At 42.1% G+C, this 50,975-nt stretch overlaps 2 protein-coding genes across 3 annotated transcripts; one reads left to right on the plus strand and one right to left on the minus strand.

The window, feature by feature from the left end:
- Window positions 1–342: 342 nt before the first annotated feature.
- On the minus strand, window positions 343–49,365 carry LOC140525308 (uncharacterized). Its single transcript, XM_072640574.1, is given in 8 exon segments — window positions 343–2,422; window positions 29,708–31,237; window positions 31,240–31,959; window positions 37,178–37,252; window positions 38,949–39,075; window positions 47,877–47,968; window positions 48,290–49,081; window positions 49,251–49,365. Coding segments are annotated over 7 exon segments (3,642 nt in total). The 5' UTR covers window positions 48,324–49,081; window positions 49,251–49,365; the 3' UTR covers window positions 343–1,358.
- On the plus strand, window positions 11,034–22,200 carry OTOS (otospiralin). Of its 2 annotated transcripts, XM_072640573.1 has the most exons (5): window positions 11,034–11,631; window positions 16,026–16,111; window positions 16,497–16,567; window positions 17,337–17,363; window positions 21,761–22,200. In XM_072640573.1, exons 3-5 carry the CDS (start codon window positions 16,510–16,512, stop codon window positions 21,943–21,945), a joined length of 270 nt encoding a protein of 89 aa, XP_072496674.1. In that variant the 5' UTR covers window positions 11,034–11,631; window positions 16,026–16,111; window positions 16,497–16,509; the 3' UTR covers window positions 21,946–22,200. The 2 variants fall into 2 exon arrangements, with proteins under 2 accessions (XP_072496674.1, XP_072496673.1); XM_072640572.1 differs by lacking the exon at window positions 11,034–11,631 and having other exon boundaries at window positions 12,248–16,111.
- Window positions 49,366–50,975: the final 1,610 nt, after the last annotated feature.

Genomic DNA, 50,975 nt, shown 5'->3' on the forward strand with positions numbered 1-50,975 from the left:
TAACTGTGGATTTTGGTTATGTATAGATTGTTTTTTTAAATACACAACAAATTTAATGTAGTAGTTCCAAAACTGTCTCGTTTGACTGTGTCCCCTTTTCAGTACCTTCTTCAGTGCAATGAAGATGGAAAATGAACCATGTCTTCCACATCTTGAGTAGAGATGCAGAATGAAATGTCTATTTTCAGACATGACCAACTGCTGAACTGTTTACTTCAACTATGCATATATGTTAAAATAGAAGGCTTTGGAGGAGGGCATGTGGAGACTTAGAAGATGAGCAGAGGATGGTTAGTGACAGTGAGGCTGAAGAAAAAAAGGAACATCAAAAAGAACCACATATATATATATATGGTTTTTTTTTAAAATCCACAGAAGACAGAAGAAAAGTTGGCAAGTGTAGCCTCTGCACCTTCACAGAAGTCACTGACAAAAACATTCAAGCAGCTTGGGATCCTGGAGCACTCTCTTACAGGCTTTTCAATCTGACACTGAATCACTAATGACGGCTCTTTGGAGTTGATGTTTCAATCAGTTTTGGAGCCATTTAATTATACAGCTATCTAGTCTACATTGCTCTATTTTTTCCACAAAAAGACCATTAATTACCTTCATTCTAGGTTAAACTATACCTACAACATTCCCTTAACCTCAGTCTTTAGTCATTTAGTCAATAAGTATTTCTTAAGTGCCTACTAAGTGCCAGACACTATGCTAAGCACTGGGGATACAAAGAAAGGTTTAAAAAAAAACCCAAAAATGAACAGTCCCTGCCCTCAAGAAACTCACAGTCTGATGTGATGAAAACAAGATATAGACTAGTTTAGTAACCCCATCAATCAATAATTGATAAACGAAATGGGATTAATAATATTGATCAATAATCAATAAAGGAAATGGGATTAGTCTAGCATGTTTTTAAAAAATAATTTTAAAAAATAATTTTGATGTGTTTTCATATGACCTTCACCCCTCTCTAACCATGGAGCCATCTCTTGTAACAAGGAATGAAGGTGGGAAGTAGTTTAGCAAAACCAACGAACCCAATCTAGCAAGTCTGACGGTAAAACAAAGTTATCTATCCCTAGTCTTCCCATCTCTGGAAAAAAAAGGCAAATGCATTTCCCATTCCCAGGGGTCAAGCTGGGTCATTAAAATTACACTACACTTAATTTTCTTCACTGTTCATATTGTTGTATTCACTGTATATACTATATTTCTGGTTCTCTTTACTTTACCCTGCATCTGTTCATGTCATTTTATGTTTCTTTGAATTCTCTATCATTTCTTATAGCACAGCAGTATTTCATTATTTCATTGAACACAACACATTTAATCAGTCCCCAATTGATGGATAGCTATTTTGGGATAGTCTGTTCTTGATGAAGGAATTTATTACATTCAAAATGTTTTGATCCAGTATGGGTTTTGTGGTGCTTAATAAGATGTCCACTCTGGCTAAAGCCTTTCCCACATTCGTTACATTTAAAGGGTTTCACTCCAGTATGGGTTCTCTGATGTCTAATGAGGTGTCCTCTCTGACTGAAGCCTTTCCCACATTCGTTACATTCAAAGGGTTTCACTCCTGTGTGAGTTCTCTGATGAGTGATAAGGACTGCCCTCTGTCTAAAGCCTTTTCCACATTCACTACATTCAAAAGGCTTCTCTCCAGTATGAATTCTCTGATGATAAATGAGGTTTCCTCTCTGACTGAAAGCTTTCTGGCATTCATTACATTCAAAGGGTTTCACTCCAGTATGAGTTCTCTGATGTCTAATAAGATGGCCCCTCTGACTGAAGCCTTTACCACATTCATTGCATTCAAAAGGTTTCTCTCCAGTATGGATTCTCTGATGACTTTTCAATACTTGACTCTCAATGAAGGTTTTTCCACATTCATTACATTCAAAGGGTTTCACTCCAGTATGGATTCTCTGGTGATAAATAAGCAGTCCCCTCTGGCTGAAGGCTTTCCCACACTCATTACATTCAAAGGGTTTTTCTCCAGTATGAATTCTCTGATGGCTTTTGAGTACTTTACTTTCACTGAAGGCTTTCCCACATTCATTACATGCAAAGGGTTTCTCTCCAGTATGAGTTCTCTGATGGGTAATAAGGATTGCCCTCCGGCTGAAGCATTTTCCACATTGACTACATGCAAAGGGTTTTTCTCCAGTATGAATTCTCTGATGATAAATGAGCTGTCCCCTCTGGCTAAAGGCTTTCCCACATTCATTACATTCAAAGGGTTTCACTCCAGTATGAGTTCTCTGATGCCTAACAAGATTGGCCCTCTGGCTGAAGCCTTTCCCACACTCATTACATTCAAAAGGTTTCTCTCCAGTATGAATTCTCTGATGACTTTTGAGTACTTTACTTTCCCTGAAAGACTTTCCACATTCATTACATTCAAATGGTTTCACTCCAGTATAAAATTTCTTATGTTTAGTCAAGATTTCTTTGTGACTAAAGCCTTTTCCATATTGATTATATTCATAATGGTTTTCTCCAGTATCAATTCTCTGATGTCCAGTGATATTTTGTCTTCTGCCAAAGGCATTTCCACATTCATTGTGTTCGTGCAGCCTTTCTCTAGTATGAATTCTATGCAATTTGATTAGGTCTGAGTGCTTTCTGTACAAGCTACACTTACCCAAGTTTTTCTCTAAGGAGGATCTATTACATACATTCAGGTCTGAAAAATCCCTGAAACTCTTTCCAAGTGTCTTATATTTGTGGAAACGTTTCTCCACATCTCCCTTCCACAATGTACCCAAGACTGACCCCAGACTAAAACTTCTCCCCAATGTATTACCCTGAAGCACACTCCCTTTATTAAAAGTTGTTCTAGAAGTAACTGCTACTTGTCTGGACTGTCTCTCCTGGTTACCCTTTAGTTTCTCTAAATTAGCATCATCTTCTCTAGCTTCTCGAATCTTTGAAAACTGGACAGGATTCTTTGGCAATATTTTCTTGGATGATTCTTCCACACAAATAGCCTGTATCAGAAGGGAATCTTTGCTTGTAATCCTGCTCTCCTCAATAAAAGAATCTGAAACAAAGAGGAAAGAAGTCACTAAGCTTCTGCTTGTTATATTGAAAAGAACTTTTATAGAAAGCTTTAGTTTCTGTCCCTTCCATTAAGGAGAAAACCGTTCAATCTGGACCAGGTATGACAAATATTGTTTAAAGGAAATGAAGCCAAAGACAGGTAAGGGGATAATAACAGAGCGTGTAAGTGCCCATACTCAATCAATAAATTAAGAACCTATAGATGTCATTAAAAATACATCAATGAAAAAACTGAATTATCCTCTGCAGAATAGAGAAAAGCCACCGAGGAAGGGATAAGTTAACTCTGTTATTCAATAGAAAAGATATAAAGAATATATATATAGAAATATGGAAAAGAATAGACAAAACTATCCTTACTTGCTGATGACATGATGGTTTACTTAGAAAATTCTAAGAAATCAGCAAAGAAACTAACTTCAGCAGTTAATGGCTTTAGCAAAGGTTCAGGTTACTTAATAAATCCACAAAAATCAAGCAACAACAGAAAGGTAAATCATACTCGAAATGACTACAGAATGCATAAAATATTTGGAAGCCAATGCACAAAATCCAAAATGAAATAACAGAAAGTGAAATACCAATCAAAATGAACACAAATGGCATAAAACTTGTGAAAGTCATTCTACCAAGGCATATTCAAGTCTCAGATGAAATTTTAAAACACCTTGTAACAAAATTAAGAATGTCTTTTAGCTGACTGGAGAGGACATTATTCATTGTTGGGCTGAGCCAACATAGTAAAAATGATGATACTATTTAAACAAACGTACAAATTAAGAGCTATTTCAATCAATTTGCCAAGGACAAATGGGACCTTTGTTTCTATCTTTTTGAGGCATAGGACTAGAAGTAGGTTGTCTGGGTTCAAGTATGGAAACTTTTCTGGGTTACCTGGGGAAAGAGGCATACTAATAACCCGTTGGTGGAGCTATGAATTGGTCCAATCATTCTGGAAAGCAATTTAGAATTATGTCCGTGAAGTAACTAAAATGTCCATACCCTTTAAGTATATACCTAAAAGAGGTCAAAGACAGAAGGAAAGATCACATATATGCCAAAAATATTCCTAACAGCAGTTTTCTAGAGGCAAAGAAACAAAGTGGATGGAGATACATGTATGTGTGTGTGTGTGTGTGTGTGTGTGTGTAAACACACACACAATGGTTTAGTTGACGGTTATTCGATTTTAAGTATCTGTTAAAAACAATAAAAACGAACATACATCTCTTTTCTGATACAGGACATAAGAGGAGAAAGAGAAATCAGCAGCCACATGCTCAAGTGAAAGATGCACCTCATTCTAGCCAGCCAACATCTTTGCCCCAGGTCCTGAAGCCTCTGAGAAGAGCTTCCTGTCCTATCTCAAAATGGAGAAGACACCTAAAGGACTCTCATCTACCTGTCTTTCATTCACTTACTCACCTGGAGAGGAGTATCTTGGGCCTCCTCCCTCAGACGTCCAAGGGGCTTCTCCTCTCTGCAACAGGGAGATCACATCCAGTTTGGAAACAGGAAGGCCTATGTACAAGAAGAGAAGTGGAAGATTGTTGGGGACGGGGAGCTTTCTGCAAATTCCCTCTAGTTTCAGAAAATAGGGCAGTTAGGGCAGAAAATAGGGCAGAAAGTAGACGACAGGACCTCAAAAGTATGCACCATTTTGTAATGCAAGGAATGGTAGGTCACAGATCTAGTTCAGGCTCAGAAAGAAAACAAGTTCATTGAACACTCCCAAAGCTACGATTTCTCCATCTATCTCAGCAGGGATTCGGGTCACTGAAGCAATGAATCATCATATATTCTTTAAGCATCTATTATGTATGTGACAGGTAATGCTAGATACTTCAGATACAGAGAAAAACAGAATCTCTCCTGGCCACAGTGAGACATGACAGGCAAACATCATGAAGATGTCACCAGAGAAAGAACAAGTAGGGGAGAATCTCGAGGAGGGGAATCAGGAAAGGTCCTAGGAAGGAGATGGTCCCTGAGTTATGCAAAGGCCTCTGGGAGACAGGAGATAGGAAATCAAGGCCAATGCTGCTGGAGAGGTGACGAAGAGGAGGAACATGGCACCAGAGGCAGGCTGTCAAGAGCTTCTAGAAATGGAGAGTGATGGAATCAGACCTGGATTATCCTCTGGGACTTCATTTTTAAATCTCTCAACCAGTAAGTACTTACTGCATAAAAAGAACTACACAAGGGAAATGTGAAGCCACTGAAGAGGAAGAGGAAAGGTTTCCTAGAAGAAAAAGCATCCTAATTCTCCTAAGATTTTGGCAAAAATCTTTGACCTGAAAGTCCAAGGAGCAGAGAAGCTGCTGCTGTGGGGTTGGTATAAGACAGGATTGCCATTTACAGCATGTTAAGACCTTTCACCTCGGAACACAGAACAGAACCACTCTGCCTACTGACCATGAAGGATTTAGGACTCTTCTGAAGGGATAAGCAGCCACGGAGTCACTGGGCAGCTCTGCTTACCCACAAAGACCAGGTTCTCGTAGGTCTCCAACATCACGTCCCTGTGCAGGGCTCTCTGGACCGGATCCAGGCATCTCCACTCCTCCCTGGTGAAGTCCACAGCCACATCCTTAAACATCACCGATTCCTGAGTCAAATACGTTCCTGTTTACCCAGAGGCCACTGCTCCAAATCTTTACTGCTCACCTATTTACATGTGCCTTGCTTTGTCCTAGACTTTCATGGACAGCTTTTTTCATTGCTCATATTCACCCTGAAAAATCCTTTCCACAAGTAAATCTCAAGAAAATCATGTCCTTTACTCCTAAAGCCACAAACCAGGAACCATCTTATAGGTGATACACAATCCTAACGTGATAGCAATCCCTCTCCACTGTTAACTGACACTTTCTGGGCAGATGGCCTAGGGAAACCTATCCCACACTTGTCTTGTCAAGTTCAACAATGTCTCCATTTCCAAATGTTAATGGTCCTTTGCTCTCTCTTACAGAGAGATCGCTGTTTCTCTACTAGACTGTGGGAACCTGGAACAAGATGGTGTCCAGGTGTAACTATAAACAACTATGAAGACCTGCTCCATTGTCTGGGAGCTATTCCCTCTAACACTCACTTCCATGGGTCGGTGACCTTTCTGATGATGGTAGTTGTTTTAATGGCAAATGAAAATTATAACCCGTCCATTCCTTCTCATGCTGGGTGATACCAGAAAACACTCAACAGACCCGTGCAGGGGGGCTTTTCTCCATGTCTCCTCCTACTGAGGTGTATGTACACCCTGGGGATAAGCCATCTTTTATCTTTTATTCTCCCTACAGGAGAAGGCCACCTAAATTTGCAGTTATATTTTAAAAAAAAAAGATTTTCATTGATATCTTTTGTTTTGACATTCTATCCTTCTTCCAACATTGAGAAGGTTGGTTATAACAAGGTTATTTTTTTTTTATGAGAAGAAGGAAAAAAACTACACAACCCTGATCAATGTATTGAAAACTTAGACCTCATATACCATGTGCCCCGCCCCCCACCCCTGCAAGGGAATGGGGAAAAGAAGAGTCTTTTCCTTCATCTCTGCTTTGATACCAGGCTCGTCTTCACAGTTTCACAACACTCAGTCTCGACTGTTTCCTGGCAGTTCTTTCCATTTCCACTGTTGTTGTCATTGCTTATATTGTTTTCCCGGCTCTATTCATTTCATTTTGCATCAGTTCATATAAACTTTTCCATTTTTTTCTATTTCAGCATCTCCACTGTTCCTGATAGCACAATCGTATCCCCTTACATCTTCCCCTAGTCAATAAGCAGCTTTGTTTCCAATTCTTTGCTACCACAAAAAGTGCTGCTATAAATATTCTGGTGGCTATCGAGACTTCCTCATTTATGGTATCTTTAGAATATAAGCCATGAGTAGTGAACTCTTTGGATCAAAAGGTATAGACAATTACTTACATAACTCCACATTGCTTTCCAGAGTGGTTATGCTAAACCACAAAGACCAAACAATGCATTCATGTGCTTGTTTTTTGACAACCTCTCCAACACTGTCTAGTCTCATCTTTGGTCATCTTTGCCAATTTTCTGGGTATGAAGAAAAACCTTTAGGGTTGTTTTGAGGTGTACTTCTCTGGTTATTAGTCACATAGGGCTTTCTTTCATTTGGAAACATCCTGACATTCTTCTTTTGAGAACTATTTCTTCATCTCCTTTGACTACTTATCTCTTGGAGAATAGCTTTTGATCCCATACATTTCTGCTAACAGTCTATCTTGGACTATACAAACCCTTATCTGAGAAATTTAATAAAGATTTTTTTCTTAGTCAACCACTTCTCTTTTTACTGCAGATGCATTAATTTTGCTTGAAAAAGATTTTCTATAACCAGAGTTATCTATTTACCTTTTGTAACAGCCTCTATCCCTAGAGTTTAGGTAAGAATTAAACTACCAACAGGGAGTTTTCAAAGGAAAAAAATCAAAGCCATTAATAGTGACATAGGCAGCTAGGAGGCACTGTGGATAGAGCATCAGCCCTGGAGTCAGGAGGAGCTGAGTTCAAATCTGGTTTCAGACACTTACTACTTATGTGACCCTGGCCAAGTCACTTAACTCTGGTTCCTTCAGTTCTTTATCTGTAAAATGAGCTGGAGAAAGAAATGGCAAACCACTCTGGGGTCTTTGCCAAGAAAACACAAATGGGGTCATGGAGGGTTAGACACAACTGAAAACAACTCCACAAACAATAGTGACATAAAAAAGGCTCTAAGTCACTACTAATCAGAGAAATGGAAATTAAAACAACTCTGAGGTAAGACCTCATACCTATCATGAGTAAGATGACAGAAAAAGAAAATGACAAATGCTGGGGGCTTGGGGAGGGAATGCAGGAAAACAGTTTATACCAATGCACTGTTGTATTGGTGGAGAATTCTGGAGAATAATTTGGAATCATGCCCAAAGGATTCTAAAACTATGTGTACACTTTGACCCAGCAGTACCACTAATCCAAAAAGTATCTGTATTCCAAAGAGATCAAAGGAAAAGGAAAAGGACCTATATGTACAAAAATATTTATAGCAGTTCTTTTTGTGGTGGCAAAGAACTGGAAACTAAGATGTCTATCAACTGGGGAACGGCTGAACAAAAACGGCCCCTGAATGTATAGAATACTCTTATGCTAAAACAAATGATAAAAGAAATGGTTTCAGAGAAACCTGGAAGCCTTGTGTGAACTGATGCAAAGTGAAGTGAGGAGAACCAGGAGAACACTGTACACAGTGACAGCAACATTATAATAACTGTGAAAGACTGAGGAGCTGATCAACACAACGATCCACTCCAATTTCAAGACTTACGATGAAAAATGCTCTCCTCTTCTAGAAGGAGAATTGAAGGGCTCAGAGTGAAGATGAAAACATATTGACTTCACTCTTTAAAAAAAAAAAAGTTAATGCAAAAATTTGTTTTGCATGACTATACAAATTTGTAATGGGTTTTATTTGTCCTGCCTTCTCAATGGGAGGGAGAGAGAAGAAGGAGAGAATTCAGAACCAAAAATAAAAAAAAATTGAATTTAAAAAAAGTATAGACCTTGATTTTAGAATCTGTCAGTATCTATTATGGAGACACTCTAGCTGTCATGATCTGTAAGCTCAGTGTCATCTCTCAGAATAGCCAGAGGCTTCAAGGGAAGATGTCAAGGCTTAGATCTCTAAAGAAGACTGGAAGGAAGGGGCGCCACTGACAATAAAAGGAAGAAATGTACTGTTACGCTGAGGAATGATATCGCATGCAATGTGACACAGGAGAAAGAGAAAGTAAACTTGAATTCACCTGAAAGCTGGCTGTGAGGAACCCAAAAGTCACTCCCTCTGCACCCTCCATACTGCTGTCTTGGTGAAGATCAGGACCTTGAGATGGACAGGGAGAGAGAAGCCATGAGGACACCAACCGTAAGCAGGCCCTCAAGGGCACCCCAGATGCTTTCACTGTCGCTCCCACAGTCTCGATCAGCCCTTTATGGACCTGAGCTGCTATTCACTGCTGAACAAAGTTATGAGGACATTTTTTGGACTACATGTCTTATAAATTCATTCTACCTTCAAATGGGCCTACATTCTGTCAATCTTTTCCTTCAGGCACAGCACATAGTAGGTGCTTAATAAATCCTTGCTAATTTAATAGATTAGCTTGGAGGTGAGGAAATGCTAAAGGACTGAAATGGATAATGATATATCCTAAAGAGGAGCAAAGCCCGGAGGGGAAATAAAAGTTGGAGCAGGGAGCTATAACTGTCCTTTCCCAAGCTATTGGTTTTTCTGCCTCTCCCTACCTCCGCTGCCCCAGACAGGATTCTACTCCCCCATCAACACTTGTGGAATTCTCACCTTTCTCCCCAAGCACTGAGTCCAAGGCTATGTGGTCACCTGTCTAGTCCTCTCTGGTCAGCCAGGATGACCATCAGTTGTTCTACCACCAGCAAGCAGTTTCAGGGGTTGCCCCTTGACCTCAGGTGTTGTCCTGGAACTCTGATCTCAGGTCTCAGGACAGGAACCTTCGCCTGGGCTGGAGACATTCTCCTGGGAGACATCATCTACCACCTTCACCTTCTAGTAAAGCTGGGACCTGGGAACTCAAAAGCAAGATTACTTCAACTTCACTCTGTGGCTCATCTATCTCTTGTAGTACAAGCTGGAGACCACCTAAGATCCTTTCCGATAAAATCTGGGTTTGCAAAACGCAGATGTCCAACCTCACCACTTCCATTTGACCTAGTACAAAAAAAATGTTGGCTATAGCAATAAGACAAGAGAAGGAAACTGAGGAAATGACTGTAGGTAAAGAAGAAACAAAACGATCACTTTCTGCAGATGATATAATGGCATACTTAGAGAACCCTAGAGAGTCAACTAAAAATTAACTGAAATGGTAACTTCAGCAAAATTGCAGAATAGAAAACAAATCCACACAAATGATTAGTTTCTATATAGCACCAATAAAACCCAGTAGGAAGAGAAATTCCATCTAAAATTACTATAAAATATATAAAATACTTGAGAATCTACCTACAAGTACACCCAAGAATCATATAAATGTAACTATAATCTACTGCTTATAGAAATACAGGCCTAAAGAACTAGAATTGTAATTGCTCATGGGCATGATGAGCCAATATGATAAAAATGACAATTCTACCTAAATCAATTTACTTAATGTCATATCAATCAAACTATCAAAGAATCACTTTATGGAAGTAGCAAAAATACGAAACGTCATGTTGTGGCCACAAGGGTCAAGAAACGTAAGGAAATAATGAAAAAAGTGGGAAAGAAGGAAGCTTACCCGGACCAGATCTCAAACTATGCTGCACAGCAAAACTATACTCAGAACAATAATGGACATAATGATCCATAAATAAACACACACATGTTGACTTTCAGGGAGGGGGAAGAAGGTAGGAAAGGCATTCTACCAATAGCTGTGAGGGAAAGGATAGAGACAACTGGAGGGGGCAAGAAATCCTAGCCCTGCTGCTGGACGAGGCTGGCCACAAGCACAGGCCAGTAACCTACTGAGTCACCCACTGGGAGAAACAAGGCCCTGTGGGCCTGGTGGAGGTGGGGGCTGGCCATTTGGTAATGATTTTTTTTTGGGGGGGGGGCACAGCAATGCACCAAGAACTGCCCCCTGCGGTGTGGAGGGGGTATTCTTCACTTTCCCCCATCTCCCCCCCCCACTAAAAAAAAAAAAAAAAGGCCAGGTCTATACAACATTTTTCATTAGGGTGCACATCCAGGGATTTTTTAAATGAACATAAGGGATGTTATTTTTATCCAAAACTAAGGAAACGGAAACGGAACTAACCTTCACTATTTTAAAATGAACAAACTAACTCGGACATTAAAAATAGAAGCTTTGCCAAGAACTAACTCCTTTTCCTCAAAGGCTGCTCCTTACCTCCCTCCCCCTCCTTCCTGCCCCGCCCCCCAGGTGGACCCAGGACCGAGGGCCCCGGGAGGAGCCCAGCCGCGCCGGACCCGGACCAGACCCCGAAGCCATCACGAGGGGCGCTATCACTCCAGAGAAAGGGCTCTCCTCAACACCACCGCCACCAACTGCCACTGGCCGCGGTTGGGACCAGGCGCCCCTCCACCCCAGGGGGCCCCGGCCGGCGTTCTGGGAGGCAAGGACGTGAAGGAGGCCGCACCCCGAGGTCCGGGCCCCCCCATCACAAGGGTCCCCCCGCTTGGCCCATGCTAAGGCGGGGCGGGCGCTCCCCCGCACCCCTGTAGGTCCCGAGATGGGGGCGGGGCAGGTGGGGAGCCGAGACCGCGGGGCGCCCTCTCCCTCAGACGGACCCACCCATTAAGCATGCATTAAGCGCCTACTGTAGCCAGACGCTGGGCGAGGCGCCCACCCTCGGGGAGCTCTGGGGGGGCTCCTCCCGTAGCACCCAGAGCAGGACACGCCCCGAAGGACGCCGGTGTGCGCAGGGGTGGGCGTCTGAACCCGGGTGACCGGGACCCCCACGGGCTCTAGAGGGAGCCGTGCAAGAAGCCGCGGGTGTAGACAGGAGCCCCCCCAGGTAGATGGACCCCAGAGGGAGTTCAGGGTCACGGGTCACGACAGAAGGGGTCGGGGGCAGAGGAAGAGGGAGCGCTTCCAGGGCTTAGGGGGGGACCCTGAGGCTGCGGGAGGTCGGGCCCACGCGTGGGCACACCCACGCCCCAGCCCCTCCCACAGAGGCTTACACCGGCACCCACACCAGCGGCGCGCACACATGGGCACACACGGTCACATGTGGGTGTGTTTGGGTGCGGGCGCTGCGCCTGCGCACTCTCTCCATTCTCCTCCCCCTCCCCTCCCCCCAGCTTGGGCCCTCGGACCCGAGGCACCCTGCAGCCCAGCCCTCACCTGACAGACTGTGAGATCCCCGCTCTCCGAGCCCCAAAAGGACCACTCCCACAATGCACCGGGCTAAGAGGGGGCCCGAGCCGCGCTGGGGGTGGGGGTGGAGATAGATGAGTTTCCGGATGCATTCTGGGAAATGAAGTCCTGCGGGAACTGCACATGAGCACATCTGGACCCTGGAGCCCCCCACCGCAGGCGGGAGTCTCTGCGCCTGCGCCCTGGGCTAGGGGAGGCGGGGCTGGGCAGGGGTGGGCGGGGCGAGCCTGACATGCCTGCTTGCAGATGTCACCTTGGCCTTGACCTCGCCTTTGCTCTGTCCCCTCCAAGGCCCACGTGGGTCAGGCGCGTGGGTGGGTCTGTGCGCAGGAGGTGGGCCTTCCAAGGGAGGCATCCCTGTGTGTTGTGCATTTGGACATGCGTATGTAGAGATGCACACACATGCAGTCCGCATGCCGACTCAAGCTGGACTTGTGGTCTGCTAAAACCCCCAGATCTTTTTCAAAAGAACTAGCTGTCCAGCTGTACCTTCCCCAACTTGTATTGCTGCAACTGCTTTTTCCAAATCGAAGTGCTGGGAACCAGATTAAAATGTAACTGAGAAGTATTTGAGAAAATAAATAAAAGCACAATGGAACAAAGATAACATTACATTTTCAAACTGTCAGTATGCTCCAGACCACTGGGGTCCAACTCAAATAGAAAGAAGGGCATCAGTCCCTACCTAGGATCTGTAAGGGCCACATATTGACTTAGAAACCCACACATTAACATTATCTATGACCTATTATATTTTTTTATCAACTTTGTTAAATATTTCTCAATTACGTTTTAATCTAGCTTGGCAGCACTCTGAAGTCAATCAATAAACATTTATGAAGCACCTATTGTGTGCTAAGCATCGCAGTGGAGGCTGGAAGCCAGGGACCATATGATAACTCTGCAAATTTAGAGGACCCTGCCCTACACCTGACCAAATCAGAGAGACTCCCGAGGGCTGAATCTCCTCCTGTCCCCATTGAGCATCCCTGTGAATTCTCCTTCCCTGCTCAAGCTAGGTAGATCTCCTGGCAGGAACCATCATATTTTCCTGGAGAGTTCCATTTCATTCCAATATGGAAACCAGAACTACCAAGGAGGACCCAGGTTGTTCCTTTCCTACCTGCTGGTCATCATATGGACCAATGATCTCAGGCTGGGCAGAGGAAGGTAGGTTCTAGCTGACCTTGTTTCTGCCGATGCCTCTGACCACGATGACCACTTACCTGAGGCATCCCCTGGGCCCTTAGGAGACTATAGAGCAAGCTGACTATAGACATTCAGAGACTAGAGATAAATGGACATTTGGATTGGAATCTGAAGAAAAGCAGCCAATCATCACTTCTGGGACCAGTGTGATTATTTTGGTATCCAAGTTCACCAGCTGACAGGTTATCCTTGGGACAGGCTAACCAAAGGGGTAATAACCTCTCAGTCCCCTTATTACTGTTAGGGGAGAAATAGCTCCCTCTGAGTTCATGTGCTGGATAACTGCTGTCAAATATGTATTCATCACAACTCAGAAATATGGACGTAAAAACCTAGGTTTTCATATTATGCTCAAGTGTAGATTCAAGTCTTCTAGAAAATCTGAACCCTGATTAGGAGTCTTATAAGCCCTCTTACAGGCAAAATGACATCAGAGTGAGAGAGAAATCATTTGTTTACATGTTGTGATATTGCGCATTCCTCTCAGGCCACAAAAGTTAAAGAGAAGGTAGATCCATAATCCCACGCTTCCTTCAATGTCAATAAAATCGGAACAAACTTACACCCCTAAGGAAACAAGCTGCCTGAAACAAACTTTACAGGTAAACTAAGTCATGTTCCTGATTCAACTGCATTTGGAGGATTTCTGATAAGCTGATTGAGAAAGAGGATTTACATGTCACCAAGGAGTCAGGAACAGTAGAGATTCTTCCTCTGCCTTCTTATCAAAGGAATATTTAAGGCTTGGAGTCAATTTTCACAGTCCTTGGCACAGGACTTGGTCAGGTGAGATTAATATGAAGACAGACTTTTAGTTAACCAAGGATTGCAGGAGGAATGTCCCTGAGTCTTGAATAATAAAAGGAAAATAACAAATTCCCATTACATTTCAGATGACTGACCCACAATGAGGATCAGTGGCTGGGCATGAAACATCACCAATTTCATTGACATCCTGGTGCTGCTGGTGCTTATGAATTATGTGACTAGCAAAGATCTGGTAACCAGATGGTCTGTCTGCCATCAAGCAGACCATCCAGTTCTGTGACTTGGTCCCTCTAAAAGTCAGAGGCAAAACCTAAGCTTTCTGGCTTTGGTTCTTCCATTTAGGGAGCCCGTGGGCAGGAGAGGAGCCATAAGTTTGTGGTCATTGTGATAATAATTTTTCATCTTTTAATTCCATTGACTAATGGTTATTATTTGGGGAGGAGGGTCAGGGTCATTTATCCTATTGTGAATCTTTCTAAATGTAGTTTAACCTGGAACCTGACTTAGTTTACTTATAGAGTTAGTTTGATGAAGTTAGGAGGTTATTGAGCTGGCTGAAATGTGTCCTATGGGATGTGAAAATTTACTTAAGACCTCAAACATCTCTCAGATAAGAAGCTAAAGGAAGGATCTCAATTGTCCCCAGTTGCTTGGTTATCTTGGTGACATGTAAATCTCTCCTCTCAGTCAGCCCATCGTGAACTCCCTCAACGGAGTTTAATCTGTTCCTTGACTTACTTTGCCTATAGAGTCTGTTTAGGTTTGTTTCTTTAGGGGATATATGAGATGCTGATTCTGTTTAACTAAATTTGTTCAGCTTTTATGACTTTGAAGGAAGCATGGGATTCTGAATGTCTTTTTTTTTCAACTTTCATAGCCTAAAAGAACGTATGAAATTGCAATATTTAAAGGAATTCTTTCTCTGCCACTTAGACATAATTTTGTCTCTAAGAAGCCTTCTTAGAATCCTAATCTTGGTTCAGGGGTTATTTTTCTACCCTTTTCCCAACCTCCCACCAGTGCTTAAACATAATAAAGCATAGGTTCTTACCTTCATAATTTCAGCAGCACTAACTTCCCACAAGAACTCAGAGGAGATATTTCTCCCATAGCACCATGAGAACAACCCAAACAGCACTCCAGAAGAGGAAAGGGCTACCTCCTCAAGCCACTTGTCAAGTAGATTAAAGTAGAGACTTCTTCCATGAATGGACTGTGGCCTGTCTAAGGCCCGAAGGCTGGGATTCTGTCACTTATACTTCATTTGGCCCATTTGACCTATGTTGGGACAAAGGACTATGTGTCAGTACAATTTACCTTTATATGTTAGTTCAATGCTTAGTACTTAAATACTCAGGGATCCCAAGTCTCACCTGCCCAGCTACACTAGTTAGGAATTTGTGAAGAATGTTATGGGATGGGATGCATGCTTTGTTCTCTAAAGCCCCTTCCAACCATCAAATGATGATACAATTAGATTTCAATTTATTAGTTTAATAAAATTAATTAAATTAGATTTTAATTGGGTTCAGTCTGAGAAGCTTTAAGCAAAGGTTCTTTTTTGTTTTTAAGGTTAAGTGACTTTCCCAAAGCCATACAGCTAGTAAGTGTCTGAAACCAGATTTGAACCCAGGTTGTCTGATTCCAGGTATGTGCCACCTAGCTGCTCAAGCAAGGGCTCTTAACCTGGGATCCATAAACTTTAAAAAACATATTTTGATAGCTATATTTCAATATAGTTGGTTTCCTTTGCCATTGTACTTAATTCTGAGACAGGGTCCACAGGTTGCACCAGAAGGAGTTCATGACACAGAAGAAGTGAAGACACCCAGGGGAATTCCTGTCAAGAATCTCCTTCCTTTCGTCCTTCGATCACATTCATGATTCCTCAGAGCTGGTCTCTCTATTTTTTTTTAAACACAAGTGGTCCTATGATAAACTACAGTCCAATTCTTGGGTGAAGGAAAACTTCCAATTGGTGCGTCCAGAAAGTGACGTCTCCTTCCTTAGCCCCTTGCCTTTGGAAAGAGAGTCACCTCTTTATACCATCAACAGAAGCCCATTGAAGCTGGACTGCTGAATCAGCCGAGAGGTAACTTCTGAGATAAAAACTGGAACCGACCTCAGGGGGAAAGACAAAGGTACAATTTCTTGGATTTCTAGACTCAGACTCAGAGGCTAGAGGACTAATATTTAACCTCTCAAAAAAAAATATATGGATGGAAAGGCATGGGGGGGGGAAGCATATTTTAGTAATTATATTCCAATTACCCTTGCTAAGAAAATAATGAGAGATTGTTTTCATAAAGAGATCTATGTTTTTTAGCAACCATTGCCTATTGCGCAGAGCTGCCAGAAATGTATTTTCACGGTCCATCTGTTTGTTTGTTTATAAGGGAAGATTCTACCATCGTTAGGGAGAGGATGGAAATATAAAAAAGCATCAATAAAAAGATTTTAAGCTTGTTTTAAAGAAGTATGTGAGTAGTAACAACACCTCTTTTTCTCACCTGTTGGACATTTGAGATTTCCAGGAAAGATGAAATTCAGCATTGTCAGCCAACTCCTCCTCTGTCTGCTGATGGGGGCCTTCACAGGTGAGTTGGTTACGGAAAAGGCTAACATATGGGGTGCTTAGAGGCAGAGTGAGCAAACCACAGCTTGGAGTTGGGAAGACCTCAGCTCAAATCCGATGTTTCAGGAGCTTTGTGAGCCTGGATGAGCCATCTAAACACTGGGAACTTCAGTTTCACCTTTTGCAAAGCCATGGCAATAATAATCTCTACCTCAGGGCTATTGGGAGGGTCATGGATCAAAGGCTGGGAGCGACCCTGGAGGCCATGAAAGTACCCACTGTGAGTCAGCCACTGGCTATGCCAAGATAAAAAGACAAAGAAGTCGCTCCTGCTCACAGAAGTTTACACTGAAAAATGACTTTTTTAAAACATAAAGATCATTTTAGATTTACAGCTGAGGAAACTGAGTCCCAGGGAGGCTGGTGGACTACTTGGTAGCTTTCCCAAGGTCACAGAGTCGTCTGACTCCAGCCTGGGTGTTTTTTTCCACTCAAATGAAAGAACGTGCATGAGCTGCTTTGAGAAACCTTTAAAATACCATGTTCACGTGACCTGTTGCTGCTTTGCTTTAAAGGGTGCTGTGGCAGGCTTACCCACTCTTTCTGGCCAACACGTCTGTGTTATTGCCCTTTCTGGGCCAACCAGCGTCCTTGGCTTTTTCACATGAAGGATTCTCTCCGATGGCTCTGGAAGCTGACTCGGAGGGAGCTGTCAGTCATCTTCTTGCCCTTCCTGTAGAAGTCCCCCTTTCCACCACCCCCAAAGTGATTCATTTCTTCTCTGTTTGTAGGTGCCAGGCCAGTCCAGGAGGAGGCAGGTAATGGCAGGGTTCTCATTTCTTACATCTCTGTGTGTTTGTTTTTTAAAAGACAGAATAGAATAGAAAATGGGTCAGGGATGATGGAGGGGGAAGAGGGGGAGAAAGGAAAGCTAGGAAGGGGGGGAAACATTCCAGCTTATTTTGGGCAGATAAAACTAATGGCCATAAATACTGTTAAGCAGCTGTGCACATTGTCATCAGTATCTAGAGTCTGCGCCATACCAGAATGGTCTGTTGGCTGCACACACTCCCTGTGACTTCAAGTTGGGAAAGCAGGGATCTCTGGGTGGTTTTGTAAATAAAGAGAATGGTATGTGTGAAGAGCCCAGACCCTAGAGCAGGAAGCTTTCGGGAGGCTCTGGCCTGGGTCAAAGTTGATCTGTGGTGGCCTCTGTTCCTTCTGTCTATTTAACTCCCATGCTGACTCCCCTACAGCTCCAGGGTATGGAGGAAGAAACACCAGCTTTGGAGCCCAAGGAGCCATGTCCAAATCCTGCCTGGTCCTTTGGGCAAGTCACTTTAACTGACTGGACCTCGGTTTCTCTATCTGTCAGAGAGGAGGGTGAGACTCAGTGGCCTCTGAGGTCCCTCCCAGATCTCTATTTGTGCAGTCCTTGGGTTCCTGATTCCCATTCAGTGTCCTCAAGCAGCTGATAGCATGCTAGAAGCAGTAAGGATACTTAAAGTTGGGTCATTGAGATGTAGATCTGAGCCTAGCTCTGAGACTGATTGTGTTGCCACACACAAGCAAGTCATTCAGTGTCTTTGGGACACACTTTGCTCACCCATGAAATGGGGATTAAAATATCTGAACTATCTTCCTTACTGGACTTGTGGGTTTGTGGAGGAAACACTTTGGAAAAACTTCCATAGCCAGAGAAATGTATTCCAGCCTCATTTCTCAATCTTATGAGCCATATCATGGTCCAGTAGAAAGAAAACTGATGCAGGTCAGAGGAACTGGGTTCAAATCCAACTCCTGGCAATGACTGTATGATCTTGGGCAAGTCATTTCACTCCCTTGGGGCTCAATTTCCCCATCTGTAAAATAAGGGGGTAGACTAGGAGAGGTCCCTTCTAACTCTAGAAGAATGATTCAAGTGTTAGGGACTTGGCTGGCTCCTCCTTCCAGAGGAATTTATGTTTCCAAAGAGGGGCAAACAAGACAAAAAGCAAAGACATGAAATGTTAATGGTGGGATTTGGGCACAGAGTTTGGCACATTTTGGGGTAAGAAAGTTTTTTTGGCCCAGGACCTGAAGCCCAAGGACCATGTGCAGGCAATTGATTTCAGGGATGGGGAGATTCCCCATTGGGTTAAACAATGGATGAGGCAGCACAGTGGGCCAGGCCTGGAGTCAAGAGGACCTGAGTTCAAATATGGCCTCAAATGCTTACTAGCTGAGTGACCCTGGACAAATCACTTCAGCATTTGCCTCAGTTTCCTTATCCTGAGAAGGAAATGGCAAGCCCCTCCAATATCTTTGTCAAGAAAACCCTAAATGGGGTCCCAGAGCATTGGACACACAATCAATTAAATCTTTTACTATGTGTCAAGCACAGGTCTAGATGCCAGGGGTACAAAAACCAAAATGAATCCATCTCTGTCCTCATAAGGATGTACAAAGTACATGCACGATAGGTACAAGATCGTTTTGTGAGGGAGGGCTCTAGGGGCTGAGTGCATCAGGAAGGCTTCCTGGACCAGCAGGCATTTGAGCTGAGTCTTAAAGGATTCAGCGGACTGTAAGAGGCAAAGTGGGAAAGAACAGCACTTGTAGTCAGAATTCCAGCTCTGTTACTGCTTGGTCCCTTTGAGACCACGGGCAATCACTTCCCCTCGCTGGTCTTGGTGGAGTTGATCCATCAGTCCAATGAGATGGTTGCTAAGGTCCCTCCCAGCACTAGATTCTAGAAAGCCTATAAGGAATTGAGTTGAAGGTGTCAACTCACATGGATTAAACCCTAATGGGGGCTGATTTCCCATGATTGCCTTTAGGACCAGCTGCAGATACCCAGCTCCCTCCTTGAGTGTGTAGCTGGGACAGGGCAAGAGGGAACCTGTAAATAAAGCAGTTGTGGTCACCCAGGGACAAGGGATGCATCCAGTAGCTGATTTCCTGATCGCATGGCCCTCTCCCCAACACAGTGTAGCTAATACAGCCCAGATCCCTTCAGGAATAAAGATTTTCTTCTTTGAGAATCGTTTGCTTTGCTGAATGCCAAACCCCAGGGGCTTCTCTTAAATGAAAGGACAGCAGTTTCTGCTTCCTGTCTCAGACAACAGGGCCAACTGCTCTGGCCTTGCTTTGTATAGCTTCCTTCCCTGGAGACTGTTCAGCAAAGCGGGGGAGTTTTGACACAACCAGCTCACTTTCTTTTGAATGTTCTGAATTTTAAAGGACTTGGCAATCCCATTTGGGCTGTTCCTTGGTATTAGGTTACCAAGTTCAAACATGCATGGGGAATTACAGCCCTAGGTGAGCAGTGACATGAAATGAGAGGACCACGTATGAATAGATCGACTAAACAACCCATAACTGCTCCTTGGGTACCTCCACTGAGGCCAAACCTGCCCTTGAGGAATCTGGGCACATGGAGGTTAAGTAATTGATTGGTCCAGGATCATACAAGTAGTGAGTGTCTGAGACAGGATTTGAACCCAGATCAGACCACCAATGGTCTAGCCATTGGTCCATACTACCTCGCTGGGCACTTCTACCTTTTGTTTCTATGAAAGCCATTCCCTAGATGGCTGGTTCTGGCTCCTCTCCATTGTGATAGAAGCAGCTTTCTCTGGCTTCACCTGGTTCTGTTTTCCATCCTCAGGCACAGCAAAGATTGGTTGTACTCCTGTGATCAGGTTCCATATTGTTTAACCTCCCCTTGTCCTGTGTGGCCTCAGGATGCCCTGAGTCCAGTGGCCTTTTCTAAAACGGCCCTTAGGGCCTCAGAGACCGTCTAAGTAAACCCTCTCTTTGATGGCAGAGGAAACTGAGGCTTGTCCAAGGACACAGAGAGAGTGAGCATCCAAGGTGGGATTTGAACAGGCTTCTCTGCCTCCAGAGTTAGCAATCTTTCCTCTGTACTACACTGCCCCTAAGAGGCCAGGTCCTAAGGCTTTGCAAACCACACCTTTGGACATGAAAGTCATACATCCATTTTTTTGTCTCTGCTCCATGAGAGCAAGGACTGATTTATTTTTTGTCTCTGTATCACTAGCCTAGCCTAACACAGGCCTAGCACACAGTAGGCACTTAATAAATGCTTGTTAGTTGATTTGCTGATCAGTTGGTAAGCCTGCCCAAATCCACCAGGTGAGGCATCTCCACGAGCCTCAGTTTCCTCCTCTGTCAAATGATGCCCTCTGGGATCCCTGCCAAGTCCAGAATGATGACCCCACAGCCCTTCAGAAACCACTGAGTCTCCAAGCCAATGAGCACCTTCCGCTCATCCCCACTCTGCACCTCTGTTCCTGTGCCTGGTTCCCTCCCCTTCCCCATCCAGACTCTGTCTTTTCCTAAAGGTTTGAGAGGCTCCCCCTCCAGGAAACCTTCTTGAAGTATTCCAGCTCACACCAGCCTCTCCCCAGGGACAATTAGGGGGAGATTAATGTGTTGGGCTGGGAGGCAGGAAGTTCTGAATTCAAATTCTGCCTTAAACACTTACCAGTTTTGTACCTCTAGCCCTCAGTTTTCTTATCTGTACAATGGGGGTGATAACAGCACCTAACTCCCAGGGGTCTTGTGAGAATGAAGTGAGAGATGAAAAGGACTTTGCAGACCTTAAAGGGCTGTAACTATATCAGCTATTACCAGTATTTTTATTTTCTCATGGTACAAAAAGGTACCATGGCCCTTTTTGTTTGGACAACATATACAAGCACTTAATTATATCTTATTTTGTATCGTTCCCTTCTTGTCCCTTTCTTGTCTTGTTGTTTAGTCATGTCTGATTCTCTGTGGCCCCATTTGGGATTTTCTTGGGAAAGACACTGGAGTGGTTTGCTGTTTCCTTCTCCAGCTCACTTTACTGATGAGGAAACTGAGGCAAACAGGGTTCAGTGACTTGCCCAGGGTCACACAGCTAGTAAGTGTCTGAGTTTGGCTTTGAACTCAGGAAGATGATGATGATGACAAAACAATTATATAGTGATTTAAGGTTTGCAAAGCTCTTTACTTAGTGCATAGGGTTTGAGACCAGGAAGCAGAAGAGCTGAGCTGGAATCCAGCCTCAAATACTTATTGGCTGTGTGGCTGTGGGCAAGTCATTTAATGTCTCTGGGCTTCAGCTTTAACTCATGTAAGGATAATAATGGCACCTAGTTCTCAAGGTTGTTATGAGGATCAAATATAAGTATAATTGTTTATTGCTAATATTTTCTCTTTTCACTAGATCCCTTTGCGGAACTGCCAGCCTTGCCCTATTGGCCCTTCTCCACTACAGACTTCTGGTCCTATTTTGAGTACTTTCAGACACTGGGAGCCTACCACCAGATCAATGATATGGCCCGGACCTTCTTTGCTCATTTTCCCCTGGGCACTACCCTGGGTTATAATGTCCCTTATCAGGAAGACTGAAGTTTTTTCCAGGCTCCCTAGAACAGAGACCAAGGAATTTCAAGCCAATGTGTCCATTTCCTTTCTTCCTAAAATGCATAACCACAAATGCTTAGTAAACACTCATTTAAATCAAAACAATGCTTCTTGAAGGGGGAGTGACCCCCATTATTAGTACGATGCTATTTCCCTCTTTGTAAAGCTCCAAATAACATTAGTTTTTCTTTTATGGATCAATGTTTGTGCTAAAATATTAATAAAGAAATTTTGAATGCACTATTGTATGGCAAATGTGAGCTGGGAAAACCTTAAAAGAACAGAGGCCACCAACAGGCAACTCAATCTTAGTTATACTAAGGGAAACACTGTCCGGACGATAGAAGTGGGGAGTCCTCCTGTATTCTGCCCTGGTCAAACTAAATCTGGAGTTGGATGCTGAGCTCTGACTACCCCACTCTAAGGGATGGCAACGAGTCCCACCAAGTTTAGAGGAACATGAACAAAATGGTGAAAGGTCTAGGCACCACCAGATGGGGAAGGGAGGGTAATCAGCGAACTTAACCTGAAAAACAGAAGATGGATGATAGGGGACCCCAAATAGCCAAAGGCTATTTGTAAGTGTAAGAAGAATTGGTCATTCCATGTAGCTCCAGACAGCAGAATGAGGGCAAATGAGGAGGGTTGTGTGTGGGTGGATGTTGGCTCAATGCAAGGAATTTTCTAGCAATTAGAACCATTAAGAAATGAGTGGGTTGCTGCCAGTCACTGGAACTGTTCAAATGGAAGTTTGAACATGTGTCCAGGATGCTGTGGAGCAGACACTCATGTGGGAGAGAGATTGGAACAGAAAGACAGGATGGTGCCTCAGACAGAGTGCTGAATTTGGCCTCAGAGGACCTGGATTCAAATCCCTATCCTGTCACTTGCTGTATGATATTAGGCTAAATTCGTTGGGCAGGAAAGAGGGGAAGGTCACATTGGGAAATGTAGGTTAAACAAAAGTAAAATCCATCAAAATGTATTAAAAACGAATGGACGATTTTGGGCACTCCCTCACCACATGACCTCAGAGGATGTCTTTGGAGGACTCTCGTTTTCATGTCTCATGGGCATCTCCTTTGAAGACCTGGAAGCTTCAATTTAGCAGAACCAAGCATGTAGTTGCAGGTGATGGCTTTAGGGTAGCATTAGCAGCACTGGATTTTAATCCAAAGGAGCCACTTTCTGACTTACTCTTTTTCTAGTGAAAGCCATAGAATGTATCAAAGGTTTCCCTCTTGCATTCTTTTTGAGGAGACAGTCGATTGGCTTGATTTCTGACCATGTTTTTATTAATGAAGACAGCAAGTAAATAGTTGAGCAAAAGTCAACAGTAAAGAAGACAAGAGGCTATAGTCCTTGAATACTGGGCTTACAGTTTAAAGTCTGGAAATGATTCTGCAGTTACTTCTATTTATCTCTATATAGTACCATGGAAGGTGACATGTTGGAGTCCAGAAATACCCACATTTTTTCCACTAAAGTTTTCTTTGGCTACAGCTTCTGCTTCCGGCATCTCCTCTCATTACCTGCTCAAGCATTTCAATTTGATCAGACTTCAGTAACACTGGGAAATTTGGAAGGATGTAACTTGATACAGCTTCGAAACTTACTCTTTTCTCCCCTTCTACAGTACCTATAAACAAGTTAGACTCTATGGGGCCATAGCTATTTAATTACAGCCCCAGTTTAGGGAAGACATGAGCCAGAAAGACTTCAAATTTAGGGAACCCACAGCTCACCTAAGGTGGTGCTTTATGAAGGCTGGAGAAACTCAGCTCAGTCAAATTTCAAAGGAAGCATCTCACCAAGGAGTAGGAAATAAGGAGGCTAGATACAGTAAAGAAACCAAGCAACTTTTCCCCTTCTTCTAAATAAAGTCCTTTATTTGTTTGTGGTTTTATAAATTCTCACCATGAGGATCAAGTGAGAGAATATAGGTATAGTGTTTTGCAAACTTTAAAGCGGTATATCAATGCTGTCTGTATTCTATGTGTGTGATACAGATACATATTTATAAATACTCATGTTCAGCTGTAAGTACAAACAAGCTATGTAGAGGATAAAAATGATCAAAAGAGGGAATAAACAGTTTTTTGGAATGTAATTTGACTGTATCATTTCCTTCAAAAATCAGGAACCACAGAGAACCTTAAGTGGATTGAGCTAGTAATTAAACAAAAAAAGCAGCAAGGTGGTACAGTGGATAATGCGATGGGCCTGGAGTCAGTAGGACTTGAGTTCAAAGCCATCCTCAGACACTTGCTAGCTGCGTGACCCTGGGCAAGTCACTTAACCCTGTTTGCCTCAGTTTCCTCATCTGTAAAATAAGCTCTAGAAGGAAATGGTGAAGCATTCCAATATCTTTGCAAGGAAAATCCCAAATGGGGTCATGGAGAGTTGGTCAGGACTGAAAAGACTTATACCAGTAGAAATTAAAGCTGAACCAGAGAAAAGTAGGCATTTCACACACAGCAAATGATTAAGGCTCCACAAAAATAAAATATATTGAACTTTTAAAACGTGCACTTGTCTGAAAAATTAAATGGATACTAGAGTCTTCCAAGGAGAAGAAAGTAAGTCAGTTTTTCTTCAAGATTTTGTAGGTGGTGAAACAACCAATATTTACTCCTTTCAAATCAGCTAGGAACAAAATGTCTTGTTTCCTAGCTCATAATTATGTCACAGTCATCATTTTACAAATGTGGCATTTAGTTTATTCATAAAATGAGGAGAAATGCCCTTATTCCTGTGCATGGGTTATACTCATGTTTCAATCTGCTTCCATCCTCCTGCTACAGATATCTCGTGTCCACTGAGATCATACATGTAGTGTGCTTTGCAAACCCCAAAGCATGACAGAAAAAGTAAACTATGATTTCTATGTAATTTAATTACTGAAAATGTGTGGTGATCCAAGATTTGTGCCTAAGGAGCTTCATTTAGAATGTCAGTGTTTAGAACTCTGTACTTCTCATAAAAGCATTCTTACTTTTTGTAAAAAAGGAGGACCTCTTTTTTTTTGTATAGCCAAGTCTCCAGTCATAGGTCCCTTGGGCATTTCATTAATTCAACACATATACCAAGTATTTGTTAAGCACTTCCCTGTGGCTAGGTGCTGTAGAGGACAATATAGGATAAGAAAATGAAGTTAATTTCTTCCATTAATAGTATTCTAACAATTAGAAGAAACTGTTTATTTGTTTAACTGAATCTCCAGATGCCTACTTGTTCCTGTTTATGATTTGCTTGGAAATCAGTTCCAGGCACTCATGAGAAGTTAATACGGCCAGTTACGATATTCAAAAGTCCATGATTAAATTGTACAACTCTGTTTAAAAAACAAAGTAAGCAACTTCTTGTTTCAGAGCTGTGTGAATATTTACCTAGAATGAATAGTTATTGGGACAAACTGCAAGAGTGCTGGGGCTCTGGGCACATACTGTGCCCACTGGGGAGAGGTGGGCAGCTGAACAAGGGAGCCTGGTGCTTTGAGAAGCCCAAGTGTTCTCCAAAGAATAACAAACAGACCTATTTTCAAATATAGTTTCTGGCAAGACTGCTGGTATTTTTGCTTGCTTTATATTTTGGGTGATGTTCCTGAAATAAAAGAGACAGGATCAATTGTTTATGGGACACTATAAGCCATAGAAACATCCATCTGCTCTTAACAACTTCTGCCCATGCTGAAATACTTGGCAATATGATCTTGGAAAGACTTAATGCTGAGCTTTAACGTTGAACTTGCAGATATGGGACCTGAGTTCTAATTTCACTCTGTAATTTACTATTTATCTGATATTTAATCTCTCCGACCCTGCTTTCTTCCTCTGTAAAAATGAGACTTGATCAGATGGCCCCTAAGATCCTTCTGAGTTCAAGATTTATGGTTCTATTATTTGTATTATAAATGAGACTGTTCAAAGATTCTCTCTCTCTGTCTCTCTCTCTGTCTCTCTCTCTCTCTCACACACACACACACACACACCTCAAACCTGATGTGACTATTAAAAGAAAAAAACATAGGCTCACAGATCTAGGGCTAGAAGGGACCTTAAAGGACATTATAGATGAGGAAACTGAATCCTGGAGAAACAGACTTGCTTTAGATCACAAGGGTAGTCATAGAAGAGTTAGGATTTGCATCCAGGTCCTGATTCCCAAACTCCCATTCTTCTGCTGTACCACCTTCCCTTGCATGTTGTTGGTTGTCCATAATTTTGAAGGTCAATAATAGCACAGAGCATCCCTGGAAATTTGCTCATTCCAACCTGCATTGGTAGAAGGACCTTACTATGTGAACAAAATCACTGAATTGGTCCAGTCATTCTGGGAAGCATTTTGGAGCTGTGCCCAAGAAATCACTAGTCTTTCAGTGTTGTTTTCCTGTACATTATTGTGGTCATGGGATAAAATATCACCCCCCACCCTGAGTTCTAACATAGTATCTCTTAAGCATCAGGAGAAAAAACACATTCCCGTGGCATCTTCTTTGCTAACAGAACAAACCAAGTTCTACTTTCTCCAACTTAAATTGCTCTCTCCATCTCTGACACTATGGAAAGAACGATTATACATTTAAGAGGGAAAAGGAATATTGGGAGAATAACAGTTAACTTATTGCAAAGGAAGTGACATAGTATAAGGGAATCACATTTAAATAGCTTTTCTCCTGAGATAAAAAGAGGGATAATTTTCATCTGAGAGAAGGCTGTTAGCCACTATCTCATGAGAAACTGTCAGTTTTTAACTATCATTTTTTTGAGGTTGAAACTGTGAAAAATCCATGAAATAAGGACAAGATTCAGTTGTTTGTGTAAGAGAATTGAGTTTAACTCTTATTTTACAAAGAAATATCCCACAGAGAATTCTGGAGAGACTTGTATTACCATCCCAAGAGAATTACTCTCTTGTTTTCAAGACTGAGTCAGTGGCAGGAGTTGGAAGAATAATCTATTCTGTCTTTCCCCTGCTCTTAAAGAGCACAAAGGTGACTGTAAATTTTTCTTACTGCTAACATATGGTGCATATTATTTGCTATTGTAAAAGAACATAAGCAGTAACAGGGGTGTTGTTTAAACATGGAAGATCAGGAAGTTTGAGACAGAGAAAGGAGTGTATGAGAAAAGCTGATTCTCCAGGTCAACTGAAATGAGGACATGGAGCTATTTAAGAAACATTTTTCAGTCTTATTAATTTATAAGGAAAGTATCTTCTTGTTTGCCTTAGAACGGAATGAAATTAATAGGGAAATGAAGCAACAGCAGGAAAAGTGGGGTGAGGGTCCAAAATGCCTTTTAACTATCATACGCATGGCAGTCATTCCATCTATGCTACACCAAGTTGATCGTTTACATTTTTTTTTTGAAACATGGAAATTGCAGTAGAAATTATGTATGTCTCTGAATTGACTGAATAAACAAAAACCATAAAAAGTTCAAATGGGAGGTCAAGTTTTTCATAGAATTAGATGAATGCGACTGGGGTGACATGATCAGTATCTGAAGGGCTATCACATGGAAGAATCTGATGTTCTATTTGGTCAAAAAGCAATGCTTTGAAGCTCTAAAGGCAACTAGGAAGCTCTGACGCCCACAGCATACTGAATTTTATACAAAGGAGACCAAAAAGTTAGATCAATGGATCAATACCTAGTCCCTGGACTCACTGAAGCCTAGAAGTCAGCTTCATTGATTTATTTTTAGGCATAACCAGCTCAGTTATGTGGTAGGGACCTTAGATTTGCAAAACTAGTCTGGACTATTTGAAGCATGTATTGCTAAACTGAAAACTGAACTCACTCCTACACTGAGGAGGTCCAGAACAGCAGATGAGACCATGCTCCACATCCTTTCCATCAATCAACCCCAGACGTCTTTCCATCTGTCTTGATACTGGATCACTTCTCCACCTGAAATAGCGCCACCGGACAGCCAGAAAAATGCCTCCAGTTCTTGCGGGATTGAATCTACTCAATTTTGGAATTCTTTACTTTGGTTCAAACTTTCTCCATTGATGAATGGAATGAGCTGAAAATGCAATGCCCATGCCACTTGCTTAAGGTCATCTGCTCCAGCCAACCTTGAAGCCATCCCGTTTCCCACACACATACCTAAAAATACTAATTTCTGTCTTCCCAGTTGTACCTGGCTAGTAGGATACATGTTTGTTAGATTATTGAAACCTGACATGAGGAGGACACTCCAGAAGGGGTAACCCACTACCTCCCAAGGAGGCCCATTCTTCTGACAGTTCTGATCAACAGGAATTATTTCTTTACTATAAGCTGATATCTATTTGAGTCCCATCCTACTGCTCAGTTCTGACTCTGTGGGGTAAGCAGAACATGCCTGATGCCTCTCACTTGACAGCCAATCAAATTCTTGAAGAAAGTTCTCATGTAACTTGGAAATTGGGCCTGTTTTTGCAAAAATAGTGCCTGACACATAAGGGTGCTTAACCAATGGTTAATTAATCAATTCCTTGTCATCAGTGCATTCTTTTCTTGGCCTTTACCATACTCAGAAAACCACAGGACTCAGATATTTCAAGATGACTTTTAACGTAGAACAGAATGGCACAAACAACATTATTGCTCAAAGGGGAACATCTCTGTCTCTTTAAAGATTTTATCTCATCATTGCCTGTCTCCAATCATCTCTTACCTGTAGAATGGCAATAAGCTTCTAATGGTCTCCATGCTTTATGTCTTTCCCCATTGCTTTGACTCAGGTAAATTGAGTCTCCTAAAGTATAGGTCTTATGTCACTCCACCACTCAGTCAATTCCAGGAATTTGTCTGTCAACAAGCATTTATTGCCATTAGCTTTAGGATTAAAAATAGTCTTTTGTTTGACATTTTAAACTTGACAGCCTGGCCCCTTTCTAGATTTACTCCCCTCCATGAACTCTATTCCTAACCCAGTTACTCAGGCCTCCTTGAAAATCCACACACACAATCCTCCACCTCCCAACTTTGGGTCATGGCACCATCTGTCCCCCTCACTTGGAATGCTCTTGACTCTTCACTTTGCCGTTTAGTTTCCCTGATTTCCTCCAAGAGGTTCAAATTTCTTCTGCAGGAGACCTTTCCAGGTTCCCCAGCTGATGGTGCTGGCCCCTCTGTCATTGTCTTCCACCTACTCTGTTTGTATCTAGTTGAGTTTTTATAAGTTGTCGCCATAAGAATCCTTCAGGAGCAGGGATGTTTTGTGCCTTTCTTTATATCCACCATGCTTGGCACAGTACCAGGTACATAATAAGCATTTAATAAATATTTAGGGGTTGATTTCCAAAGGTTTCTGCATGCCTGTGTCCCTACTGAATTTCATCTTCTTAGAGTTTAGTTCAATGTCCAAACTGGTCAAGATCCTTTTAGAGATGTACTTTGCCATATGGTGTGTTAGCAATCCCTTCCGCTTTTGGATAACCTGAAAATTAACGATTGTGTCACCTAAGTCACTGACTTCAATAGCACAGAGCCAAGCACAGATCCTGGGATACTGGACCAGATGTCTCCTGCCGCAATAACAATGAACTGTCTTGTGCTATTCTTTATACTTACTGCATTCAAAATGTTTTATTCCTTTATGATTTCTCTGATGTCTGATGAGGTATCCCCTCTTACTAAAGGCTTTTCCACATTCATTACATGCAAAGGGTTTCTCTCCAGCATGAATCCGGTAATGACTTCTGAGTAGTTCCTGGTCAACGATGGCTGTCCCACTTTCATTATATGCAAAACATTCCTTTCCAGTATGGGTTCTCTGATGTTTAATAAGATGTGCTCTCTTGATGAAGGCAATGCCACAATCATTACAAGAAAATGGTGCCTCTCCAGTGTGCATCCTCTGATGGCTAATAAGGTTTCCTCTCTGGCTGAAGGCTTTCCCACATTCATTGCATTCAAAGAGTTTCTCTCCAGTATGTGTTCTCTGGTGTCTATTAAGGCTTCCTCTCACACTGAAAGCTTTCCCACATTCAATACATTCAAAGGGTTTTTCTCCACTATGAGTCCTCTAGTGGGTAATAAAGTGTGCCCTTTCACTGAAAGATTTCCCACATTCATCACAAGCAAAATACTTCTCTCCAGTATGAGTTCTCTGGTGGGTAATAAGGCTCACTTTGCATCAGAAATGTTTCACACATTCATTACAAGCAAAGGGTTTCTCTCCAGTATGAATTCTCTGGTGAGTAATAAGGTTTCTCCTTTCACTAAAGGTTTTCCTGCATTCACTACATTCAAAGGGTTTCTCTCCAGTATGAATTCTCTGGTGTGTAATTAAGTGCCCCCTTTGGCTAAAGCCTTTTCCACATTCATTACATACAAAGGGTTTCTCTCCAGTGTGAGGTCTCTGATGGATGATAAGGCTTGCCCTTCGGGTAAAGGACTTTCTACATTCATTACATGTGAAAGGTTTTTCTCCAGTACGAGTTCTCTGATGGATTATATGGTTTGCTCTCCAGCTGAATCTCTTTCCACATTCCTTACATTCAAACAGTTTCCCTCCAGTATGAGATCTCTCGTGAGTAATAAGGCTGACTTTGCATAGGAAGCCTTTCCCACATTCGTTACATGTGAAGGGCTTCTCTCCAGTATGAATTCTCCTATGGGCGAGAAGGTTTCTCCTTTCACTGAAAGTTTTCCCACATTCATTACATGCAAATGGTTTCTCTCCAGTATGAATCCTCTTATGTGTAATAAGGTGACCCCTCTGTCTGAAGTCTTTCCCACACTCTTTACATGCAAATGGTTTTTCTCCAGTATGAGTTCTCTGATGAATAATAAGACTTACCCGATGCCGGAAACCTATTCCACATTCATTGCATATCAATGGCTTTCCTGAAGTATGAATTCTCTGATGGCTAATAAGGTTTCTCCTCTCACTGAATGTTTTTCCACATTCACTACAAACAAAAGGTTTCTCTCCAGTATGAATTCTCTGATGTGTAATAAGGTGTCCCCTCCTGATGAAGCCTTTCCCACATTCATTACATTCAAAGGGTTTCTCTCCACTATGAATTTTCTGGTGTGTAATAAGATGTCACCTATGGCAGAAGCCTTTTCCACATTTGTTACATGCAAAGGGCTTCTCTCCAGTATGAATTCTCTGATGACTAATAAGGTGTGCCCTCTGGCTGAAACTTTTTCCACATCCACCACATGCAAATGGTTTCTCTCCAGTATGAGTCCTCTGATGACTAACAAGGTTTCTCCTCTCACTGAAAATTGTCCCACATTCATTACATTCAAAGGATTTCTTGCCAGTATTCTTTGATGGGCAATAGACTATCCTCTCTTGATGAAGGCTTTCTCAAACTTAATAGATTTTCTTCTAATAATGATAGATTTTCCCCTAATTTGAATTGCATTAAGTTTGGTAAAACTTCCTCAGTGTCTAAAGGACTTCTGATATTTACTGTGGTTGTAATATTTCCTGCCAGTACTAATTCTCTGCAATTTGTTACTGTTTGATTTTCTGCCAGGGGATTTTCCGTATTTAGTCTGTTTATGTAACTTATCTCCAACATGAACTCTATGAAATTTAATTAGGTCTGAGTGGTAACTGAAGGGTTTCCTACATTTGTTAGACTTAAAAAGTTTCCACCAGAAAGAGAAAGCCTTGGATATAATTAGGTCAGGAAAATGGTTGAAGCTCTTTCTAGATGTCTTATATTTAAAGATGCTTTTTCCCACTGTCTCTTTCCATAGTGCAAACAAGGTTGACCCCAGATGAAAATGTCTCCCAAATGTTTTATATTGAGGTGCCCAAGCTTGGTTAAAAATCATTCTGGGCATGCTTGTTACTTGTCCAGCCTGTTTCTCCTGGTTGTCCTTCTCTTCCTCTAAATTAATATCATATTCCTCAGCTTTGCTCATCTGGGAATGATGGGTAGTATCCTTTGGCAGAATTTTCTCCCATGATGCTCCCATGCAATTGTCCTCCACTAGACACAAGTCCTTGGTTCCAGAGCTGGTCTCACCACTAATGGAATCTGAAAGAAATGTTTTAAAAAAGGCATGAGCCATTTCATTGAAAGAGTTCAGATACTCATGTCCACAAGAACAAAATAGAGGTTTGCCCAAATAGCAGTTCATATGAAAAAAAAAAAGAAGATTCTGGGATTTTAGTTATCTAGATGCTCAATCTAAATAAAGAGTCATATGTGGCAGCTGATGAGGCTCATTAGATGATATTTCATCTTGGCCTTCATTAAGAGAGGCATGGAATGTGAAATACCATAAGCCTGCCCTGGCCCAAACATAATGGCAGGCCTGTATCCATTTTGGAGAGAGACGCCACAGATATGGCATTGAAGAGCAGGAAATCATCCAAAAGAAAGCTATCAGCTAAAGAAGATACTCCCCACTTACCCTAGACCCAGGATATCCTGAGTGCAGGGAAATCCCACCAAGGAACTTCTATTACCAATACAGAGTTGTCTATTGCACTGAAAGGTTAGCAGCTTCCCCAATATGTGTCTCAGCCAGAACTTGAACCCAAGTTTTCTGGGCTCCAAGGTCATACTTCTCCGTACTGTGATGCCTTTGGCAGAACACTTAAGTGGGACATAATAGTTGCTTTCAACTATTTGAAAGGTTTTCATGTGAAAGAGATGCAAGTTGTGAAGAGGAGAATTTAGTCTTTAGTTTCCTAATGATTAGAGTTTTTCAAAGGTGGAATGGAATGCTTCTGGAAAGCAGCTGATTTCCTCTCACTGGAGATCTTAAAGAACAAGCTGGACGTTCATTTCTCAGCTATGTTTTAGGGTACATGTTGGATCAGGTAGGGAATGGATTAGAAGGCCAATGAGATTCCATCCAACTCTGAACTATTGTGATTCTCTGACATATTGAAAGTAAAAGAAATCTCAGTTATGAAGAGTCTATATATTTATCTTTTCAGGTAAGGAAAATAATAATGGAATAATGGAAAATTCTGATTATAAACAATGAAAAAAGAATAAAAGAAAAATAATTTTAGTCATGTAGAAAAATTAAAAAGTAACCATTTAAAATCTAGAGAAAAGACAAGAATGTAATTTGTTGCCTGGAAGGTCCCAACCATCTCCCTCTTTTCCAACCAATCCAACCTTTGCAATTTGTGTAAGTGAGAGGGCATACATGATGAAAGACTGAAAGCAGTCACTGGCTATAAGACTCAGATGAAAAGAGCAGTGGTCCTCCTATCCTGGACAGCATTCCTAATCACAGCACCATCTGACAGGTGATGGAAGTAGTTGAAATACTTGGGCCCTACCTTGCTGAGGAGAGTTTCATCAAATACAGCTTTCCTCCAGTCACTGAAGGGACAAAGGCTGTGATGAAAATAGCTAAATGACGATAAAATCAAGACTGAGAATCCACAATGACAAGAGATAGCAGAGACACAATGCCAGGCCCAGATCTGATATACAGTTGCAAGTAGTTCCAGGCAAGAAGGCGATGACATCACAGACATCCTTTCCCCCTCAGTACTATTTAACATATTTCAGGAAATATTAGTGACAACAAAAAAGACAAGAGGAAAATTTTTAAGTTATACATACTGGTGAAGAGGAGACAAAAGTATTCCTATTTGCTGGTAACATGAGAGTTTACTTGGAGAACTCCAGAGAATCAGCAAAGTATCAATTGAGCCAACTGGTAACTTAAGTAGTAGGATACTGGTGGTGGCTGTTGTCTGTACTCAAAGAGGACCAAAATGACATCACTATGATAAAGTGAAGTTTCAGTGTGTCCGACTGTAGCTGATCAGACCAATATGAGCTCGAAATGCTCTACCACAGGTTGGGCACAGATAGTCTGTATGAATATTTGGGGTGGATACTCCAAATTTGTGCATCCTTCATTTACTTTGTGTTGTCTCAATTCTGCTTTGCTCATAGAGCACAGCATTCTTTCTGACGTGGGCATGCCATGCTGAGTGGTCCTGTGCTAGTGTCTCCCATGTTGCACAGTCAAATCCAAAGTTCTTGAGAGAGACCTTAGAATGTCCTTGTATTGCCTCTTCTGACCACCATGTGACCACCTGTCTCACGCGACTTCTCCATAAAATAGTCTTTTTGGCAAGTGTACATTTTGCATTTGAACAACGTGGCCAGCCCATTGGAGTTGTGCTCTCTGAAGCACAGTTAGAATGCTTGGCAGTTCAGCTCAAGCAAGGACTTCAGTGTCTGGTATCTTATCCTGCCAGGTGATCCTCAGAATCTTCCTAAGATAGTTCAAATGGAAGTGATTCAGTTTCCTGGCATGGCACTGGTAGACTGTCCATGTTTCACAGGCATACAACAATGAGGTCAGCACAACAGCTCTGCAGACTTTCAGTTTGGTATTCAGTCTAATATTTCTTCTCTCCCACACTTTTCTTCCAAGCCTTCCAAACACTGAGCTGGCTCTGGCAATGCATGTGTCAACCTCGTTGTCAGTGTGTACATCCTTGGAAAGTACACTACCAAGGTAAGAGCATCCACAGCATTCAAAACTTCTCCATTTGTTGTAACCGATGGTTCCACATATGGATGGTGTGGTGGTGACTGATGGAGCACCTGTGTTTTGTTGATGTTAATTATTAGGCCAAAATTAGCACAGGCAGCAGAGAATTGATCCATACTTTGTTGCATCTCAGCTTCACAGGCTGCATTGAGTGCATAATCATCTACAAACAGAAAATCATGCACCAACACTCCTTCCACTTTGGTCTTGGCTTGTAGCCTTTTCAAATTGAAGAATTTACCATTAGTATGGTAGTTGTCCCTAAGGCCATGTTCATCCTCATTGAAAGCATTTGACAACATGGCTGAAAACATTATGCTAAAAAGCATGGGAGCAGGCACACAGCCCTGCTTCACTACACTGGTGACTGGGAAGGCACAAGAGCATTGTCCATTATTCAGAACCTGGGCAAACATGCCATCATGAAACTAATGTACAATACTGATGAACTCTGGGCAACCAAATTTTGACATAATTTTCCAAAAACCCTCATGACTAACAGTGTCAAAGGTCTTGGTCAGATCTACAAACGTTGAGTACAGATCTCTGTTCTGCTCCTGGCATTTCTCCTTGAGTTGTCGGGCAGCAAACAGCATACTGACTGTTCCTCAGCCCTTTCTGAAGCCACACTGGCTCTCAGGTATATGACCATCTTCCAGGTGAAGGATCAGCATATTAAGGAGGACTCTTGCAAGAATTTTGCCAGAAATGACTAAGAGAGAGACCCCCACCCCGTGATTGTCGCAGGACAATCTATTCCCTTTGCCTTTATGAAAACCTATGAAACCTATGAGGTCTATGAAACAATTAAAAAACTCATAAGAGAAAAAGAAGAATGAATCAAATAGATATAAAATGCATAAAATAGCTGGGAGTCCATCTATAAGGCACATTGAAGACAGAAACTCACCTACAAGATACCAAGCAATCAAAAAATATTTATAAGTATTAAGTATTGGGGATACAAAAAGAGCCAAAAGGCAGTACCTAACAAAAGAACAACATAAATAACTGGAACAATATGAGGTCTTTTTGGTGAAGAGGAGGATTTCCGTAAAGGATTTTGCAAGCCATGAAGTGCTATATTTATTATTTTCTCATGTTGCAGTAAACCAATATAATAAAAATACTACCCAATTTATTAGTCTTATAATTTCTATCTATACGTTTATAATTTATCTATATTTATGTACCTATCTACTAAATTTATAATGTACATTGTTTATAATACATTGTATAATATATTATAGTATATCATATACCATATATCATATATATTACACTATATTTACATTTTGTTTATATTTAACATAAATATCATAGTGTTGGTGAAGTAGTGTGAAATGCTCCAACTATTTTGGAATACAATTTGAAATTAAGATCAGAAAGTATATATCCTTTGATTCAGAGATCTTCATGTTAAGTGCATGCTCCAAGGAGGTCAAAGACAGAAGGAAGGGTCCCATTTATACAAAAATATTCATAACAATTCTTTCTGAAGTAACAAAGACTTGGAAAGAATGTGGCTGTCTGGTGATTAGGGAAGGGCCAAAATATTTTGGAACACAGAACATTATGGCACTTCAAGAAAGAATAAATATGAAGAATTCAGAGAAGCATGAACAGACTTATACGAATTGATACAGAGTCAAGTATGAAGAATCAGGAAAACAAAATGCATAAGGACTTTAATATAAGACAAAAAAATCTATAAAGTGAATGCTGTGTAATTCTATTAATCAAGCTTGGTCATGAGGAATAGATGAGAAAATGTAGCTGCCTCCCTTCTTTGGAGTGTATGAAGGAGGGAGGGGGAATGTAGAATTCTTGATGCACTATTTAGTTTTCTGGAAATCCTTTTTTTTCTTCCACTTTCATTCTTTGTTACAGGGGATGGCTCTTTGTGGAGTGTTTGGTATGCATGAAAATTAAAGTGATATTAAAGATGCAAAGTAAAACATATTTTTGAACACAGTTAATATTTGTTTCACAAACATATAACATGTAACATGTTTTATAACATTTTTGTTATAAAAGAGATTTTTTTTTTTGGCAGGGTGATGCCATGCAAAAAGAAAAGAAAAAGAGTAACAATGAAGCACTGAATGCCAAAAAGAGATGAGAAAAAGGTTCTGAGGGGGCAACACATAAGGGAGACAGCTTTTATGATAATGCACTGAATTTTTCAAATATTTTTAAAAAGGAAACCAGCTAAACTGGCTTCACAGTTTCATGTGCAATACTCTTCATATTTGGAAATGTTCATACTCATTGGTGTTTATCAAGCTTGAATTAAAAAAATAATAAAAATTTAAAAGAAAAAGAAGATGAAGGTCATTGAAAAAGACAAATTTTAAAAGATATCAAGAATTTTTTAGAGGACACAAATAGCAAAATTACAATAAAAACTGTTCAAACTCTCCAATAACTATAAACATTAAGATAAAAAAAATCTCCAATATCCATCAAATACATTAAAAGAAGTTATAAAATTCAAGGCCAGTTGGAGCATGGAGAAAAAAATATATTGTTACACAACTGTTATTAAGTAGTCTGATCTTCCAGGAAGCAACATAGCAATAAGTGATAAAAGCTAAACATCAGCCTCAGATACCCTACAATCCAGCAATGCCTCTTTATAACCACAACGGACTGAGGGAGATAACTTGGGCAATGATTGCCATTTCACTCACTGACTTGCACAAAAGCCTCTCTGACCTTCTCCATTGGGCATCCATGATGTTTCTCCTCTCACCAAGAGGGAAATGATGTCCAGTTTGGAAACAGGAATCCCTGGAAACAAAGGGCTCTTTTTAATGGCAACAATGAGCAGGTGTTCATTTAAATCAGAGATAAAGAACATGAAAATCTCTAAAGAACCTAAGGGTATCACACAGAGGGTAATGCTTTAAGCAGGCTGTAACACATAACTAATGTGGAAGAACATCAAAGAACAGGAATAAAAGGCATCCCTAAGGAAATATATGATGAGAAGAGAAGACAAGGTAGCTCCATGTGAGGGTAAAGGAGAGCTCCTGGCTACACTCCTGGTATCAGGAAAAAAAAAAAAAGAGGAAGGCTCCTACTTGGCGGGATAGGCTCTCTATGGCAAACTGATGGGAAGGTGAGGGCAAGAATCACAGGAGAGGGTCAAGGATATGTGGATTTCTCTCTGTACCATTCAATGAACTTCCAAATCTACATCAGAGTACTGGTCACAGATCTAAATTAAGGTCAGAAAGAAAATTAGTTCATTGGACCCACTCCATTCTGAGAAATTAAGACTGCAATGTATCTCTATAATATGACAGGCATTTACTAAGCTTATATTATGCTCTAACAACTGCAATGGCATTGGGGACAAAGACAAAAATGGAATAACGAAGGCCCATGAGCAGCTTCCATTCTAATGGAGAAACAACACACACACACACACACACACACACACACACACACACACACAACCCCAAAAAACAAAGAAGATCAAAGTAAGGTGATCTAGGGAGGCATCATGTAGAAGCTAGCACTGAGACAAGTTATGCAAGGAGAGCCAGAATGTGCACTATGAGGACAACAGTTAGGCCAGGTACCCTGGTCCATAGAGTGAGCAAAGTGGAAAGATGATGGCAAGAACCTTAAATTCAGGGAAGTGAGCTTGGGACAGGATTAGGATTAGAACAACAGGTTCCACACCTGATTTAGCAAGGCAATGGAGTGGTCAAAGGATATTCCCTGAGACATTTTTTAAAAAATCATCGAACATTATTTACTGTGGAAAGAAAATTGTGTGGGGCAGAGAAAAGGTGTAGTTAAGACATAGTTTCTGCTTACCTCATGGGGCTGCTAGTACCAGAAGAGGTAAAGAGAAAAATGAGACATCTAGGAATTGTTCTCTGGGGGAAGGGTGAGGGTGGGGTGGTAGTTTCCCTTAGGAAGCAGTCGCCAAATTCCCCTGAGATTTAGCAAGCATCTAGGACTTGAGCAGGCATTCTTAACCAAGGCCCCACAGTCCCTGGGTGGGCAATGGAGAGATTTCGGGAGAAAACATAACTTGGATGGGGAAAAAAAATTAAACTTTCACTAACCTTAGGTTTCCTTTGTAATCCTAGTATTTTGTTTTATGCATTTAAAAACATAGTTCTGAGAAGGGGTCAAAAGGTTCTAATAGACTGCCAGAAGGGTCCATAACACAAAAGGTTAAGAACTCCCTCTAGAGTAAAGTTGAGATAGCTTCAGGGCCAGCACAAAGAAGCTATGGAGTTTTCATCCATACAAGCAAAGAACTTTCACCTGGAAATATAGAACAGAAACATTCTCTCTACTGGTCATAAAGGATCTGAGATTCTCCCAATATGATGTGTACTCCTGAATATTTTTGCACAATAAGCCAAAATTCAGCTCAGTATTTCAAAGTTACCACAGTGTGCAGTGTGAGACTTGCAAAGACTCCAGTGGATGGATTTGGAGTCAGCAAGCTAACGGTGCTTACCCAGAGAGACCAGGTTCTCATAAGTCTCCAACATCACATCCCTATGCAGGTCCCTCTGGGCAGGATCCAGGTGTCTCCACTCCTCCCAGGTGAAGTCCACAGCCACGTCCCTGAATGTCACTGATGCCTAAATCAAACACATTCCATCTTAACTTTGGACTATTCTTCAAGTATTCCTTGATTACTATGTCCCTCACTTCATACTGGTTTTCTCTGATTACTCAGCTTCACCATGTCAAATTCTCTTTGCAAGTAAACTCCAAGAAAACCATGCACTTTTCTTGTAAGATCCCAAATCCCAATCTGATAGACAGATATCAGCAGTCAAACTCCAAATATTCATTTCTACCATTCTGCATTACTGATTAACTTATGCTGGGCAAATTTACCGAGGCAGTTTCTCATGAAGGCATAACAAGCTAAAAGACCTTCTGAGTTGCTGCTTCTAAAGTCACTCTTTTGTACTATAGAGACCTGGAATAAAATTTTGTGTCTTTCTCCTGTCATAACATTTATTAACTACATGTTCTGTACATAAAACTTTGCTAAGTATTAAAGGAAATCTTTCTTCTTATGTTTCAATGGATCTATGACCTTTGCGATAAGGCTCCTCTCGCCAATGGTCAAGATTAGAGCCCAGTCATGCCTTTTCAGCCCATATGACCCTTGTCTTTAATTCCAATGGTTGACTGATTGAATCTTTGCACGAAAATCTCCAGAGGGAATTCAACCAACTTGCAGGGGGTCTTCCTCTCTGCCCCTTATCACATTGGGGTACAAATGCAGCCTGTGAAGCTGTCCCCTCTCATCCCTCATTCAAACTTTTAACCCTTTTCTGGTCTTTTCAAAGTCATATGGTTTTGCTGTTGATAATTACTTTATTGACAGCTGTATGCTAGTCTTCATTGTTAACAGTCAGCACCCTATTTACCCCCAACACATGTCCCTCCAGTACCTTCTGGTTTCCCAGCAAAGTCAATTCTTCATAAATGGTGATGTTACAACTAGAAAGAACCACCAGAAAAACAATGGTGATACTGTTTCAAGCAGACGTTTGGAGTCATTACTGGCACTACATAGTTTCTATAATGCTGTACAGCCTGCTCCCTTCCATTCTCTCAGTCTGGGCCTAATTAGTTTTCAATCTGTGTTGTTTGAACAAAACATGTGAATTTATGACCCAACTCCATAGCCAGTCCATACAACTGGCCAAATCTGAACAGGAGGCAGTCTTCCCTGACAGCCAGGCCAAACTCTTTTGGGTGCTTAAGGATCTCTTAGCAGACTGAAGTGGACTAGGTCTCGATGGAATCAGAGTAATGATTTAGCAAACCTCCTAGAGGGAATCCCTCTTCTAGACAGATTCTGGCGAAATAGATGTCATAACTGGCAGACACAGTCTCCTTCTTTTAAGGCTTAACTTATATACTCAGGAGCTATCCAAAAAAGTTATTATATTTGTAATCCAAGTAATGTGCTATGGGATACATAATGGTGGCAGAAAGGCTTAGTGGGTATTTTGCTCTACCAAATAAAATACTAATTTATGGCTACAATCAACCCAGTGGAATCTATCCTCTCAAAGTCAAGTTGTGCCGTGCTGGGGAATACTGTTTGAGAAAGACTGCCTGTTCTTTTCTCATTTTCATCAAGGATTCCCTCATCAGATGTATAAGTTTTTTCATCAAGGTTTTATAACTGGAGAAGTTGGTGCTGTGGTCAGCAGGTATTGAAATCTTTTGGATGAATTCATTCAGAAGTCAGAGCAGCCTATAATCTTTTGTAAGCAGCTGGAAAATGGTCTTTCATGAGTTCTTGTCAATTCATCCCTTAATTCTCTCAAAGGAATGCTTGGACCTTCTGTCTTGAATTTGGTCTGTTTTCATTTTATATTTTCTTCAAGGTGTTTTCTACCACCTTATAGCGCACTGGAGTTTTTAATATCAGAGTGCAAACATGGTAGCTCCAATGATACAGATGGCTAAGAATTCCAGTTTTATCCATAACAATTGTAAAGATGATTTGATTTAATTTGGTTTCATTCCAAGCTTTTTAATTTTTTCCCATTATTTATTCCTATTCTGTGTGATAATATTTTTCATAATAACAGAATCACTGAATTAGAAGGAACCACTGAGGGTATTGTCAGTCAGCAAGCATTTGTTAAGTGCTTACTTCATGCCAGGCACCTGCTGGGACTATAATTACAAGCAAAGAGTCCTTAATAAGAGATAGAGAACATTATGAAGTGGAAAATGGATAATTTTGATTACATTAAATTGAAAAGTTTTTGCACAAACAAACCCAATGCAACCAGGAGGGCAGGAAGGAGGGAAGAAGGCAGAAAACTAGGAAAGAATTTTTACAACTAGTGTCTGTGATAAAGGCCTCATTTCTAAAATATATAGAGAACTGAATCAAATTTACAAGAATACAAGTCATTCCCCAATTGATAAATGGTCAAAGGATATGAACAGGCAGTTTTCAGAGGAAGAAATTAAAGCTATCTATAATCATATGAAAAAATGCTCTAAATCACTGTTGATTAGAGATGCAAATCAAAACAGCTCTAAGGTACCACATCACACCTGTCAGATTGGTTAACATGACAAAACAGGAAGATGATAAATGTTGGAGAAGATGTGGGAGAGTTGGAACACTAATTCATTGTTGGTGGAGCTGTGAGCTGATCCAACCATTCTGGAGATCAATTTGGAACTATGCCCAAAGGGCTATAAAAATGTGCATACCCTTTGACCCAGCAATATCACTTCTAGGACTGTATCCCAAAGAGATCATAAAAAATGGTAAATGGTCCCACATGTACAAAATATTTATAGCAGTGCTCTTTGTGGTGACCAAGAACTGCAAATTGAGAGAATACCCATCAATTGGGGAATGGCTGAACAAGTTGTGGTATATGAATGCAATGGAATACTACTGTGCTATAAGAAATGATGAACAGGAAGACTTCAGAGAGGCCTGGAAGGACTTATTTGAACTGATGCTGAGTCAAAGGAACAGAACCAGAACATCATACACAGTTACAGCCACAGAGTGCAAGGACTGTTTGTGATAGACTTAAGCCTTCACAGCAATGCAAGGACGTAAAACATTCCCAAAGGACTAGAGGCAAAATGCCATCCACATCCAGAGAAAGAACTATGGGATCAGAACGCAAAATGAAGCAGACTGTTTTCTCTTGTGTTATGTTTTTTTCTCATGGTTTCTCCCATTCACTTTAATTCTTCTATGCAACATGACTAATGTGAAAATGTGTTTAATAAGAATGTATGTGCAGAACCCATATAAGATTACATGCCTTCTTGGGGAGGGAAGGGAGAGGGAGGGGGAGAATTTTTTTCTTTGTTTCTTTTTTTAAATTAAATTATTTTATTTGTTTTCAGTGTTCAACAATCACTTCCATACATCTTAGATTTCTTCCCCACTCCCTCCATGAGATGGCATACAATCTTATATAGGTTCTACACGTACATTCCTATTAAATACATGTTGCATAGAAGAATTAAAATGAATGGGAGAAACTATAAAACAAAACATAATACAAAAGAAAATGGCCTGTTTCTATCTGCGATCCAATTCCATAGTTCTTTCTCTGGATGTGGAAGGTATTTTGACTCAAGAGTCCATTAGAAATTTTTTAAGTCCATTTCAATGAAGTACTAAGTCTATCAGAAAAACTCTTTGCGCACTATGGTGGTTGCTGGTTCTCCTGGTCTGTTCTTTTCACTCAGCATCAGATCATATAAGTCTTTCCAGGCTTCTCTGAAGTCTTTCTATTCACTGTTTCTCGTAGCACAATAATATTCCATTACATTTATATACCACAACTTGTTCAGCCACTCCCCAATTGATGGGCATCAAAGGGGAGAAGTGATTGTTGAAAACTGAAAACAAATAAATTAATTAAATTAAAAGTAAAAGAGTTCCTGCTCTCCAGTTTACATTTTAATGAGGGGAAGAGAATGCATAAAAAAAAGTTGAAAAGGGGAAGGGAAGGGAAGTATCTAGCATGGGACCATGACAGAGAAGTCTGAAGGGAAGCCTGATGAGAGAAGCCCGGATACCTTCCTTAAATGGAGGTTCTGGAAGGAGCCATCCAATCAGAGAGAGAAGGGTCCTAAAGGCAGAGTGTGCTTCTAAAGTGTAGATTGCAGGTCTGAAGGGATCTAGCAGGATGGAGATTTATCTAGGACCTGACGGAAGAAGGATGGAGCACAGCCTGGTGAGAATGAAGTCCAAGTGAAACCTAAGTAAACCACATACAATAACCCTGACAAGTAGTCATTCGGTCAAGACCTCCAAAGAGAGGGTGGGGAAGAGAGAGAGAGAGAAGAGAGAGAGGAGAGAGAGAGGGAGGGAGAGAGGGAGGGAGAGACAGGGAGAGAGGGAGGGAGGGAGGGAGAGGGAGAAGGAGAGAGAGAGAGAGAGAGAGAGAGAGGGAGGGAGGGAGGGAGGGAGGGAGGGAGGGAGGGAGGGAGGGAGAGGGAGAATGAGAGAGAGAGAGAGAGAGAGAGGAAGAAAGGGAGGGAGGGAGGGAGGGAGGGAGGGAGAGGGAGAGGGAGATGTTTTCATATTTGTACATTTTGTATTTGTGTTTCTTTTATTATTAGTGACTTGGAACATTCCTTATGTTTGTTAATAGTTTGTAATTCTTCATTTGAGCCTGTTGGTTTATATCCTTTGACTACTGAAGAATAACTTGTCATTTTATACGTTTCTGTTGATTTTCCAGGTATCTTGGGTACCAAACCCTTATCAGAAATAGTCCAGGGATTTTTTCCCCAGATGACTACTTAGACAACTTCCCTTCTTATTCTAGATGTTTGTTTTGTTTGTGTAAAAGCTTTTCAATTTCCTGTAATCAAAATCGTCTATTTTATCATGTACAAATTGTCTCTATCTTTTTTCTAGGTAAAAAAAAAAAATCACCTCTTGGCATGACCAAGAAGATGGAATACTACACACTTGATCCCACCCTTCAAAACTCTCAAACCAAGAATTCTGCACAAGAGACAAAGCAATTTGAGGTGTCTCTAGGGTCTAGGACATCAAGAATCCTAATAAGGATTCTAACAATAGAAAAGACCAATTCCTAAATCCCCACTGCCTCCACTCTTGGACGGGGCTGCACAAGCCTACCCAAAGGCTTACAAAGATAGATGCCTGTTAACTACAAAGCAATAAAAAATGAATATTACAAAGGATAAAGAACAAGTATGCCTTGCAAGAAAAGCTATCCCAGCTCTATAAAACAGGAGGTCCACAAGTAGGTTACATCACACATATTTTCAGACATTTTTGATGTCAATAAGTTTTACTGATTTTTTTCCTTTTTTTGTTTTTTTTCTTCAAAAAATAATATTTATATGGGATGATTCTCTGGAAATGTGGGAGTTCAGTGAATCACACTGATTCCATCTTATGACTCAATTCTGGTGCAAGTACAGTTCCTTTTTCTATTCAATTATGGGTCTAGTCCAATTTTTGTCTTGAAGGAAAATTTTATTGCATTGTTTGACTTATTCCAGTTTGAAAGCTGGATCATCTTTATCTGTTGCTTAGCAATCCTTAACTAAGGACCCAGGTAATGCAAACCAGAAATGTGGTCAGATTCGAAGATGGATGAAAGCAGTTTTCTCATTATTATACAGTCAAAAGCAATTCACATGTGTGATCTGAAAATACCCTACACTAGTCACTTAGTTGCTGTTTCCCTGTTCCTTTAATTGAATACAGACACTTGGGGATATGGGAACCTCTCTTTTTCTGATTTCGGGGAATTACACCTCTTCACTTTTCACCTCCCAACTTGCAAAGCCCCTAATCTTTCCTCCAATTAGAAATCAGATTACCTAATCTTGTGTCCTGGTTTATATATCTTGTTAATTGTTTTTTTTTTTAATGCATAGAAATCGTCCACCCCTTTATTTGGGGTCCAGTGTCTAGCTGAGGAGGCAGAGTCTTGAATTTGTCATGAAACTGGCATGAGCGTCTAATAAACTGATAGCCTTAGAAGCTCAAACCTGTTTTCTCAGTCATTTTATCTTTCACCCATCACAGAAGTGGGAGGGATACAAGGGAAATTTTTATGCTAACATTAAGAAATAAAACAGACAGCAATAATAACATAAAAAACAAAACCAAAAGGAGAATCCCCATCCTAAATTAGTGATGTGGAACATTCTTATTGTTAATAGTTTGCATTTCTCCTTTTATGAACTATTCATTCACATGTTTTGATGATTTATCAGGGAATATTTTGGGGTCACATATTTTTGTTACACTTGCCAATAGAGATTGCATAGTAACCCCTTGTCAAAGATATCTGATACAAAGATTTTTTGGATTTTTTTTTTACTCCACTCCCACTCCTGGGTCAAAAGTTTCTCTTCTTAACTCTCCAGTATAGGCAATTTACACCCTTTATCAGAGGACTTTCTACATTTGAGAAAATCATATAATTTGGGAATTTTTTGTTTTTAGTAAGAAAAATGCAATTCAAAACCAGCCTGAGGCTTCCCCTCACATGCAGCAAATTGGCAAAAATGACCAAAAATGAGAATAAACAATGCTGGAATAGAATCGTAACAGGCACATTAATGGATATGTGGTGGATATGTGAATTAGTACAACTGGTCCCAAAAGCAATTTGGAATTGTGCAAAAAAATGGGTAAAATGTGCCTATCTTTTCATTCAAAGATTCCACAGTTCAGCATATATCCCACGGAGGTGACTGGTAAAAAGAAAGACTCCACATACACCAATTAGTCAATCTGCTAGCAATTATTAAAGGCCTACCTTATGGCAGGCATTGAGCTAAACAATGGAATAAAAATATGGTAACCAAGAATTGGACACAAAGTAGACGTCCATCAACGAGGGGAAAAGCAAACCAACTACATCACAGGAATGGAATTCTGCTGTGCTGTTAGAGATGGTGAATAATAAATACAGAGAAGCATGGGAAGGTTTACATGCACTGATACAAAGTGAAGTAAGAAGAACCAGGAAAACAATATGATGACTGTAACAATGTAAATGGAAAGACCAACGACCACAAAACAACCACAAGTGAACGCTGCTGAATTCCAACAGCTTTAATGAGTGAGGAGAAGACAGTATCGCTGACGCCTCCACAGAAGTGGGAGGTCCATGGGTGCGGAACATTGCACATATTCTCAAAATTTTTGATACTGGTTTTTTCCCCTCTTCCTTTTCTCCTTTTAAAAAAAATCTTTGTTATATGTGGAAAGAGGGAGAAGGAGGGCTACAAGAGGGAATTTAGGCAATGTCAAAATAAAAGATATCAATTAAACAACATAATATTTAATACAATATTTAATTAATATCTTTTATTTATAATACATGTTAAATATTTAACATAGATGTTAGATGTTATATATTTGATAACTTTTGTTTTAATAGTGCCTAAATTTCCCTTATAGTCCTCTCTTTCTCCCCTCCCACATATAACAAAGAATTTTAAAAGGTTAAAAAAAGGTCTGTGCATGTGTATTTGTATATACGCATGTATAAGTGTATGTGTATATATGCATATGTGTGTATTCCTAAACTAACTAGAAACTACTTTTCAATATTGTTGAAAATGTTTAGTACTCTGTACTGAGTATAATTTTAGGTTATTTTCAGTGATTGGTTTTGCAGAATTTTTTTCATCTCTATTTCTTTTCATGTTTCTTTTTAATTACAGGTGAGAAGAAATACTCTGATAAGGGGGAGGAAAACGGATATAGGGGAAAATCTACTTAAATAAACTGAAAACAGCTATCACATCCCGCATAAAACTTATTTAAAAAAAAAAATCTTAAATCTTCTTTTTTAAAAAACACCCAGAGGAACCTACTATCTCCTGAAGCAGTCCCTTCCACCTCTTGATTGACTAAGATGTCAGAAAGTTTTCCTCCTTATGAAACATTCACTTTGCCTTACAATTTCCGCCCTGCTTCTAGTTCTACCCTCTGAGGTCAAGCCAAAAAAAAAAAAAAGAAAACCAATTTTCTCTTCTTCCCATTTTCCTGTCAGATACACTGGCAAAACTCTCATGTTCCCCCTAAACCTTATCTTCTTAAACCTAAATGTAACCCACTGGTCCAGGATGGTCTACTATGGGCTCACTCCTCCTATCAGGCACCTTCCTAAGCAGTGTCACTGTGGACTGCACAATGAAGAAGCATCACAAAGTGCCTCTTCTGTCTCTATTTTGGATTCCTCCCCCTCTCTCTTCTTTCCAGCTCCTTTTCAGCCCTCTCTTCCCCTGCCCCTCCGTTGGTCTTAGTTATCATCTTGTCTCTTATTTACGCACTCAGCACCATGCCTGGCACACAGTAGGAGTTTAAAAATAGGTTAATTGACTGATCCCTCTCTCTAGGCTGAATTTTGTTGTTCAGTAATGTCTGACTCTGTGACTCCACGTAGGGTTTTCTTGGCAGAGATACTGGCGAAGTTTGGCCATCTCTTTCTCTAGCTCATTTTACAGATGAAGAAACGGAGGCAAACAGGGTTAAGTGACTTGCCCAGGGTCACACATCTAGGAAGTATCTGAGGTTGGATTTGACCTCAGGTCTTTCTGACTCCAGGCCCAGCGGTCTACCCACCACACCACCTAGCTGCCATCATCTACCGGTAGCAATAAATGCTTTCAGAATCGCATACAATTGTCCTCAAGTCTGTTCATTCATATTAGGGAGACATTTCAGTTCTATGGATCTGTATTCTTTTTATCATTCCTCAGAACAGCCAGAGGATTCTGGGGGAGAAAAAAGGAGACTCAGGTTCTTAGACTGGCGTTGGGGAACTGAGACCACAGAAGAAATGGCAAAGAAACGTTACTCTGTGAACAGGTGAGGCACAAAACCACCACAGGACAGTCAACTTGAATTCACCTGAAGCCTGAATGTGGGAAGCACCGAAGTCCTTCCCTCTCCATCTTTTACACAGCTGTCTTGGGGGGGAGCAGCTGCCTCCAAAGGCTGAGCTGGATGAGAACAAAGCAGCCATGGGGAGACACCCACCACCCTCACTGAGCCCCCTCCCCCAAGTCCATGTCATTACCAAGCCCACCTTTCCATCCACTTTGCCCCCTTTCCCTGCCCTGCCAATCACTGGGTAAGGACCAGCAGGAATTAAGCCCAGCTCCCCACGCCATTCAGCACTGCACCAGCAGGTGCCTGAGTGTTTGATGATTAGAGCTGGATGGAGCTGCAGGAAGGCACATGCGTGTGCACTGGTGTGGGGGCTGCCCTCCGCTCTCCTGGGACACTTCCCCACTGCCCACCCCCACTCCTGGCCCCCTCACCTCTCCCCCCTAACTTTGGGGCCACGCTGTCCATGGTCACGTCCCGTCTGTGCACGCAGGACCAAACACCGCGGCTGCCCCGCAGATCTGGGGCTGCCCCGACCCCCCGTGGGCTGGGCTCCCCTTCCCCCCGCAGATCTGGGGCTGCCCCGACCCCCGTGGGCTGGGCTCCCCTTCCCCCCGCAGATCTGGGGCTGCCCCGACCCCCGTGGGCTGGGCTCCCCTTCCCCCCGCAGATCTGGGGCTGCCCCGACCCCCGTGGGCTGGGCTCCCCTTCCCCCCGCAGATCTGGGGCTGCCCCGACCCCCGTGGGCTGGGCTCCCCTTCCCCCCGCAGATCTGGGGCTGCCCCGACCCCCGTGGGCTGGGCTCCCCTTCCCCCCGCAGATCTGGGGCTGCCCCGACCCCCGTGGGCTGGGCTCCCCTTCCCCCCGCAGATCTGGGGCTGCCCCGACCCCCGTGGGCTGGGCTCCCCTTCCCCCCGCAGATCTGGGGCTGCCCCGACCCCCGTGGGCTGGGCTCCCCTTCCCCCCGCAGATCTGGGGCTGCCCCGACCCCCGTGGGCTGGGCTCCCCTTCCCCCCGCAGATCTGGGGCTGCCCCGACCCCCGTGGGCTGGGCTCCTCTTCCCCCCGCAGATCTGGGGCTGCCCCGACCCCCGTGGGCTGGGCTCCTCTTCCCCGGGGGCTCCTGTGCCTTCTTCCTCTTACTCGAAAGCCGGGGGGCCCAGGGGACCTTCCCTCCGGGGTGCGAGTCCCGGTCCTCGGGTGGGCACCGTCCTGGGGCTGAGAACACTGTCGGGGGCACGGGAAGAATCACGGTCACACGCGGCTCAGGCTTTCAGACAGGGAAAGTCACTGTGACCCCACCCCCCACCCACGGGGGATAGGAGGGCAGTGGACTCAGCACTCCCCACTCCCACCCGTGAACTTCCACACTCTCCCCACTGGCGGGCAAACCTACCCAAGTACCAAAACCTCACTGCCACCCGTAAACTCGCACGCAGCCGTGGCCAGGGGCACGCACGTCCCCACACGCGCGTGCACACACTGTCACTCAGGGACGCGGAGCAGGGCAGTCACAGCAGGGGGAGGAGAAATGAGGGAATGGGCGGCGGGTGGCGCCTGCGCACTCCGGACTCCCTCTCCCCAGGGCGCTGGAAGTTTGTCCTCGGCCGGGAGAACTCCCACAATGCATCGCCCTTTGAGGGCAGGGTGGGGTGGGGTGGGGGTGGGGACGTTCCTCGTTGAACTGACTGGAGCACTAAACATCCTGGACACCGAGTGGGGAGGGAGGAGGTAGAGAGGACGGGCGGATGCATGCTGGGAAATGGAGTCCTGAGACAGAACCCGGACCGTCCCGCGCAGGCGCCCTTCCTGGACTCCAACTCCCAGAGTGCTCTGTGGCCCTCTCCCGGACTAGAGAGAGGGCGGGAGGTGGAGGCGTCCTGAACGTTAATGTTATTCAATTCGACTCACACGTGGAGTAGATGAGGAAACTGAGGCCTGGAAGGGCGCCGTGATTTGGCCAGGACAGAGCCAGGACTCAGACCCGGGACTTTGGGTTCCCATTCCAGCTCGTTACCACCGCATTCGAAATTAAATGGGTAAAAATTCCCCCAACAGGAACTCTGAGCTGCCCCTCCCCCTCCGGTCCCTGCGTCCCTTCCATGAGCCTTGAAAGGAGTTTAGGGGGAACATCCACTAAGACCTGGAGAGGCCACGTGACTTCAATTAAAGTGGTCAAGACCCAAGGACCTGGGGATAGGAAGAAATGCAGAAAGGCACTGCCCACAAGCAGCTTCTTTTTTTTTTTTCTTTTTTAAAAATTAACAAATAAAGGGAATTTAACAAGTAAAAGGAACATTTTCTGTCCCTGGAGATCAGGGACTGTCTTTGCCTGTTTTGTTCTCTCCAGAACTTAGAACAGTGCCTAGAACACAGGAGTCACTATTAATCAATATTTAATAACTTCAGGATGGCATATATAGAACTGAAAATCTCTGTTATGTAAAGATTTGCCTTCCTTGGGGGAGGTATCTAAGGGATAAAGAGATAGAAGATTTTTGGTTGTTTGGTTGGTTGTTGTCCTTCATCTTCAAGAGAACTATAATGACATCACCACAGTAAAGTAAAATTTCAGTGTGTCCCACTGCGGCTCATCAGACCAATAGGAACTCGGAATGCTCTACCATAGATTAGGCACAGATAGTCCCTGTGAATATTTGGGGTGGATGTCCCAAATTTGTGCATCCTGCATTTACTTTGTGCTGTCTCAATTCTGCTTTGCTCAAAGAGCACAGCACCTTTTCTGATGTGGGCACTCCATGCTGAGTGGTCCAGTGCCAGTGTGTCCCACATCACACAGTCAAATCCAAAGTTCTTGAGAGAGACCTTGAGAGTGTCCTTGTATGGTTTCTTCTGGCCACCATGTGATCACCTCTGTTGAACAGATAAAAGGTGACCTGAAAGGGGAAAATCCTTGGGACTGGGAAAGGCTTTGATAGAAGGTACCATTTGAGTTGAGTTGAATTTGAATCTAAGAGATGGAAGGAAGGAGTGACCACATTTCCTTGGCAGGAACCATCTAGCTTAAAGGCACAGAAATGGAAGACAAAATGTGGGAAATAGTAAGAAAAGCTAGCACAGCGGGATCAGAATTACAAGAAGACAGAAAAGGTGTGAAGTT

Source organism: Notamacropus eugenii, chromosome 2, assembly GCF_028372415.1.
Source record: "Notamacropus eugenii isolate mMacEug1 chromosome 2, mMacEug1.pri_v2, whole genome shotgun sequence".
In the NCBI taxonomy this organism is placed as follows: Eukaryota; Metazoa; Chordata; class Mammalia; order Diprotodontia; family Macropodidae; genus Notamacropus; species Notamacropus eugenii.

Coding starts and splice junctions, on each gene's coding strand:
- OTOS (XM_072640573.1), top strand. CDS start 16,510: ATGAAATTCAGCATTGTCAGCCAACTCCTCCTCTGTCTGCTGATGGGG. Junction 16,568..17,336: donor GCTGATGGGGGCCTTCACAG/GTGAGTTGGTTA, acceptor CTCTGTTTGTAG/GTGCCAGGCCAGTCCAGGAG. Junction 17,364..21,760: donor GCCAGTCCAGGAGGAGGCAG/GTAATGGCAGGG, acceptor TCTTTTCACTAG/ATCCCTTTGCGGAACTGCCA.